The 71,701-nt window shown below is 36.7% G+C and overlaps 5 protein-coding genes across 7 annotated transcripts; 2 read left to right on the forward strand and 3 right to left on the reverse strand.

Annotated features, from left to right (window-relative positions):
• Positions 1-1,756: 1,756 nt before the first annotated feature.
• Positions 1,757-8,170, reverse strand: LOC103708620 (glutamate decarboxylase 4-like). Its single transcript, XM_008793636.3, has 7 exons — positions 7,811-8,170; positions 7,378-7,582; positions 5,027-5,227; positions 4,729-4,943; positions 3,487-3,740; positions 3,315-3,367; positions 1,757-2,427 (listed from the first exon to the last, which is right to left on the reverse strand). The coding sequence occupies exons 1-7, from the start codon at positions 7,894-7,896 to the stop codon at positions 1,951-1,953; spliced, it is 1,491 nt and encodes a 496-aa protein (XP_008791858.1). The 5' UTR covers positions 7,897-8,170; the 3' UTR covers positions 1,757-1,950.
• A 5,000-nt stretch (positions 8,171-13,170) lies between these two features.
• LOC103708618 (DNA polymerase epsilon subunit B) lies at positions 13,171-19,973 on the forward strand. Its single transcript, XM_008793635.3, has 13 exons — positions 13,171-13,389; positions 13,493-13,670; positions 13,921-14,074; positions 14,239-14,370; positions 15,113-15,190; positions 17,237-17,341; positions 17,456-17,536; positions 17,624-17,754; positions 17,900-17,994; positions 18,324-18,423; positions 18,853-18,967; positions 19,055-19,165; positions 19,267-19,973. The coding sequence occupies exons 1-13, from the start codon at positions 13,224-13,226 to the stop codon at positions 19,411-19,413; spliced, it is 1,593 nt and encodes a 530-aa protein (XP_008791857.2). The 5' UTR covers positions 13,171-13,223; the 3' UTR covers positions 19,414-19,973.
• Positions 19,974-22,213: 2,240 nt separating this feature from the next.
• On the reverse strand, positions 22,214-24,784 carry LOC103708663 (syntaxin-112). The gene is made up of 3 exons (XM_039129422.1): positions 24,026-24,784; positions 23,817-23,874; positions 22,214-23,420 (listed from the first exon to the last, which is right to left on the reverse strand). Exon 3 carries the CDS (start codon positions 23,392-23,394, stop codon positions 22,489-22,491), a length of 906 nt encoding a protein of 301 aa, XP_038985350.1. The 5' UTR covers positions 23,395-23,420; positions 23,817-23,874; positions 24,026-24,784; the 3' UTR covers positions 22,214-22,488.
• A 2,877-nt stretch (positions 24,785-27,661) lies between these two features.
• LOC103708617 (universal stress protein PHOS32) lies at positions 27,662-29,476 on the reverse strand. The gene is made up of 4 exons (XM_008793633.3): positions 29,174-29,476; positions 28,970-29,079; positions 28,167-28,285; positions 27,662-28,036 (listed from the first exon to the last, which is right to left on the reverse strand). Exons 1-4 carry the CDS (start codon positions 29,346-29,348, stop codon positions 27,946-27,948), a joined length of 495 nt encoding a protein of 164 aa, XP_008791855.1. The 5' UTR covers positions 29,349-29,476; the 3' UTR covers positions 27,662-27,945.
• Positions 29,477-43,339: 13,863 nt separating this feature from the next.
• On the forward strand, positions 43,340-44,797 carry LOC103708616 (transcription factor MYB52-like). Of its 3 annotated transcripts, none has more exons than XM_017843216.3 (3): positions 43,340-43,812; positions 44,028-44,417; positions 44,555-44,797. In XM_017843216.3, the coding sequence occupies exons 1-3, from the start codon at positions 43,698-43,700 to the stop codon at positions 44,581-44,583; spliced, it is 534 nt and encodes a 177-aa protein (XP_017698705.1). In that variant the 5' UTR covers positions 43,340-43,697; the 3' UTR covers positions 44,584-44,797. The 3 variants fall into 3 exon arrangements, with proteins under 3 accessions (XP_017698705.1, XP_008791853.1, XP_008791854.1); XM_008793631.4 differs by having other exon boundaries at positions 43,341-43,812; positions 44,506-44,797; XM_008793632.4 differs by having other exon boundaries at positions 43,342-43,812; positions 44,509-44,797.
• The last annotated feature ends 26,904 nt before the right edge of the window (positions 44,798-71,701 follow it).

Here is a 71,701-nt window from a genome sequence, read left to right on the forward strand (position 1 = left end):
TCTCGAAAAGTTATCCGATCTCAAAAAAAAAAAAAAAAAAAAAAATCATCTCAATCGGATATCGTATGACCAAGTTATGGCATCCGAAAGTTTGATACACGATATGGCTTTCCGATGTGATACATCTCGCTTCCGGAGCCCTATCCGTAGTAGTTAAAATGATCCATATCGAGTCTAATGATCTTCTTGGATCATAGCTCTCTTTATTTAGGAAATTTAGCTTCTACTAAATTAGAAGTGAAGATGGAAAAATATGTGCTTCCCTACCTTATGGGTAAACTACTTGGTTTTGCTTGGAGATAGTCTCCGGCCTTGTTTTTCTTGGCTAGATAATAGAACTTCGTCTCCGAACATAAGAGATAGATTCGCCACAGGAGTTGCTGGTGCTTATGTTGCAGACGTCCTCAATCGAGATACAATCTCGGTGAGTTGGGCAATCTTCTCCTCAATTGTGTGAGACGTCCCTTTATCTGATCATCCATCGAGATAAAATTAGCAATCATACTTGCTTTTGTCCTTCAATGTAGTTCAAGCACGCTCTCCCATTTGCTTATACGACTCGCACATCTAAACTATAAACTAAAGCTCCCATAGATGGAGAAAACCGAAACTTTAATACCAAATTGATACAATCGGGAAGAAAAAAAGAATTCTCTCAACCCATTCAACTCGAATCTCTCAAAAGAAATTAGAAAATGATGAAAAAATTTCAAAGATAAGAGTTTATGTCCCCTATTATTTTATTGATGATCAACATAAAACCAAGATACGTAGCTTTTGTTTATAATGGTAAGATCTACCCTTACATAATTAGGTTTAGATTTCTCTCATAATTCTAATAGCACTCACTTTTCTAAAATAAACATGACTATTAGAAATAAATTCGAAAAGCTAAAATTTTTCTCTATCACTCTACTCGATTTTTCTTGGATTAAGAGAGATGTTCGATAATCTTTCTCGAAAAAAAAACTTTCGGTTTGACCGATCCATTTTCAAGATCCAAATTATGAAATTTGAACCCGATCGCTTGGGGCGCAGCCTCTCTTGAGAGGCGACGTCACATCGTAAATTTTGAAAAGCTATCCAATTTCTTAGAAAAAGATCATCTTAATCAGATATCGTATGACTAAGTTATAACCTTCGAAAGTTTAGCTCGCGACTCGACTTCCTGATGCGACAGATCTTACTCTTAGATCCTATCCATTCCTACCCGTAATAACCAAAAAAATCTACATCGAAGCTGGTGATCATTCTAAATCAATATCTAATGACTTATTATTCTTATATATTAATTTCTATACCCAATCTTTTTGAGCCTTTAGTCAATGAAAGTTTTCATGAGTCCTGTCATGTGTAAGCAGAAACCAAGTCCTAGCCAAGTTCTAAGATTTCTTAATCCTGCTGAATAATATGTATATTCTTTGATTTGTAGTGGAAAAGCTCCCATTATATGCTGAAAAACATGAATGCTAATCCAGCAAAAGTGGAAATGGTGAGAAGTGCTGTTCATATACACAGGTGGTCGTATGACAAGGCTGCGCAAATGGCGTCCATGTCAGGGAAGTGGATGCAAGACGGACATGGATGAATCCAGCATTTATCCACCTTCAATCAAAAGTTAATACTTGCCTCCACAACAGCCCCATAAGGCTAACTACCATGGCCTTACTTCACTACTGTGGATACACACAAGGTCTATTTTGTGATTGGTTTGGAACACAAGCCATTGCAACCATGAAAGATAATGAGGCAGATATTCCCAGACAACATGATAACCCAAGCTCCATAGACTATCATTAATATCTCAAACGTTAACAAAGTACTATTACTAGAAAAAAAAAGGCCATATTAATCAGAAATCGCCACAGATACCTATTTATAGCCAACCCACATATAGCAATAATAAGCATATTTCAGAGACCGATATCACCCTCATGAGTACCTACCGATTTAGCAAACTCCATTAGTCTTCTTACGCTCAACAAGCCGCCTCCAGTATGTAGTGATCTCCTGCTGTGTCTCCAAAATACTCTTCTTAAGAACAGTACCCTCAGCATTCTTTACAGGTGTTACATGGGCAATGGTGATGGGCTGGCTTGGAACAGCGTCAAGCTCTCCCAGGACCTTCTTGATGTCTGAAATGAGGCGTTCGGCAAGGCTCCTGCTGAAGTCCTCCCTGATCACGACACGAAGGACGGCCACGTGCTCGGCATCATGTGGCATTGTGTATGCAGGGATTATCCATCCAAACTTCCTCATGTTCTCTGCTATCTGAAAGACTGTGTGCTTGCTGCTGTCCTTAAGCGAGAATGCAACAAGAGGAACACCAACTTCCTTCGAGACAATATCAAACCTTCCCATCTTCTCGAGGCCTTCCCTTAGCACTCTTGCATTTTCCATGCAATTTTTCATGATATTCTTGTAGCCCTAACATATAACATGGTACAGATTTAGTGGCTTATTTAAGGAAAAAGAACAGTCTATATAAGAAAAAAGTATGATATAAGAACTATCATGAGTTGACACAGCCATAGGTACACGCGTATAGCCTTGTTCTAAACTAAGCACAAGTAGGTGATATTAGTTCCAGCATATCAATGTTCCAGTCTATATACCCATGCACTGATTGTTCATCGCGGCAGAAGAGAGACAATACGTTGATATAGTAAAAAAAATAAATAATTTTCCAAACGATTAGAACAAATCAATAACTACGCAGCAGCACAGCAGAGTATCTTAACCTTCCATACTCTGCTGCAAATGAGGAAATAATTGTATTTGATTTAGGATCAAGTTTGCTTTCATTTGCAGATCGATCGAAATTTGAACTTGAGAAGGAAATTCAATTTTGCTATTGGCTTATTTGTTCCTTAAAGATATATCAAGATCCTTGACCAAAAGATGCCTTGGAGGGTTACCCCGAGGTTGTAACCAATATACATCTCCCTGCTCCATATCTAACCTTCAGTTCTAGGGGAGGCGTCACAATCTCCAAATAAACCTTCACGAAGAGTTTCATGCCAATTAAGAGGGTCAACTTCAGGTGCAGAGCCGGATGTGGTGAACTGTCTGGAACCTTGATGGATTTTTATTATTTTTTTTAACCTTGATGGGGTAAGGTTCATTGGCTGACAGTTTAATAAATTACTTAGGAAAACTGTGCTTATTAGGGAATTTGTATGACCATTTCTACCAAACATATACACATTGAAACAGAATCCAGACCAGACAATTTACTTTTACCATTGAAACGAAATTAATATCCATAATTACCACATAGTTGGTTAGAGAAATAGTTAAAGTTCTCATGTTACCTCAAAGCCCAAGCGCAAGAACTGGTAGTACTGTGCAATAATCTGACTTGAACCTGCAACAATGAAACAGACTCCGTGAAGTATTTCGTTGAGAAACTAATATGACATAATGCAACATTACATGCATATCCAAATAAGATAGGTGAAAATACAAACACATGATAATATTCACCTTTAGAAAAATTGAGGGTAAAAGTAGGTTGATCTGCCCCAAGATAGTTTATATGGAAAATGAGCTCTTCAGGCAAATCTTCCTTGCTCCTCCAAACAACCCAACCAACTCCAGCATAAACAAGACCATATTTGTGGCCACTAACATTTATGCTCTTTACCAGTGGTAGCCGAAAATCCCACTCCAGCTGTGGATAGAGGAAAGGAGCTATGAATCCGCCACTCGCAGCATCAACATGAATAGGTGTATCCCACCTGCAGGGCATGGTAAATATGATTCCATCTCTCACAAACATTAGTCCTATGAATAAATCATCACTAGATGCAAACAACAGGTATGGTTTTGATCTGAAGTTCAGAAAATTAATTTATTGGGCTATATCCATAAATGGGTAAAAAATACTGTAACTTTCACTTCAATGACAAAAACTTATCATCAAGAGCTAGCATCCTAGAGCAATCTCAAGATGCTCAACCACTCTAGAAATGGATATGGCTGAAATGCCACAGGTGTCGCTGTCTTGAGAGGATCAATCAATTCAAACAGCATCCTTGGTTCACCTAGTTGAGCTGTCAACAACCATTGGCTACTAGGAATACTGACTGGTCATTCGATTGACAAGTAGATATACAAATAACTGTTTTAAAATGCATCCTGCAAGACTGTGCATGCATCCAGAATAAGCAAATGAAGGTCTAGTCACAACACCATGTTGGGCTGCTACATAGTGGGTCGTTTGGTACCCAAAAAGGCCCAAGTGGCAAGCATATGCATTCTGGTCCTATGCTGGTAAAAGGCATATCCTCCTCCTCCCTCTCCCTCTCTCAGATTTGTTTACTGGAAATTTGATCATGCATAAAAAGGGTACTATTTTTTTAGTCAGCATATCATTCTATAGTCTCTCAAACAAGAGTGAAAAGTACATACCCTATTTTTCATATTTTTCTTGTCCAAGTATATACTTTGATTTATTTTATTAAATATTTGATCTATGTTCTGCATATAAACTGTGTATTCAGCTTTTTCATACAATGACCGCTCTTAAAACCTTGACATGAATCAATCCACTGCTTTCACTTAACGACTTTTAGGTCATGCACCACTGATCATTCAAACAGCGGTCTATGAATATATAGGTAGGCAAGCATACCCAGTTCACAGCAAATTATTACATGATTAAGCAATTATTATGGTCCCTTTGACAATAGACTGGTTCTCTGGTATACAAGCAAAATCGCTTACCCTGTTTCCTTGTTCTTCTGTGTAAGCAGCTGGTTCAGTAGTTTAACATCTTCAAACTCTCCAGTGAGAGTAGAACCCAAAATGGCAGCAACACAGATGGTATTCTCATCCACCATCTCCACAGCCTTCACAGGATCCATGATATAAAACCCCTCCCTTAACTTCACCTCCTTCAATTCTACTTCAAAATACCTTGCAAATTTCTCCCAGCAAACCTAAATAAGCATATATGAGAATACAAGATCATGAAAATTTTCAGTGCCATGTTACAATTCTAGTGAACAAAGGTGGATAGTACCTGAACATTTGCACCAGTAACAATGTTTGGCTTGTCATAAGGCTTTCCCTCTGCCTTTCTTTTGTTTTGCCACTTCCTCTTAAATGCCAGTCCTGCCAGCATTATTGCTTCTGAGGATCCCACAGTTGCAACCCCTAGTGCTGTTTCATCATCCCCAACTGGGGCATGAAAAAGATGGGCTATCATATTTACACAGCGGTTCTGCATGAGAAACAAACAGATGGTAAGAAAGCAATCAAATAATGAACAAGTGCACCATAGTGGTTCCCAATTCCTAAAATCATGTTAAATAAATAATCACACAGAAACCAACCTCATAAGATGAACCATATAAGATGGATTACAATATTATTGTTTTCTAGCAATGTAATATAAAAGGAGGATTAGCACTTTGAATTTGTCAAATTTGGGATGATATCTTAAAATGCGTATAGCAACTTGGTCCAGAACAACAATCTATCAATAATTCATGTCTGTACAAAGAATCTATGATGGAAAGAAGGATAGATCAAAAGAAAAAAGTTTGAATCAATAGCTAGCCTATAATTCACATTCTTCACGCTAGATGTAATATAAATATCCTTTCTGCAAAGTTTCTCTTTCATCAAAATCTTCTTAAAAATCAAATTGTTTGGATCTTGGATTACAGGGAAACCACAGACTGTATTGCATCTAAATAAGATGCATAGCAAAATTCTAAAAATCGGATACATGTATTTTTCATTAAATGTATTAGATAACATCTAACCATAGAAGTTGATCGTGCCTATGCAAATTCTTTCAATTTTTGCAGTAAAATTAGGAAAAATAACATGTACTCTTTTATTTCTTGAAAAGATAATATTCCATGATTAGTATCTTATTCAATTCACCATATACCTTTTCTATCACATGTCCATGTTATAGTAAACTATAAAGATATGTGACAAGAAGAAGATAAGAAATTTATCTTGACAATCCCCTGCTGAGCCACTCCTCCATGTTTGGTACATAAACAACTAGTTTAAGCATTTAAAGCCACTAGTAAAATTTCATTGCAATCTCCTTTGCACATTCAAAACATTGTTAGTTAGAATAAGAACAAAATGTCTGGATCGCATATTTAGTTTTAAAATCTCGCAGCAATCATTCCTCGTAAAGATACCATCAACAGTGTGCATTACACTTTTTTCATTAAAATCAGTAATTCGAAAATGTCTCTGACAACCATTTATGCCTTTATATATATTCTTACAATTTGATTCATTGTCCTATAAGAAAATATGAGTGATGAAAAGTTAATTTGTACAAATAAGCCAAACCTTAGAAAAAAGAGGAAGCTTTTTAAACCTTTTTGCAGCAGTCTATGGGTGTACTTTAGATGCATCTCCTGTAACAGAGATATATATTCAGATGCTAATTTGGCCTGTCATGTTCAAAGTTCCGGTCTAGAATTTTAAAAATTTCAATTGGTGTACCACATGGCAATTTGAGAAAATATGTTGCGCGGTAGGGGGTTATTCATTTCCGGCTATCATACATTCGATCCACGTGGCATCCTATACAAGGGGTGGCAAACATGATGTGAAGCCTTTGATTCAAACTAGGAGAAGAGGCAGGGAAGAGTTTGAGGAGTCAATAAGGGTGCATATCCCAGAATCCCAAACTTTGGATACCACAATGCCAACCACCTTTCAAATTATACAGGGATAAGACATCCCTATACAGGCTATCCTGTTTATATCATCATTAGGATTTCAAAACCCTCTAATTGAGTATATTGGAGTACCAGAGATAGCAAAATTGATGCTCAAGTGATGAACAAGCTATTGAAAACAAAAAATTGGAGAGCTCATGGTAAAAGCAACTTATGTGCACATTACATGCTTCCAATCCTATTAAAAGCAATTGGAAATCGAGATAACGACAACAGGACAAATAGAAGACGACCTCGAAAGGAGAAACATAAACGGGTTGATAAACCCAAGCATAAGAAGTTAGCTACTGTTTCTTGCAAGAACACATGCACAGGAATTCAAATCTCTCTTCTAATGAATCTGATGGATCTCCCATCCATTTCTAAAGCAAATAGCAAACAATACATCCATAAGAATCACAATTTTGCATAATTATGGAATGGATAATTGCTAACACCACAAAAGAGAAAAAGACCCACAAGACAAAAGACTTGGGATATACAGTTCCAAAATCTAACAACCAAAGAGAACAGAAGCAGTGAGTAATAGCATGTTGGCGTTCATTAGAAACGAATGCTGCCATGACCCAACCTACAGCCGACCTCTACACTACTATCGCTGGAAACACCTCTAAGAATCCCAGCTTATAATTTGATGAGGCGATTTCTTGGTTACCTGGAGCTCGGTGGTGACAGGGTACTCATCCATGTCGACGTAATTCTTGTTGGTGGCAGCCATAATGAGCTTATCGCACTCCGGCTCCATCCACGTCGTGACGAACGATGCCAGGTTCAGCCTCGGATTCCCATCCAGCATCAGCTCGTCGCTGATGATTTGGTACGCCGCGTCCTTCGGTATCGAATTCTCCGGCATCTTAAACCTATTCCATAAATCACGTTAAGAAAATGAACAAAAAAAAACGAAGAAAAGGAATCGTAATTGAGGAAATATGGCTCAGATCTGGATTAATATAGCTAATATTACGTTAACAAATCCAAACTCGTTACACATCCGACACAGAGCACTGGATATACCAACAAATTTGCAGCCGGAAATTGCGATCTAAAGAAAAATAAATCAAGTACAGGATTAAAGAGGATGGAATCACCGAGGAAGGGCGGCACAAACGTAACGAGAGGCGAAGGTGTAGTCGACCGAAGCGTCGGGCTCGGATCCTGCCGCGGAGAGAACCATGGCTATAGCTCAGAGTTTTTTCTCTCTCCTTGGTTCTCAGCCTTCCATCCTTTGGAGGCAGGTAGGCGGCGTTATATAGCTTTTTGAGGTTCTTTTTTTATTTTTTTTTATTGTTGCCGGGTGTTAGTGTTACGGGTGAATATGGACTAAGATCAAGTGCAGCTCGACTAACCCTAAAATTGGCAGAAATCGGCTTGAACCAGCTGATCCAGGTTTAAAAAAGCTGATATTTTTTCAACTAGTCTATAAGAGTTTGAGTTTTGGACAAAAATCTTTGATACCTCAATCAGAATAAAAGGACAACAATATGAAACATAATATAATTCTCCGTGAGTATGATATCACATTGTGTACTTGAGGTTCTTCGGATCATTTCTTTCTATAAAAGAGTCGATGCTATCATTACTTGGGTCGGTGTGGGGTGCATCAGTTGCCAGGCAGCAGCTAGTAATGCTGCTTCGATATGGGCAACGTGCCAACGTACAGTATTGACCATGCGCCGAATGCAGAACTGCCATTATGGCCAATTACAGTCACAGCCGTTGATTACTAGATGACAATTGGCTTTTTAGTTGGAGGCGAAGTTGCTCATTTCTATCGGTTGTACCGAGATTATTAAAATATGATTGGATTGTCCAATATTTTTTCTAAGGAGCAAGGAAATAGAGATGGTGAAAACAACCGTAGAAGCTATTCCTTTTTCTACCCGTCGATTTTGATTCAGAGGATCGCGAGAGTAAAAGTAAAAAACGAAAGGAAGACCAAGAGAAGGAAAGAGACCTCGGAACGGAGGCGCGCACGCAGCGGGAAGCGAATGTGGAGTGTAGTGACTCGCCGGTATCGTGCTTCGCCGTTTCCACCGCCATTCTTATAGTTTTCTTATGGGATAACGGAAGCTGATATCCTTGATCTGAGGAAGGCGGTGAGGGAAGGAGAAGAGCTTTCTCTATCGTTTACGGGTCTTTTTCCCCCGCCCCACTCTCTCTCTCTCTCTTCCCTTCGTTTCTTCAGCGTCAGGACAAGTGGCGTGACGCCGGGTCGCGTACCTGTAAGTGGAAAGTTGCGTTTACGCGTTCCCGGGCAGCGTGGCGAAGTGGTTGCCGTTATGCTCATTCGCGGTGAGGGGAATGCCTCGGAGGTGACCATAAAATGCTGCTGCCGAATGGCGTGACTCGAGGAAGTGATTGAAGAAAGGAAAGAAACGTGGAGACGGGACCAGGAAAGAAGTCCGTCAGAAAATAAAGGTGTCGGCAAGGGGCAAAGGACACCGCCATTTCCAAAAAAAAAAAAAAAAGGAGTGGCTGAAGGGGAGTTCATTTCCGGCTCCACTTCCTTATCCAGTTATCCATGATGAATACTGATGAGATTTTTTTTTTTTTTTTGATGAAATGGAATGTCCAGGAGGGGAAAAAGAACTTTGATTCTGATCAGAAAAAGCAGGAATAGCAACTAGATAGGATTTCTTTTTTGAGATATCCAACCGATCCTGATGAATCCGTTTAATAAAATGTTAAAGGATTTAGAAAAGATTTAGAAACTAAAATTAATACCCATTAGGATTTGGTATGGATTTGAGCATCAATGGATTTTTCTTTTTGATAGGATGGGTTTAATATTTTGGATAATTTTTTATTAAATTTAGCGCATGATAAAATTTTAAATAGATTTGGATAAGAATTGAATATATATGCAGATAGTGATAGAATTTTATCAACCACTAATAAGTTAAGGATAATTTTCCGACTTTAGCGGTGGGAATGTTTGCAAGCTGTCGGGATGTCGGCGTGGCCTCTATCTTATTGATTTATTTTAAATTTATTAGCTTTTTTTTTTTTGGCGGTCCTCTACACCACTTCACTTTGTCCAAAATAAATTGCACCCTTGGATTTATTTATTGATGCTTAGATTGTGTGTGTGTTGGGGAAATGTCCAATAGCCAAACTTTCTACATAGGAGGACCAAGAACTCGAGCATATGCATTCAATCCTACGTCAATTATGTACTGAAAAGATTTTGAATACTTGTATAAAATTTAGAAATTAAAAATAATATTTTTTAACTATTTTTTTAGATGAGATTCTGAATTATTATACTATGTGCAATTATGCATCTACTTATATATTGCACTTATTAATTTGTATGATTCAATTATATATTCATCATTAATTATAATACATCATTTGGATTGGATAGGACTATTGACAAACAAGTTGCTCTTGTTTTTGTTATTGGCTTGAGGATCTTCTTTATATGCCCTTTCCTTTTTTCTTTGTTTCTTGTTTTTAATTTAGAAGAGTGTGGCAAGAAACCAACCAATTGCCAAACTATACTACAAAATGACAAACGAATCATCCCAATATTGTATGAAAAGATAGCCAAACCAACAAAGAAGAGATCCAAAGATATAAGGCTGTCTAGGGTACTGTGCTATGGGTAGCTGTTAATCTAGTTGTTAAACCTTTCTCTCGGGTGATGTACCAAAAACTAATGATAAATTAAAGTAAAAAAATATACTATAAGAGGCAGCATAAGTCAAACTAGAAAATACAGCTTAAAATTTAATATTAGACATGGTTAAACACAATACAAAATAAACATTTAAAATATGTGAACCAAAAATCAAAAAAAACTTTAAGAAAAAGGACTATTTGACCAAATGGATGTAGTCTTATAAAAAACTAACAGTTTTGAATTTATTTATTTTCATGAACTTCATATGCATCTTCTTATATGGATTTTTTTTTTATTCTCTCAAAGAAAAGTAAGTAGAAACCAAGATGAGTTTACATGTATGTGTATTAGCAAGAAAAGAGAGTGCATATAGTAGATTCATTTTTTTTAATTCAAATTCAAGGATAGTGATGTACAAAAGTTAGTATTGATGAGAAATAATTGATAATGAGAGAGAGAAAAAAAGGGATATATCCATTAGAGAAAATGATTTTAGTTTACATACAAATCAAGGGAGGAAATTAAGATACACTAAGATTGGTGCAAGTCCTTTATAAACATTGTTGCGAGAAAGCTAGTATAGAAAAGAGAGATAGCTAGAGAAGAGAAAATACACAAGATATAGGGTTTGAGTCAAAAAAACAAACCTATTGAGCTACTAAGTTGTTTCCAAAATTCGATTTGAAGCCTTACTAAGTTATGTTTGGAGTTAAGTTGATCATTACAAAAAAAAAAAAAAAATACAAATACTCACACATATAACAAGTTTTCCTTTCAGTCGTCGAAGAATGATCAGTTGATAGTACTTAATCTCTAATCCATCTTGCTCCAGCAGATCCCCATCTCTTGTTAATGGTTTGACTACTTGAGACCAAATTTGGTTATATTTAAAAGAGGAGAAAGGTTAGCTTGTGGCTTAGGTATAGTTTTTTATAATTTTCTATACTATTACATTTTCATGATTCATAGTTAATGATGTTGGCTTTTGGGTGCATCAAATAATTTTAAAAAATGCTTCAGAAAAGATAGAAAAATAACTTATTAAATGCTTGCTTAACACCGGTTACCCAACTCATTATCCTTTTTTTGGAGTCCAATATCGAGTAGAGTGCAGAGTTTTAATTGGGTTTGTGGTTTTATCTGGATTTAATATATAATTTTTGATTTTGGTAAAGATATAGCCAAAGTGGTGAAACTCGCTGACCAATTACTCCTGCATGGGTCCATCTAAGATCATAGATATGATTGGAAAAAATAGAGGAAGGAAAAAATATTGCCTTCAAGATACTAGTTCAACAAAGGAGGATATCAAAAAAAAATCTAATTAGATAAGATATTCTTGAATCTTGAAACTCAATTCTTAGAGTATACGATGTATATAAATAAAGAACAAAAAATGTTAGTAGATGCCAACAATGTAGAAATAGTGTAATACATGGAACTGCAGTGATGACATAGATCCATTTATCATATTGGAATTTTTCTGTGTGCATAGAGTTGATAACTATCTAGTTCTATTACTTTGATAAATTTGGATTGCTTTAGTTTTGATGAAAACTGATTACATTGATCATGTTTACAGATTTGATCGGACTGAGTTGAACATTTCTTGCTAATTAGTTAGGATGACAATATTGTCTATAAAAATATTAGTCTTTATTTTATGTCACTGGGGTCATTATATAAATTCATAATTTTATTTTCTTACTACTTTAGCATATGGAAATTTTGCAGTGAAGATAATTTATGAAGATTCAAATGCACCATTAGCCAATTTAAGTTGAGGAGGGATTGGTGATATATATCCATCACTCTAAGATGGATGGGCTGTATTTTTAATCCTCTAAAGAAAAATAAAAAAAAAAGGTTGCGTTCATAAGAGAAAAATACGGTATTATCTTTTGAGAACCTTTAATACACATTAGACTATATGTCTTGGGTCTGAACCTAACATTCATGTCACAACCTAGTTAGTTCTTTTTTTGGTGCATTGGATGCTAGCTAGTTAACAATGATAGGCAGCTAGTGATGAGCATGCATGCGGGGGACAAGATTTGATGGCAAAGAAGTGATGATTCCTCTTTTATCTCCCCCTTTCTTTTGTGAGAATAATAATGGGTAGCCCAATTTGCATATGGTTCCTTGGATTGGTTCATCCGTTCTTATTTTTGGTCGTAGTTCTTATTTTTCTCGATAATTTTATCTATATTTATACTAATTCATATAAAAAAATTAATTCAATTAAAAATATATTATATACGAAGAAAAAAAAAGAGTTTTTTTTTTTTTCTGAACCATTAGGTCATGAAATATTTCGAATAGTCGGACTACAGTACTTATGAGTAGCTACTCAAAGTCCTGACGGGATGTCGTGCGAGCCACGACACTTATGGTAGCTACACAAAGTCCTGACGAGATGCCCTGCGAGACACCTGGATGGAGTAGTGTCCAGGGAACACTAGGATAGGGTATCTTTAGTATATTTCGAGGTGTCGGGATGGGGTGGGACAGCGACACATGATAACTCTGTCTCAAAGAACTTAAAACTACGAGTGTCAAGGTCAGACTAAGTTGAGTGTGGGCCCAAAAGTAACAGGCTTTAAGCAAAGGCCCAAAATATGATCCAGCCTGGGGATATCTACTGGTCCATTTGGGCCTAAAATCACCGCTCGAGAGCTCGACACGTACCACATCACATCACAATCGGCCCTCGTGTGGATCCTGCCGTGTATTGGCCCTTCACCGGCGTGCTGTGCAGCATCTCCCGCAGGCGATCCTCCCACTCCACCTGTTTTTGCCGCCCAAAAAACCTAGCCCTATTTTTATAACCCTCCTCCAGTTTCCCGCCATTTACAGAGCGAGCGAGAGATCGGGAGATGGGGGCGGCGGGAACGCGGAAGAAGGTCCAGCGAAAGTTTAAGCTCCGAGGGTTTACCCTCAAAGTGGAGGCCTTGGAGGAGGCCCTCGCCTTCCTCTCCCGCTTCCCCGACGCCGAGGACGACGCCCTCGACCTCCTCATCGACGAGATCGACAAGGAATCCCGTACCGTTCCCCATTTCCCTTTCTTTCCCTTTTTCTTCTCTGTTCATCTATCTCTCGTTTCTGATCTCCAAATAATCCACTTTTGTTGCATCAAAATGCGCAGTTAAATCGTCGATTTTGGACCGGGAGGCGATCCACCGGGTGGTCAGCCTCCTCCTGGACGCGGATGCCGCCGTGGATCCGAGCTCCACGGTTGCCAGCAACGGGGCGGCACTCCGTGTGATCGATGCATTTGTGGTCCCTAGGTTCCGATACGATCCCATTAAGAAAGTCTTCTACGAGTAAGTGCTCTGAAAGATCTCATCTTTCGGTTATTAGCCACTTTCTCTTTCCCAAATTATATGATTATCAGGGTTCTTCCGAGTTACAATTTTTTTAATAAAAATTCCATGAGAAGTTCGTAATTGGGTCAAATTTGTGAAAAAATGTTCACAATTTTGGGCTGTTTCGGTATAGATTAATCTTTTAAGAATCACGATTCATGCTTTTCTTTTTCTTTGCAAGTTTGGTTATTTTCTTCTAATATTTCAGGCACACGGGAAGGCTGCCGATCCATGGGGAAGCTGGGGACAAAGCTGCCCTATATAGGGATAGGTACCAGTTGCTTCTTCAGAGGCTCTCTCGTGATAAGTATTTCTCCAGACCGGCATTTGATATTGAAATGACAGATTCCAAGAGTTGTGAGGTATCTTGGGAGCCTTTTAAAACACGTCCTTTGTTTTGCCATGATCTACTGATTGAGTTCACCTTTTACTCAATGTTTTGAATTGCATTGATGGTTTCTTGGATACTTTTGAAGAAGATGCCTAGAGAACTATTTTTTTTTTCTGTTGGTTCTTTTGGATGCAGATAACTCCAATCCAATCTTTGATTGGATGCAGTGGAAGGAGATGGATCGTGGGGGTGATATCACAGTTAGAAGAAGGCCATTTCTTCTTGGAAGATCTTACTGCAGCAGTACCAATTGACTTAGCCAATGCAATATCCTTGATGCCTTTTGTTTGCTTCATATTATATGCTTGATGGGCTGATTGTGCTTGGAATGTTTGACTAAATTCTCATATTGCAAGTGATGGTTTAATTTGTGGTCGTGATGATTTTTCGTTTTCTTTGATGATGATATTATTTCAGTGTTATGCTATCCAATGCATGTTTTAGAAGACATATTACACAATAGGAAATCTTCGTAATTACCTGCTGCTGACACCCTTTATTTATTTATTTGTTTTGTTGCGGGGTGATGGAAATTTTTACATTTGGGTATTTGTTCTCCAAGTATTACTACATTTGGCAACTAGTATTCCAGTTGGAGCATTTTATACCACCTTTCTCTCAAATATGTATAACCAGGATTCTCTCAAACTGCATGGATATGTCACAGCAGAAGTTCACATTGATTTTGAAACTGTAATTTTACCATATTTTTATCTGACAATGTTTCACAGTGTTTAACTCTTGCTAAAATGCAAATTTTTGATCCATTAAAGTCTCATCTTATCTTCAATTATATCATTGTAATGTACAACCTAAGTGATTGGCTGAAAAATATGAAAATAGATATTATACTGTCTAAATTCCATATTTTTTGGGACACCCAAGGTTAAATTATTATATTGGTAATTGAAATGAAGCAGCCTCTTCAAAATCTTAGTTGAGATTATTCTAATGTTTTTCCTCAATAGATGAAGCTACATAACAATTATTTTCCTTAATTATTTAACACAAAATCACCTCAGGATTCTTTGTTGAAAACACCATAATTGTAGCAGAAGGAGAGTTGCTTTCAAATGGCATTTTTCAGGTTCGTTGGTTAAATTTCTCACATATTTTATTTGCCCCTCTATGAGTTTTCATGACACACACACACACACACACACACACACACACACTTTTTTTATATAATCTACTGCTTTTCTATTTAATGAAGCATACTATAACTTGTTTTTGGACACCTTAGATAAATTTTTGTGACATGCATAAGTTTGTTCCCAAAATTTGAGAATTAATTTGCAGGAGCAAGATATTTGTAATGATGAGCAACAACTGTTTTTATTTTCACCTGTCATAAAGATTTCCTGAGGTCAGATTTACAATGAGCAACTTCCTTTTTTGATAATAGCAATAATGCATGGTGATAATGGATTGTACATATTTCTTCCACATGATATATAATGACTGGATGGATGAGAAATCTGGCTAATGAGAATGTTTCAAGCCACAAATAGGATTGGATGGTGAATCGTTCATCGAGCAAGCTACAAGTAGAGTACCTGAAGTTTCTTGTTGTCAAATAATAATATTTCTAGGTCTCTTCTGAGATTGAGCACAGTGCAGTACTGTAACATACTTTGAACTGGAGGGAATATGGAATTGAACTGATTGAACAAGAAAATAGAGGTAAGCAAGGATTATTTTGTAGGTTAGAAATAAAAATTGTGGGAATGAGTGTGCAACAAATCTGATATTTAGGGAAGATGGTGAGATTTGGTGAATATGTCTTTGATCCTAATTCACCGAGTCTTGTTAGGCTGGAAAGTACGATGTTCTGTAGACTTGGTTGAGAGTAGTTCATGCAAGAGCTAGATAGCCAAAATAGTGTAGCTTCTGTTGCTAAATGGAACTCAAGTGGATAAATATTCCAAAGTTACATGCCTATCTTTATGGTTCAAAATATGATCCACGAAAGCTTGTGAATATCTTACAATCATGTTACATTTGATTTTGATGCTCCGGAAATTGGTGTTTTGTTCATTATTAATGCAGCTTTGGGCTGCTTGATGGGGCACAAATCCTAGAAGGCTTGTCAGTTGGTAGGAAGTCCTACCATACTAGTTGTATGGTCTAGCTCATGCAACTTGAGGGGCAGAGCTCTCCAAGGACCTAAACTTGGAAAGAATCTGGAATCTTGATGAAGGATAAAGAAGGAAAAATTTGATATAAGTTCATTCCTTTCTGAAGTGCAGGTTGCATGCCAAAGAATCCAGTTCAAAACTCAAACAAAATTCTCAACTTTTGGATGGTGTATTACATGAAACTAGTGATTATAAGTAATCACAAAATAAGATTCTGGACAGCTAATTATTGGAAGCCTGACACGTTGTATACGGAGTTACTAGACTGATGGAGATCTCAGAGGTTTTTTCATCATAACCTCACTTGTCAGTGTCCTTTTGCAGTCTAACAAAACTTACCAACCACTAGTCACGGCCTGATAAAAAGACAATTATTTGACTTTCAACTTCCATGGCTTGCCTTTGCCTATGAAAGTATTGTTCCGTTCTCCACAACAGTCTATAGCATAATTCAAATTAGTACATAATGATCAAAAGGTATTGCTTCTCATAATCACAAATTTGGCATTTGGGAGCAATTAGAGCTAAAGATTCAAAAATAAAATTAAAAAAAACAAAAGTTCAGAAGGGATTCATATAATTAAAAAAATAAAAATAACAAAAGTGAAGAAGGTGAGATTAACAATACATTTATGCATAGGTTTACTTGAAATAAGCACAGGAGAGATAAGTATAATGAATAATAGCAAAAAACAACACTGACAGCATATAGCATTTGTTATTTATAAAGGTTTCTCATATTAGTCATGAACAATCATGTATGAATTGTAAAATTTCTGAATAAATCAAAATTAATTGAGTACTTTTTAAACAACATGCTTAATGGAAAAATGTGGATTGATTTAGCCATGAAAATTGAGAGTAACGAGAGAAGTTTTCAGTAATTTGGAGAATATTGCTACTATGCTTCTACTCTTTCCGGTTTATTCATTTTAAATTATATCTACATACATAGACAATCTCAACTAAGCTAACTAAATCTGATTGATATGTAGGTCAATACATGTGGGTTTCCACCTCTGGAGGACAGAGAAGTTTCACTGTCACTACTCATGGGACTTGACTTCTTTGGTGGTGGTGTACTGTCAACAGAAGAAACTGTATGCTCTAAAAACCCTTGTTATATCTATTAAAATTAAATATTTTCAATTCAACTAACATAATTTCAAAGCCAAATTTTGCTGATTTTATTTTTTTCCTTCAATATGAAATAGCTCAGACTGTCAGGACTGGAAAAGAAGGCAGTGAACGACATGTTTGTCATCCTCTCTGATGTTTGGCTGGACAATGATGAGGTAACTCACTAGCTCATAAATTTATCCATCACTTTATAATTAACACTTCTTCTCAGAACAATCAGCATTCTTATTTTCGTAGAGAAGACTGTGGAAAAGCTAGCTGTGGTCTTGGATGGTTATGACAGTGTGGAGGTGGTTCCTTCTTTATTTGTCTTAATGGGAAATTTCTGCTCTCACCCCTGTAATCTTGCTTTCCATTCTTTCTCAAGTCTCAGGTGAGGGCTCTTTATAATATTTCTACTGCTATTTTAGCACCAAATTTTTACATCTTAGCAAATTTAATATTTATCAGCACAAGTTGTTGATATTTAATTTTCCATTGGAAAAAAAAAAGATGTATAACTAGCCAAAGACATGCAGAATGCAGTTTGGAAAGCTTGGGGAAATGATTGAAGCTCGCCCAAGACTGAAAGAACGAAGCCGATTTTTATTTATTCCAGGTCCTGATGATGCAGGTATTATTAGATTATATGTTTCTTAGTTTTCTGCAAGGTTTCTTTATTCATAGATACTATTGAGCTGGTAGCTCATTTGAGTTGGTTATATTGATCTTATTCCTTCTTTGTTCCAAAATATACGTGATGGTCCAGTTGGCTCTGAAGTATACAATAGTATAATAAGTTAATCAAATACTTGGCCCAAGTTGCATTTTGACTTCAAACAATCTCTACCAAATTAAAACAAATACATTTATTTACTGCTTGTTGTTGCTCTAATACTTTTACGTGCATATAAATGATCCTACTGTGATCCCTCAAGTCCGACATAAGATATACCATTACAGGTCCATCAAAAGTTCTTCCAAGATGTTCATTACCAAAGTATCTAACTGAAGACCTTCAGAAGCACATTCCCAACGCAATTTTCTCTAGCAATCCTTGCAGGTCAGAGTCAAAACTGGATATGCTATTTATTGAGTGTAACAATCTACATTTCTTCTTTGTACGCTGTTCGTATCATTTCAAATTTTAATTGCTTTTGCTTGTGGAGAAGATGTATTCACAAAATGAATTGCTCAGATAGTGACTAGCTAGTCATTTACATTCTTAGTTACTGAATGATTATATATTTGTTTGCACTTACAAGATACCAAACTATTATTGTCATAGATAACATGTTTCAGACTTGCTAAGTCGTAATTCTGAAAAGCTGTTTCCTAATTGAATTGGTAATGGATCTTATATTTGATACATTACTGCACTTGTCATTTTTTGCCAGTCAAACTATCCTTTAGAAACCAGATATGGCCTAGACTTACCAATTGCATTAACTCGTAATACCCTGACTCAAAATTCTGTGTGGTGATTTTCTAGAATAAAATTTTACACCCAAGAAATTGTATTCTTCCGGCAAGATCTACTATACAGAATGCGTCGTTCCTCTCTGATTCCTCCCTCAACAGAAGAAACAAGCGATCCCTTTGAGCATGTGGGTTGATTTTTTTCCCTTTTAAATTTTCCTGACAATCAGAAGTTGAAGAATTTTGACTCAGCTAATTGAATCATTTTGTTCCAGCTTGTGGCCACCATCACTCATCAAAGTCATCTCTGTCCCTTGCCTCTAACTGTGCAGCCTATCATCTGGAACTATGACCACTGCCTCCGGTTATATCCAACACCAGATCTGGTATCATCTCTGCGTATCACAATCTAGTCACAGCCATATAACAAACACAAATTTTGAAGGTTTAATATGGAAAAATGCTCACTTTCCTACTTGAATTGCAGATAGTGTTGGGTGACAGGAGTGAACAAAAGGCCTTCAAGTACACAGGAATAACATGTTTCAACCCAGGTTCCTTCTCCAACGACAGCACCTTTGCAGCATACCGGCCTTGCACCAAGGAGGTTGAGCTGTCTGCCCTTGAAAGTTAGTGCCTTCGAGCATTTTAACTTTATTTTTGTTCAGGAGAGAAGGTTGTGACAGAGAGATAACACCCAAGTTCGTCATATTCCAGCGATTAACTTGTTCCGTATAATGAGATTCTTGCTTCATGATTGCTACTGAATAACACCATACGTTCAGTTGGTGATGGCTCACTATTGAGGGTGGAGAGTGCAAGCTATGTTTGGGTGTAGCAAGTGCTGACATTTTCTAAGCAGGTCATGCATGAAACTTCATTGAATGATTCCCTGGAAGAGCACACTGCAGCTATTTCTGTGGCAGAATAACTGTATCTTAGATTTGCAATACTACTATTATACTAACCATCAATACTGTTATATTCTTTTGCTGAATTAAATTCTGATTTTTTTTTTAAACTAAGTTCTGTGAAATCTCTCGGTAGGCATATGATGAATGACAAGTTGTCCCAGAGGATTTTGTGAATGTACAGATAATGGTTTATGCTTTCTTATTATTCAACAGAGAGCTTGATATTGGTGTAAATAATCAACACCTCTTTATAATGAAGAATGGACATTATTTGTTTGGACATCTTTTGAAGGAAGAATCATACTCTATTACCGAGTTGGTGCCCGCAGCTCTGATTTGTATTCATGAGTACTCTCCAATGGAAGAAAAGAGTGAAATGATAAAAAAGTCGCCTGAAGTCATCAGAAAAGCTCCAAATTCAGAAAGAGCACTTGAAGTGAGAGAAGTGAAAAAAGACCATCGAAGATCAGTGCACTGGGAGTAGCTGTTTAGATTTATCTACCTTAGAGAATCCCTTGACGCAACACATAGCATGCATGCAACTTTGTGCAATATGGAGTAAATGAAGAACTCGTTGAATGCATAGTGAAATATAAGAAGCAAAGCCAGACACCTGCTTATTCAAGTGGTAAATGAAATTCAGAAAAAGCTCTATTTTCTAACTGAGCAAGCATGGCGGAAACTAAAGTGATCAGTTAAAAAGAGATATCATGCAATAACTTCATTACATTATTGTAGTAAGTTAAGGTAATTTTGCTTCTGTATGCTGAAACTACATTTAGTGATGACTAAAGCTTTATTTTTCACCATGATCATTGTGATACTTACAAGAGGAAAATCTATAAAAATTACTCCAATAGCATATTCAGAAATGTTGGGCATGCTTTCTAGCTTCTTTTACAATGCCATCTACCTATTAAATTTCTTTTGTGGTATTTTTTCCCAAAATCTTTTCAGCTTCTATGCAAAGGCTCATTTTTTATAAAGCTACATTTCCTAACTCTTTTTACAATATTCCATTCAAAAGTTTTGTTTTCTTTGTTTTCCTGTTTAGCACTTTGTAGAGTATCTAAGTTTCCTTTTCTTGGAGAGTCTTTTTATCTCCTAAAAACATAATTTCCTACTGGTTCAATCGTTTGGGAAATGTAAAATGAGATTGAACCATTAATAAGGAAAGAACCCATTCCTTAGCTTGAGCAACAGAAAAGAAGGTAAGACAAAGGAACTGAAAGATTAGGGTTTATATCCCCTTTTTTACTTTCTTTTGATGTCAAAGTTCATGTTTTTGTAAAGCTAAAGGAGATCCTCATTTTACAGCCACATCTATATATATATGTAAGGAAATTATTATTACAAATGGGATAGATAAAGTCAATGCATGGAGGCTTGTAGTTTTATATTAGAAATTCATGCTTATTTTAGGTGGAGGCTTGTATTATATTTCTATCGAGACATTCTAACATTTAATTCCACATTTAATTACCCTAAAAATGTAATTGCTCCATAGATACTAGAGAGTGTAAATTATTGACCATGGAACCAGCTTATTTCATTAAAAATTTATTTGACATTAGAGATATTCACAAAACAAAAATTTACTTTGGTTGCTCATAACTAGGAAATATGATGAACTCAGGTTTGACAATTCAAAATAAGATGCAATAACACCTGTGGGTAAGTCATTCATCCTTTGCATGAGGCAGTATGAGTTAGTTTGTGACAGTCATCTATGTTACTGAATGACACCAATCGGCTCATGAAACAGAATGTTGAAATGAAAATGGCAAATACAAGAAACTGACATGCTTGCTGATCTCAATGTGCTTCCTGGACAGAGCATGGATGCATGATAAAAATTCTTCAGTTTTGAGAGCTTTTAAGGAACCAATCTGAATGATCTTGCTCCCTAGGTACTATTGCCCAATATTCAGCTGGTGTTTTTTTTTTGTTTTAATATAGAATAGATGAAAGAAGGACAATAACCGACTACAACATTAATATGGACATTGTACTCTGCAGAAAATATTTGAGACTGTCACAAAACCAGTGTCTTAAATATGACAAAAAGATGAATGAAATCAGTGCCTGGAACAACATTACCACAAAATACAGGCGTGGATGCTATATAAAACATACCAGCAATGTTTATTGCCCAATTTGCGCTGTGGAGTAATTAAATGTTAGTACGAAGAACCAGAAATAACTGATCCCCACAGTAGGCACTACTGCCATGCAAAGTCGAGAACATAGGTTGGTCAAATAAGCCTATATGCAGTTCCAACACCGGATATAGACTTGGTCTCCAACTCTCCATGGACAACTAAGACAAAAACCAAAACCATTAAAACAGTATCATCTAAACAGCATCCTGTAAGAATTAATGCTGGAGACTTCTTAAACTCAGAATGATTTGCAAAAAAATTCAGAACAGAAAAAGAATAACAAATGCTTCAGATCAAGCTGCCACGAGAGAGGCCTCTATAGCCTCACTTTCCCACAGTGCAAACATATTTTGGCTATGAAAACTGTGAGCTGCGTGACAAAAAGCAATCTTTGTAGAACAACATCAAGCCTGCCTCCAATTCAATTTCCACCAATTGTTCCCCCTGTTATCACAGTTCCTCCAAAAAAGGACCATTTAGAACATGACTAAACCAAAGTAACTACAACCAATTCTCAGAAATTTACCAAAACTCAACCAGAAGATTTAGACACGTATATAAACCTTTACAAGCATCAACAGTAGCACTACTCTCAGTTTCACAAAGAAATACTCCAAGTTTGTCAATGAGTATCTAAAAACCAGTCAAGATAGGAATCAGACAAACGATCAACACAAGCAGCACCAAGGCCCAGACGCAATACGTGCACTTCCTATTCCTCTTCCTCAAAGCATTGGCAGAGATGAGGCTATCAGTTCCACCACCAATGTAGTCTTTGGCACGAACCACATTCTCCTCGATGTCATTTAGCTGCTCCCCCTGCACCTCCACCATAATTGCCATGTCGAGAAAGACTTGATGCAGTTGCATCAAGCTCCTCTGCATGTCGCTCACAGCCTTTTGCCTCTCCATGATCTCCAAGTCCACTTCACCTTTCTTGTCCAATAACCCAACCTGGCTGCCACCTGAGAGCATCTTCTCTATCACCTCCTCTGATGCGGCTTCTCCTGTAGCATTGAAGTACTTCCTCTTCAGGGCTTCTTTGTGCTCGGCGAGTATCCGATCTCTTAATGACTGAAACCCATTCATCATTTCCCTGAGCTTGGTTCTCAGGCCATTGGCGACCGAAATCCTAGTCCGGTCGACGGGGCTTCCTTCGCTGAAGCGAGCCGATAAGCCACGGTTGGCAATGTTGGATTGGTCGAGAGCTTCGAGCCTCGCTTTGATGATCTTGGCCTTGCGGAGGACGGATACCACGTCGGAGTCCATCCGGTCCCTCAGCCCCCGGAGGACCTTGGCGCTGTGCGCCGACTTGGTCTCTTCGTGCAGGAGCTGCAGGTCGAGCAGGAGGCTGGAGATGTCCTCCATCGCGGATTGGATTGCTCCAATCTCTTCGAAGAAGAGGGAGAGGTTCTCTTCTTCGGCACAGCTAAGCCCTCCCGCCTCGAGGTCGAGGACCGGGTCGGCCTTCAAGTCCTTCAGCGCCTGCTTCTTGAGTTCAACATAACTCATGAAAGACTTCGTCATGAGATCATTCATTTTCGAAACAGCTCTTGATACCCGCCCTGGAGGAATAATCATTCAAAACCGCCATGAAAAGCTGAGCATCATCTCTCAAGAAATGGACGAGCATTAATAATCCAAACGGTAAAATCAATCAGATTGTTGAAAACTTCAATAGAATCATACCCCCCAGATGGATAAATGGATTAAATTACAGGAAAAAAAAAATCAGTACCGTCGAACCTCAGACGGCTAGATTGATAAATTTGGTAAAAGAAAATTCGCCACTAAAATCCAACCAAATGGCCAGGTGAATCAAATTGCTGAAACAATTGAATCAAAAGAAAAAAAAAATTGAAATGATGAATGGCTTTTTACGGAGCATACCCAAAATCTCCAAATGGCTATAGTGTCTGATTTCGATAGAAGGAAAGATCAGAGGAACTCAAATAGAATACCTGAATCTGACTCCAAATTTGGGAAGAATCGTTCCGGGTAGCCCGTGTCAGCGAGAAACTATCAAGAAAAGAAGGAAAGGTTAAAGAAACCCCGAGAACAGGGATCAAAACTCAACAAGAAATAAGAAAGAGCCATGGAAACAAACCTCACTGAGAATCAAATATAAATAAAAATAACAAGAAAAACGAGGGGAATTTGAGATGATTACCTGAAGAGAGAGAAAGAGAGAGAGAGATGCGTCCTCCCAAAGATCCAAGATTTCAAAGAAACGAGTGGTTTAGGGTTCGGGTTGCGAGGAGGAAACAGAGATAAAAAGGGAAACTTTATAATTTTCCATGCTTTAGAGGGAGAGTTCGAATGGAGAGTAGCGTCCTTTGAACAAGACTGAACGAGAGGGATTTCGAAATCTTTCGGTTACGTTCTCGTTTTGGAATATGGGGAACGAAAAATATAGCCGTTGGCCCCTCGAGTATATGCTTCCTATTCGCCGTGCGATGCGCATAGCGGGCAGGGGAGATCAGGGATGGGCGCGAAGGATTTTGGAATTCTAGCCAATTATCGGCGTTTGGCTGCCGAGTTTCGGACAAGATATTCGCTTCCTTAATCAGGACTAGCCTGGTAACTTGAGTGCTGTTTTTTCTCTAGGTTTATGTCGAGCATTCATGATAAAGTATGGTTCCATCATGGTAAACCAAGTGATGAACCAATTGCCCTCCTGGAAATTAGGTACGTGTTTAGGGGTCATTTTTTAGAACATCTTCCTGTTTCCACAGTGTCCAGGTATATGAATACCGTTCTAATTATCACATTTTGCATTAATACTCTTCTAAAATTAACATTGCATGCATATACTCGTAAAACATTTATTTTCTATTCTATCTTTTTTTTAATCTATATTTTTGTATATGTATCCGTACCATCTAACGCAGTTAAAAAATTAACGGTTTCAAATTAAAATGACTAAAATATTCTTAATGGATATATGTGCAAAAAGAAACATTTATAAGACGATCACGATGGAGGACAAAAAAATAATTTTAAAATTTTATTTATTTTTAATTAAAATAAATATAGTTTTTATTAATAGTGTTAGAATAACCGTTATATATGGGGTATTTGTGCAAAAATAATTTTTTATGAGGGTACAAAAATAAATATAAATTTTAAAACGGTATTCATACAAATTTTAAATTTTAGAAGAGTATTCATGCAAAAAATCCAGTTGTATAAAACAATTTGTATGTTTAGTTGCAAAGGTCCGCCATTGAAACCCTCATCTAGGGATTACCTGCATGACAAAGTATAGCTTTTGAGTACAATCATGTAAGGCTTCTTCGTAAATTAGCCTTTATAGTCATGCTAATCTTGAGGACGCTAATTAATTGGTAAAGTCATTGGGGGTTAGTTTTGATTGTATGCATAAGAAAAGGAGACTGACTTCTTACAAGTTGTAGTTTGTTGTAATGGGTACTTGAATAGACTTATGCTTAGATTTTTTCTATTGCTTTTAGTCTTTAGGGAGCATTGTGCTTCCCTTTTGTTTCCTCCTTTTTGCACCTGAATACAGCAAAGATGATGGGATTCCCTCTTGGTTAGTCAGAAAAAGAGCCATGTATCAGCAATTAAAGACAATTAAAACACGAGTGCAGTTTACAGAAGGTAGGAATATCAAGTAGCCCCTAAATCTCATCCTATATTAAATTGTTGGAAATTTGTTTGCACATAAAATCACCTTTAAGAGGTTTAGCCCCTACAAATGTTAAAAAAAAAAAAAATGAAATAGGCTAAGATATTCTAAGATTTTGGTTGATACAATAGGTATCAAAATATCAGCTAGTAATATAAAAAAAGATAAATATAAATTTTATGCTTTAATTGTAACTTTTAGTAATAAAAATTAATTAAAGAATAGGAAGATTAAAAATTTTAGCCGATATATTTAGAATATATCCATTGATGTTGCAAGATATATTGGTTTATGTTGTCTAAGTAATTGATAAGGACCAACATAATGCATTTCTTATCTATATGCAAAATATTAATATCTAATGATTAAAGGTCTGGCTACTCTGATAACTATTTCTCTACACCTAGAATCACAACTGTAAGAACTCTTCTTGTCATTGCTTTCATTCATAAACTAATTATTCGTCAAATAGATATCAACTATATAAGACAACATAAAAAGAAAAATATAATACCCTTCGAATATGTTAAGTTATAGAAAAACTTGGTAGATAATTTAAACAAGAATTTATTTAGGAGCAGGAATCCTGGAGTCGGTTGATGGGGCTTAAGCCAACCAGTTGGTCACTAACACTGAATACCCAATATTTATAACCAAAAATCATATGAAAGAGGTTCAATATGGTAGAAACAAAGCTGACTGGGGATTTCCGAGCATATCTTTTAGAGAACAATCTCCTCCCATCATTATGGTGGGTACTCATATTAGAGACAAGATAAACTAAATATTGAGTTATACTCTTAAAGAGTCCAAGGCAAAGTTTGTAGTGTACACTCATGTGAGAACTATTATAAAAGCTGTGATTAGGAGTTTGGACTAGCCTTGATAAATTTTTATGAAAAATAAAGATATTAAACACAAGACCTTTAATATGTGTTTACCATATAAAGAGCCAATTAATTCGTATTGTGTGTGTTATATATAAAATTTTGAGAGAAAAACCTAGTTCAAGATCTAATCCACTACGACTTCTTTTGATGGATATAATTCATAATACTAAGCAGGGTTCAAGTCTATTGTATAGTATAAGTTGTCTTGTGCTTCTATTATATGATTTTAGTAGCTTTAAAAATTTGAACCTTTTATGAAGAATTGTTAGAAAATTTTAGAATAAATTACAAAAATCTCCTTAAAGTTATATTTATTACATTCACACTCAAAAGTTTGTAAAACCTACATTTACACATAGTTAAATAAATGGTATTAGTGATTTCGTTTACCTCATATAAAAAGTCAAAATTGCCCTGGAGTGATGAGTAAATTACAAAAAAAATCATGAGATTAAAGATAAATTATACTTACATTCAATAGTTTGAAAAACCTATGCTTATTCTCCTGAGGTTTATTTTTATCCAATACTTTAACCCATAACTTAATGGAATATTAACCAAATTGTTAACTTAAATAGGATCTAAATATCATATCAAAACAAATTAGAAAATGATCAAATTAGTCTTAAGTAATATAACATCTATCCAAGGACGAGTCATGAGGCACCTTGGGTTTGGAGCTTGATATTGATGAATCATCAGAAAAAAGCTATATACTAAGAAAAAAGTAGTCTAGATCTCTCAAACAAGTGGATTCCTCTAAAATTTTTTGTTGTAGAAAATTAGTATCAAGAGTTTTGTTGTTTGAGCTCGCCTGTTCATGGTCCAAGCCAGGCCATAGAATCGCAAGTGAAGTACACTCTAAGAAAAAGAGTTCTCACGCACGTACTAATTTGGATCCTTTTGATAATATTGATAATAGGCTGCTAGAGTTATCATAATTCTATATGTAGACATAGAAACTTCATCCACAGCGACAATGTTAAGATGTCATGTCTATGGTATTGGACAAGTAGAACTCGAAATTAGTAAACGATAGATCGGCATCCCCAATTTTCATGATGTGGTGGGTAGAAAAGCGTAAAAAAGAATGCTCGTTGTCAAATATTGGTCGAAAAGTTTATTGTATAGTTATGTTGGTCATTTTAAAAGTTTAATTTTTTGGGTGCAATTTTTAGCAAATTAGCATAATTTCTAAAACAATTTCCAACACAGAGTACTTAAGGGAAAAGGTGTTGGGCCACTCCTCATTCACAAGCAAACATATAAACAAAAAGAAAAGAAAACATTATATCCATCATACACAGTTAATTCATCTTCAATAACAGAGCCAGCCACTTCAATAAGGTGATAAAATAGACATAAAAGGATAACCAAAATGGAACTTACCATAAAGTAACAACTAAACATGCCTAATATATATAAGTCTGATAAACACAAAACATGAACAAGTCAATAAAAGTCACCAATCCATAATATAAAGTACTATTGTTTGGATGACCAAGGTAATATGATTATAGTATTATTCAAGTCTTCTGAGCAAATCCCTTCCTAGGCCTTGGGCATGGGTGTTCCCTTCACAACTGTGACAGGGCAAGTGGCATTGGACACCACATAGCTGCTCACACTTCCAAGCAACAGCCTGCATCCAAGTGCCACTATAACCTTTTAGAATAGATGCTTCTTTTTAATACAAGATAGTCAAATAAAAGAAATGAGTGGTTATTACTCAAAAAAAAAGAAGAAAGAATGAATGGCAAATTAAGATAGACCTTTTAAAGCTTCCTAAGCCCCTGCTTCCAACTACAAGTGAGTCTAGTTTTAGATCCTCCACTGCATCACAGAGCTTCTCCCTTGGATCACCCCAATAAATCTTGGAGACCACTTTCACCTGTTTCCAATCAACAAATGGCATCACCAGTTTCTAAATAAATAAATAAATAAATAAAAAGCATAGACCAAACACATGGATTTAGGAACAATAATTGCATTTCAAGTCTATGATCGACACCGTATTTAGCTAGCAATCAGTCTGTTCGATTATCTGTAACTATGAGTTGCTCGAAAATTTTCGAATGTTCTTTAATTTTATACCCAATTTAATGACTCTGAACCAAGTTTTGTGTTTCTTGATTCTAACTAAATTCACATGGTATTAAAGTCCTACTACTTTTGCTATAAAATAAAATAAAAATGTTTGATCAGCCTGAAATTTCTTCTGTCTATAGCGAATGACTGCTAAGTAGGCACATAGCCTCACCCCTCACATTTTCTGATTGTCTATAAAAGTTTTATAAAACAATAATTTCTTCCAGTCTTGCCATAAACTATTATTTTCTATAGGCATATGTTGGATAAGATATCCACCAAAGGACTATGGTCATCCGAGATGAAACCTACAGTGTTCCGATTTCAGCCCTGATCCAATCTGATGAAATTGTTTGGTTTCATCTTACCCAACCTAATTTTTAAGAGAGTCGGAATGGATCTAAAACTTAAAACCCAATCTGATCCAACCTGACCCATTAGCAGCCAATTCTAAGACAGTAAAAGAAGAAGAGATGCAAGCCATTACCTGCTTAGTCTTGGATGCAGTGTCCAGGATATCCAACACCTCCCTATCCGGATTGATCCCATATTGCTTTGATAAGTTCATCTCTCTGAACTCCTCAAGAGGAATCAAGGCTGCAACAGTTTTAAGATATACGTTAGGAACACCCACAAGAGCTTCCAAGCTTAGAAGCTTAGACTTCGAGCAGAAGAAGTTGATGGCACAGACGTGATCCTGTGTCCTCCCACAGCTTCTTCTGCGCATGATCAGACTTGCCGGACTGCACATGGATCAACACGATGCGATCGCCGCCGTCCACCAAGTTATCGACGGCCCACCGGACCGCCACTTTGCTCGATGCCGAGTAGTCCATGCCGATGCCCACCGTCCGATTTCCTCCCATCCCTTCTCAAAGTCTCCCTCCAAGTTTCTTCTACCTTGGAAACAAATGAAGTAAAGAGGTACTTAAGAACACCAAAAGGAATATGCTGCTATATTTTGGGCGTCTTGAGTCCCAAGGCAATGAGGGAATAGGAGACCCTCTTGGTTCTCATATCCACTTTTAACTTATTCCATGTTGGCTTTATTCGATAAGGTCGTCGCAATCCTGGTTAATTATGACAGGTGGGATACCATAACCTTACTCTAGAAGGCGCTGCATATTACTGGAAACTGCTGGGGATTGTTGATTGATTACTTTGGATTCTGGTTGGACAAAGACAGGAGTTAAGAATAACCGCTTTTGTAATGGGGACAAATCTATGGGCTGCTCTGGTTTTCTTGGCGGAAAGAGCATAGAATATGTTACAAGTTGAACCACTCAATGGGTCAACTACTGACTTGGAAGAAGGCTTAGAAGGCTTAAGACTTGATCAATTGGAGTTGTCAAACTTTGTGAAGACTAATGACACAGAAAATGCTGAAAGTTATCCATCCAGTCACTGTCCAGTGACTGGTCTTATGTACGAGTTGATGATGATCAGTTGAACAGTACCTAATCTATCTTCTATATATTGTATGTGTTTCATGGTTGTGTGAAGAATTTCTCTTTAGAACCAATGGATGAACTAATGTTTCATTAGGAGGAACAGACATTATTATTATTATTGTAATGATTAAAGGATTAAGAAGGCTCCTTTAAAGTTGCTTTAGAAGGCTTCTTTAAGTAATAAAAGCTGGGCTTTATTTGTTTTCTTATGGAGAACCAGAGGAAGGAGACAACCACTTGGCCTCTGAGAGCCTGGCCTGTCCTTTGGACGGGCCTGGACAAACACTTTTAGCCCGCTGGATTAGACTGGGCTCAAATTGTCTTGGTCGATAAAGTTTGGGCTGGGTCAGGCTTGTTCAAACTGGGCTTGGAAGTGGCCCAAGTCACACATGATTCAACCAGTTTGCTGCTGCTGCTGCCGCCGCCGCATAGGGAGTATTAACAGGGAGACAATATGTTGCTGATGTTTATTGGTTAAAAGTTGTTTTACGTAGACACACATACGTGTATCCATTTGTGCTTGACATTTGCTTTAAAAAAAAAAATTTACAAAGAAGCTATACCAACCAATCAAATCTTTTACACATTGCGAGTTGCAAACTCTATAGACTGGCTCAAGTCCAATCCCTTTGTGCTAAAAGAAAAGTGAAAATTTAATAATATTTTTTTTTTAAAAAAAGGTTGTATGGGTGGATTGAGAGAGATAGAGAAGACGAGTAATTCAACTATATTCCATACATGGAACGAAAAATCCTTTGAATGGAGAAACACAAAATGGATCTGATTTTTCTCTTCCTTTTTTTTTTTTTTAACATGGAGATGAGATGAAGGGTAATTGAGTGGATGATATATATATATATCTATATATATATATATATATATAGATATATATATATAAAATATTTAGAATTTAATTCTAGGGATAAAAGGTGGATTTTTTTGTCCTATTTCATGTAAGAAAATTTAAAGAATTTATTAATAGTCCAGATGAAGAAAAAAAAATCTCCAGATTGGTTGACATGATAAAAACAAATAACAAAAATATAGAAATTACAAATTTACTGCTTATAAAAAATAAACAATGAAATATCTATTAATTCAAATATATATCTTATGAATATGCATATGGGACAAAAAATCTGATAAATTATACTGGAAAACTAAGAAATGATTAACATTTGTAGGTGATTTTTTTTGGATCTATATAGATCTACGAAAATAGATTTAAAAAGATTGGAAAAAAATAAAATAAATAGAGAAGAATATGACAACTGCCTCAATATTCTAAGAGTCAATAGGAGGCTATGTTATCATAGCAAACTATATAAATTACCTTTAGTAATCTCAATTTATTATTTATGGATCTTTCAAAAACACTTGTATTAGAAGGAAAAGAAGAGTACAAATATTGAATCTTTTGATCTAGATAAGATCTGATAATAATATTTTTTATCTTAACTATATCTTAAATTTAAAATTTTAATAGATACATGGTTTAAGAAGTTAGAATACCGGGCAATTAGTTATTTAATTTATCCTTTCCATTGACATCCCGTTGGATCTGTCCATGCTTTGTTTGCATATAATGGAGAGAAGAGAAAAGAAGGGAAAATGGATGAGAGAAAGTAATAGAAGAGAAGAAAATTGAAAATAACTTTCTCTTGTTTGGATGTAAGAGAGGAAAGCTAAGAAATTTATTTGAACCAATTGGTTTAGTGATGAATGAGTGATAAAAATACTTATTATGAGTATCCGGTATTCTTCTTTGAGTTTCTTCCCTTTTGAAGAGAAAAATTGTAACTTTGGAGGGAACTAACTTCTATATGTTTATCTATTTTTCTCTCCACTTCTCTTATTTTTCTAACTAAACGGAGAAATTTGACTTTTTTACTCATTTTCTTTTCTCTTGTCTCTAGTTTTCTCAATCAAAATAGTAGTGTCATGGAGCATTACTTTATAATACTAACATAAAAATAAAATTAACTTTTGAAGAATTTTAATTAGCTAAAAAGTTAATCTTGATCTTTTAGGGTTAAAATGTTAGATATCTTAGAGGCTAGAAAGGTATTGAAGTAATATTATAAAATATTCATTCAAATTCAACAATTGAGTAATTTTTTCGAGTACAGTCCTTATTTTCTAGAATAAGAGTGAAGGCATACACACATCCTATAGGCCTCATGGGAGATGCTAGAGTTTACTTTTGCATGTCCTCTAGAAAAGTCACATCCATCCATACTACAGCTTGATGCATGATCCAAGACTTGTCATTACACTATTATGATGTTATTAAAACAAACAATAACGTACTATTTCAATATATATTGGCCATGACCATTATCATTATCACCATCATCATTGCTTATGATTATTATTATCCAAAGCGTATCGTATGAATATGTTCTTCCATATTTTTTCCTAGCATGATAAATATATCACCCTATTTCAAGTCATTGATTGTACTGTAAATGTTTTCCATCTCCTTTTTTCTTTTTTCTTCATTTTGGCTTGTGTAAAATGTAACTTGAGTTAATTTAATAGGCTTAATCAAGTAGCTCGACAAGTAGGCCAAAACCAACTTGTTTATCTACTTACGTTATGAACTTAGTTTTTCCTTTTCAGCAAAATTTCCAACACTAACTTTATTAAAAATAAGATGGGTACGAAAAAAAACAAAAATAGACAAAAAAAAGGAACATAGGAATAAATAAAACAAGTAAAAAAGGAAAAACAAAGGCAGTCCAATCGGTTCAACAATTTCATGCAATATCATAATGCTAAACTCATATAGTAAGTAGGATAGCTAGCCCTCTCTATTGTTCATAAAGATGTGAAAACTGTGTGGCAACCATATGCATCATGTGATTTGCATTGTCACTTTATTTTCTACTCCTCATCACTACCTTGGTGCCTCCCCATGTTGTAGCCATGGTGCTCCACATGCACCTCCATGCATTTGTACGTAGTTTCTAATCGATATCTTCATTTGTGTCTCCTTACCATATCCTATACTAGCCTCCTCTAATTGCCTTGCTTTTGTACCGGAACTGCCTCGTGTATTCAAAATTTTAAAAATAAAATACGATATCTGATACTCACACTACATTGTCCCCTATGCACCTAGATTCTACATTGCCCATTCCATTTTCACCTTCATAGTGCACCATCCTAGTGCCTCTTGCATCACGCGTCAAATCGCATTACTTAATTACTCAATTACCTCCATGCTTCTGCATGTACCTCCTCGCGGACATCTCCACTAGTTCCTTCTCATGTACCATGCTTTAGCCTTCTTGAATTGCTTTTTTATCACGTCTCAGCATTTTCACAAATGACTCCTTATTGTACTGACTCATCCATCACTTTATTATTGACTCTGGCATCATCTTATTTTTCCTCCTTTGTTGTATTATCTCCATCACCTTCTCACATGTCTTTAGGATCCGCTCAATTGCTATTCGAGTGAGGTTCTTTAGCTTCAACAACATCTCACGAGCTTGCCTCCTATATTGTTCAACAGTGGTTTCTATTCTATGCTCGGCCTATCACTACTGAGCTTTATTGCTCCGACCACCAGGCATTTCTCTTATTGACATCACTACGAGCCTCCTTATCTTCCTATCCACCTTCAAATATGCCAAGTTCACCACAAACACTCTACCGCCATAACTTCTTTGATTTGATTGAAGAGAAGGAAGAATTCCTTCAACTCAATTAATTCGAATCTCCCAAAGAATTTACAAAAAGATGAAAAAATTGGTGAAACTAGGGTTAACGTTCCTTTTCTTTCTTTGATGATTAATAAATTGAGATGGATAGCCTTTATTTGTACTAATGAGGTATGTTCTTACATAATACGGATTGGATTGTCAAATAGGACTAGTTTTTCCAAAATAAACATAACTAGTGGAAATAAATACAAAAAGCTAAAATCTATCTTGATTTCTATATTAATTTTGCCTTCAGTTGCGGTATCTAATTCTTTCTACATTGGAAGATACATTAGATCAAAATCTTTTTAGAAAAAAATGATTTGCAGCAGTCCATTTTGAGGCCCAAAAGGTGAAATTTCGGCTTGTTCTCTAGCTATGCCTTACCTTTTAGGGATGACGTCATGTTATAAATTTCCAAAAGTTACCCCTTTTATTTTTTTTAAAAAAGATTATTTTAGTTCGACATCGTATGGCCAAATTATGGCCTCTGAATTTTAGCTCATGATTCAACTTCTCGATATGGTGGATTTCGATCTTCGACCCTATCTGGCCCTACCCGTAGTAGCCAAAGTGAGTTGTAATATTGAGTTTGGTGGTTCTCCTAGATCATTCTTCTTGACTTTTGCTACTACCAACTATGTTGTAGCCTTATTTGCCTTCACTGCCTTATTATCGTTGCCAATACAAGGACACATGAAAAAATCTCTCGCAAAAAAAGGGACATAATTAAAAAAAAGAGAGAAAGAGCAGAATGAGAGGGGAGAAGTAGAGAGAGATGAATAGAATGGGAGAAGAAAGGGATAAATGAAGGGAGGGGGTTCCCTGACCATAAAAAAGCTGAGGAAGCCAACTAGAGTCCATGGACCCTCTTTCTAGTCAAGGAAATGGTTATGAACTTGGGCTGACTTGATAAAAAGATAAATATCCTGAAAGAAGTAGATGATTTTGTAACTTCGTTCTTTGATGCATTGAGATGAAAATAAGTGCGTTCAGGTGTATTTGAATTGCTAGACTGCCTTTAAAACACCTCCCACTTTTTATACATTTTCCCATGTCTTTTCCTAGTAAAAGTTACTATTTTTTGCTTTAATTAGTTCTAACTATGGTTTGTGCATTTCTTTGATGCACTTTAACTACTTTTCCCTTTAAATAAAAAAAGAGAAACATTACCTGATTCTTTTTCTTCATAATACCAGTTTTAACCTAAGTTCATGAAAATAATTTTTTGGTTGTAAATTGATCTAGGAGGATCCTCAAACTCAACATGGACTACTTTAGCTATTACAAGTATCCAAGAATATCATCAAACTCGATGTGGAACACTTTGCCCACTACGAGCATCCAGGAGGATCATCAGACTCGATGTGAAACATCTTAGCTAGTACGAGCAGGGCTTGATAGGTCTAGAAGAAATATATGCTATATTAAGAAGCCAAGTTGCATGTAAAGTTTTGGAAGATCATAACTTGATCATACGATGTCTGATTGAGACAATCTTCGTTTTTAAATTGGGTGGCTTTTCTAGATCTACAACTAGAAGTTGAATCAGGTCAAAATTTTATCATTTAAACCCTAAAATAAATTGGTTAAATTAAATTATTTTTTTTTGGGTAAGACTTTGACTGGGTGTAGCTCTTTATTCAAGAAGAATCAAGTAGAACGATAGAAGATAGAGTTGATGTAAAAGTCAAGATCTACTTTCTCAAATATTTTTATTTTTTAAGAATATTTTTAAATTTTAGCTTTTTTAGAATATTTCTATTAGTTACATTTATTTTAGCGTACCTACTTTTATTCGAGTTGGAAGAGAAGTCCTATCAAATGATAGTACCTACAGCAGAAATATGATCAATCTATCCAGGACTGCAGTATTGAGTTTCATATCTCCCTCGAAATCTCCATCGACGATCATGCAGTTTTCATGAAGTACATTAGAGGTCTTCTACGAGAGCATCCAAAAGAAGCTAAAGCTCTTCGAAGTTGAAGAAATCAGCGAAGCTAGCTGAAGGCCATGTGGATTGAGGAGAAAATCATCCTAGAAAAGATAAAAAAGGAGATAAGTTTAAGAAAGGCAGTAAAAAATCAAGCTAGAAGGGGAAGCAGGGCAAGAAGCAAACCAACACGACTTAGAGAAATTACTATGATCATTGTAACCTCTATGGGTACACCAAGAAGAAGTGTTAGAAACTTCATCTCGAGTTGTGCTAGAAGAGGAAGACGCAGAAGGATGATGATTTCAAAAAGGAAGAAAAGGCAACTCTCAATGCTGATGAAGTTGAGGAGCTGTTCGAACTTGAGGAAGCATACTCCAAATTGAGTCTGATGGCGAGAAAATTCAACTAAAGCAGATCTAGTGGTATGAGAGAAACTCTTCCGCCTGAAGATCTAAGTAAAGCAGAGCATCACTAAAGTTATTGTAGATCTTAGAAGTTATAAGAACCTCATCTCTAAAAAGCTAACTTAGAAGCTGGGATTGTAGATGAAGCCTCATCCACATCTCTACCCTCTTGGTTGGATTCAGAAGGACATCAAATTAAAAATCACCAAGCAGTGTACCTTCAAATTTGCCATAACTAAGAGGTATATTGATGAAGTAACTTGCAAAGTAGTTTCTTTGGGTGTTTGCCAAGTTATCCTTGGGAGCCCGTACCTTTAGGATCGAGATGCAATTTTCTACTAGTGTCTGAAGAAGTATCGTGTTGTAAAAGATGAGAAGGAGTTTATGATCAATGCCTCCAGAACACAAGGTAACATTAACCTTACAGCTACTGCCCAAGCAAAGCGACTTGTTAATGCCTCTAACAAATTTGTGATGATGATACGAGAACCCGATACTACTTATGAGAGGCAAAGCCCTAGTTCCTTGGTTTCATTGACTGATCTCCCGAGATCAAGATTGAGAAGTCGTTATTATCATCATTGACAAGGAAGGACAACATGGAGCATTCCTACCATGAAGTACAGATGCAGGAGCAAGCAAGTGGTTCGATGAGACTTGAGAGCAAAGAAGAGCCAGGCTAAAAACCATCTTTGAGCAAATCCAGGTGGTTTACTCGCGAGATGGAGACGCAGGTATCTCTCAACATTCAGTTTTGATTTAGCGAAAGTTAAATCTCCTAAATTGGGAGGGCTCTGATCTAGGAGAATCCTCAGACTCGACATGGACTATTTTGGCCATTACGAGTATTCAAGGGGATCATCAAACTTGATGTGGAATATTTTGGCCATTACGAGTATCCAAGAAGAACATCAAACTCGATATAGAATATTTTAGCCACTACCACTATCTAGAAGAATCACTAAACTTGATGCAGAACACCTTGGCCACTACGAGTAGGGTTGGACATGATCCAGGAGCAAGATCTGCTACATCGGAAAGTCGAGTCGTATGCAAAACTTCTGGATGTCATTACTTGGTCATACGATGCCCGATTAGGATGATTTTTTTTTGAATTTGGCATCTTTTTGAGATCTATAACTAGAAGGTTTAATCGAGCCAAAATTTCATCGTCTAGGCTCCAAAACTGGTTGGTCAAACTGAAAGTTTCTTTTTAGATATATCTTCTTAAAATTTTTTGTTTTGTCTAGAATATTTCTAAATCTTGGTTTTTTAAAAATATTTCTATTAGTTATATTTAATTTTAGATACCTATTCGAACTAAGAGAGGAGTCCAACCCAAATTATGAAAGGGGGGATCTTGCTAGTATTATAAATAGGGGCTATGTACCTTAGTTTAGGAGGTGTAGATGATCAATGAAAGAAAGGAAGAATTAAGGCCTACTTTTGCAATTCCTTCCATCTTTTTCTAGTTATCTTATGAGAGATTCGAGTTGAGTAGGTTGAAGAAAAACTTTATTCTCCCCGATCAGATTATAAATAATAATCAGTCATATTTATATCATTTATAATTTTCTATATGTCTGACTCCTAATGAATTTGATAATATTGTTTCTCAATAAGTTGGTAGTTCTATTCTTGCTGATTTTACTAAATATGCTATTTTTGACATGAAAGTGATCTTTCTCTTTTCAGTGGCTCTTGATAATGAATTATTTTAGAATTATAATAGGCAAACAATTTGCAAACTGTATTCATCAATCCTTAGAAGGAACAAATGACTAATGAAAACCTGAAGAAATTATATTTCAATATGGGATGAGACAAGAACAAGAAATCTCTTGATCTCAGTGGCTGACTTTTCATAATATTTCCTTTATTAATGATAATATTCTTTCATTACATAGATCTGCTACTATATTTGTTAGACGATGAATATGCTAGTGCTTGAAATTAGGATCAAGTTGATTCCACTGCTAGTTTTGAGGGAAATGCTGATGATTTGTGCATATATTGAAGTGTGCGCATAGTTTATTATATGGTTAAGAATATAAAAGAAAGGAAACCAAAATTTTGTATGTACATTTATATTCATTATGCTTTGTAAATCTGAGTTAAAATCTTAAAAACACTGGTTCAATCTACTATGAAGCTTTCATCTGAATGTAATAATTTAATTTCGATTTACTATCCGCTTTGTTCCATCTGTTAAAAGTAACATAACCAATAGAAATAGTGCAGTTTGCACAATTTTGAGTTTTGAGAATGAAAAATTTTATCTATTTAATTTATACTGATTTAATCTTAATGTGATGGACAGCTCACTTATGCATTCATCCGAGATAGTTCCCAAAAAATAATTTAATAAACATTCTTTGCTACGTTTTTTTGAAGGTCATAGAATTTACATTATCTCCTGCACAAGTCCTAATGGCCCATATATATGTACATGTGAAGGGGTATAATGGGTTGGTAGTAGGATATTTATTTAATTAGAGAGATAGAATATAATAGAGGCTAATATTGCAAGGAATATGGAGGCTGGTGGAAAGGAATAGACAACGAGGAGGAATAACTTGGAATGGAGGAAATAAGAGGGAAGAGCTCTCAACGGAACAAAAACTTAGCTTCTCAAACTTATTGGTTCAGTACATGGGGTGGCCTACTATCTCTAGGCCTCAACACCAACCTATTCAACTCCCAATCAATCGACTTATACTACAGCTTTTCTAGAAATTACATTGGCTTAGTTACTGCCTTATTCCACTGCTAATCTCGAATATTTTGGGTCATTACATGATTTGGGGCGGTGAGAAGCAAATACATGAGAACTCTCACGAACACCCTTTCTTGCTTCTTCCGACCTCCAGTTGATTAGATTGACTAGGGCTGTAGAACTCTAAGTTGGAAAAAGGGCCTTGGAGTGCTAAAACCTTATACAGACTTGAACGCCAATACCTTAAACTCCTACAATTCCTTGACCTTGGGGCCATTCTTTTTTCTAGTGTATCGTTGGTGTCATATTCTTTCAACAAGTTGTGTCGGTTGCTGTGTCAATCTTTATATTTATTCTGACCCAAGCTATCAAAAATGCAATATTCATAGACAACATAAATGCTAGCAAATAGAGTAAGGCCAAATGCAAGAAGGAAACAATTGTAACAGTTGATTTGGATAGTGACATAAGGAAGCAAACTAGATTGTTGAAAAGATCATTGCCTCCTAACCTCAGCATTGGAAAAACTGAAAAGAAATCCCTTTGATTAAAGTGTGAAGAAGAATTGAGAGTGTTCAGGGTCAAAAAGAAATGCAGTTTCACCTAGAAAAGTAGGTTGAATGAAATCTGTTGGACTAATTTTCTTTTGGTAGTCAATTAAGTTTAAACAGACAAAAAGTACTGCTGCAAAAGGTGCACCTTGGAGAAATTTTTAGATAAGCTGAGGTTGCGGTTAGAGTGGGTATTAGGATTAGTTAAGTTTTGTTGCAAATAGTAACTAGCACTTGAAGTGAAGAGTCATAATCTGACTACTGTAACTTAAATATGATTATCCTAGTAATCATGACAACATAATGGTCCAAGGCTTGTCATGAAGGTCCAATTGTCATGTTCCTATTTTGTGGAGACAAATTACATCAAGGAATTTAGAGTTGGTGGGCACCTAAATCAAAATTGACTGAACCATGTTTTCCTTGTTGCAAGCAATCAACTATCTCAAAGCAATGAACTAGCAGGCTATTTTCGACCATCTTTGGCATGAAAGATTTGTCATATCAGGATATGGTAAAATGTAGAATATGGATGGTCACATGATTACGTTTATCTAGCATCATTTGCACAATAGTTATGGCATTTCAAGCATGTTTTGCACAACTTTTTAATCCAAGCACCTACTGAGCTTTTTGTCTTCGTCACCCTTGCACCACTGTCTTTTGCCCAAGACTAAGATGTGTGCTCTCTTGATGATTTTTCTTGGATTGCACGCATTACTGCACAAGTAGTATGATTCATGTTTTTCATTTATTATGTTTGTGAATGGGTATAATAATATTCAGCAATCACTAGCCGTTGCTCATATTGCTCCATTGAGTAGTTTTCAAGAATCCTTGCTTTTAAAGTCTGCTATCAGTCTAATCTGTAGAAGTTGTTTTCCATCAATTCTGATAACGACATATTCGTTCACTCACCATTGTTTCTTGACTTTAATTATGTTCATCAGCACTTTCGGCGAAAGAAGTACACTTTTTTTAAAATCGGTCTTGATGCGTATCTTCGAATGTCCTTAAAAACTGCATTGAAAAACAATCTATTTGTATATTTAAATTGATCGTGGAAGTTGCCTTTGATTTCCAATAAATAGAAGCATAAGTGATGGTTCAATTGTATCCTTGTGCACTGATGATGGATTTGAAAACCTATAACAAGAGCTAGCAATGAAATTATATATGCACTTCCCTAGATGCAATGTTTGAACATTTTCATGTCCTTGATATGATGATCAATTGGGAGATGTTGTGACTGCTCAACCAGCATAATCATTTATTGTCTTTCCTGTCAAAAAGAATCAACATAAACATTTATTTCAGAAAGAGGATTACCATATCTATCAAGGAAAGTATAGTATGCATTCCAAAGCATGTCTCATTTTCAGATGAGATGCTCACCTCCTTTCTTCTTATGAGGAAGGATACTCCTCTCCTTTTCATGTACCTAATACCAAAAACATATTTTGATACCTTTTTTAAAGAAACACTTTTCTTTTAGTTAGTCTTCCATTTAAATTTCCAGAACCTTAAGGTGTGACAACATTAACCATATCAACCATAGATTGTACAAGAGGACATAGAGTTGGTGCTTTAGTCCTATTATAAATATGTTTAAGTTATTCTAGCAGTTCAGATTTTGTATTCTAATCCAATAATTTGTACTGTAAGGTCACTTGAATTGTTTCACAAATCCAGTGGTCATGTTATGTCTGTTTGAGTTGACCTATTCTAGTTGTTGCCTGTACAAGAGATAGAGGACACTTCTATTCAAGAAATAGGTGAAGGCGAAACATGGTATTATGGGTGCTTGTGGTAGGTAAGTTGGGTGTTTTGATGGAACTAGTTAAAAAAATATTTGCTTTCAACAGTACGGCATAATCTTCCTAGTGATTCAGTTAGGAAGTTAATTGAAGATAACAAGTTCCGCATCCAGAAACCCAAATCCTAAACTTGAAATAGAGGAGGAAACCATCTTTCCGAATGGAACATACAGAAATAAGCTTTGCACTAGAGAGATTGCCCAAAATAGGAAGGAAGAGAATCTTATGTCTCTGGCTTTCATCTCGAAGGGAAGCACTTTACTCAGATTTTTGCCACAAGGCATGTCGATGTGGTGTTTATTATTGTAAATAAGAATGGTCGTGTGTAGATTTTAAGATGATGCTTAGTGTATAAACCGTCCCTCACATCTGATAGTTGGGTTTCATATCCAATGATGTTGATGACCCAAGCATCACAATGCACACTATTCCTAGAAGGGTGGACTAATTACTGTTGTAAGTGCAAACACACGGATTTAATGACTCAGACTTTGATATTTATCTGAAGAAAAGTCATTGTCTATGTATATCATCATTTGTGGCTAAGACAAATATTTCCAATTTAGCTGACGTTGCTTTAGATTATCCAGCTATGAAGCAAAAAGAGCACTGCTCACACATATTTGCCATCAGAACAGAAGGAAGGAAGACTTTCTTTGTTGAAGGAATCTTCAATTTATCTATCAAAAAAAAGTGGGAGATTGATTACTAAAAATCTTTTCTCCTAGCAAGTTTTATCATCCTCAATATAATCCTAGAAGCAAAAGAAAGGGACACGTTAAAAAAATGTGCAGCTAGCAAGAAAAATTCCTTTTGTGAGATAGATTAAAAGCAGTTTTTTTTTTTTTTTTTTTTTGAGGACAAAAATGGTTTTTGATTTAAAAGCACATATCCAACTTTGTGTTTTCTGTTTCTATTGAAGGTCAAATTAGTTTAGTATCTCAGTGAGGTTTACTTTATAGGGTCCCATTTTTTCATTCACATGGTACCTTTACAAGGGGCACCATGTGTCTTTCCACCAACAAGATTATAACCATGTTATGTTGAAAGTTTCTGAACATTCTTCCATTTGCTTAGTTAATTATATATCTTATCTTGAGATACAAATCAAATAGATAATTTGAGATACAAATCAAATAGATTAATTTGAGATACAAATCATTGACCTTTGCTTAGTTATATATCTTAACTGGATCTAGCAAGCATCCCAATATGAGAACAAAACAGTAATACAATAAGCGCTTGGTTAATTTCCCGCCCCCCTATGAAACCTCTCATCTTCAATATCTAAAAGAATTTTATGACTAAAGCATCCACAAAAAAATTTTCTTTTGTACTCAAATACCACAAGATACGAAAGAAATTAAGAGCCAGGTGGAATGAGAGGAAGGACAATCATAACCTCTACCATGTATGGGGGGTTAGTTCAACTATAAGCCTAGACTTTAGTCCCTGCAGCTACCACGTAACTCAAGATACGTTCTAAAATTAATAAGCACAAACTCTAGTCTAGAACGTCTCTTGAACCATATAGACTGATAAAAGTATTAAAAAATCAGGTATTACCCATGCTTTTTATTGTATATATAGACGCAAAAAGCATATTTTTAATATTATAATAAATAAGTACTCTTTAACTATCCATTTAGTAATATTAATCCAGTCCTAATTTCAGACTAGTTACCTGTAGCGAGAAAAAACCATGACCTTAGGTCTCAAGCGCAAAGTATTATTTTAGAATAAGAAACCACCAAAAACATCGTATCCTAACTTTGACTGGGACCATCGTTAATTACCATCTCCCTCGTGCAATCATAGCCACCAGACTTCTAAGTTTCAAGGGCAATTGTTGGTTTGGTTAGGTCAGGAGACCAACAAAACCAGAAACCCTACAAACATCTGTTGCCCTCTCCTTTTCTAACAATTTTAGAGCTGCGAACTCCATCATATTATATATATAAGCCAGATGTTTGTAGATACATCTTAGCCTTCTATTTGGTGGACGCCAACTGATGACTAGATGGCTTTTGCTGCTTTGCATGGGATCTGATTGATTGTTTAGGAGGTGGCTTGCATACGAGTCTTCGTTTGTGTATAATACTAACAGCTATACTTTTCTCCAGTATATATACTTTCATGTTCGTAGAGGGATGGAAGAAAATGTAAGTTGGTTCCAGGTAGAAGTTTTTAGGTTAGAAACATATGCGAGAGATGTTGAAAGCGGAACAACATTCACTCCACCAAGCAACCTCTCTCTCTCTCTCTTTCTCTCTCCCCCCTCATTTTCCTTAAAATATCATTTGTTAGCCTACATGCACCATCAAGCACTAGTGTGACAATCTTTGAATTCTCTTTAACGAGAAAAGCTCTTTCCTCTTCTTTATCTCTTTATGTTTATCTCTTCACTGTATTCACCTTTGTCTTCTCTTTCTCCACCCAAGACATAGATAACAGACAGAGCTCCATCCGGATCCTCTTGTTAGTATAAATTCCTTTCTACTTGGCTTCTCTCTCTCTCTTGGTTTTGGTCTCGGTTGGAGAGAGTCTATCAAAGTTAGAAGAGAAGCCACCATCAAATAGAGTATTTCTCCTTCCCATATTTGTACTCCTCATCTTTTTGTGATCAGATATGTGCACAAAAGGTCATTGGAGGCCAGCTGAGGATGAGAAGCTGAAGGAATTGGTTGCCCGCTATGGCCCTCATAACTGGAACGCCATCGCCGAAAAGCTTCATGGGAGATCGGGTGCAGTACTGACCTATATTTAGTAGTTTCTTTTTTTCCCTTTGTAAGAAAGATGGTGTATCGATTCCTAAGCGTACAATTCCTTCTTCTTTTATTCCATCACAAAACAAACAAAAGAATCTTCTTTTTTGCTTTGTGTAATGATCTTTTGCTTGGGATATATATATTATTATCATGTATTATCTTTGTAACACGTTGCGTAACGATCAAGACAGGAAAGAGCTGTAGGTTGAGATGGTACAATCAATTGGATCCAAGAATCAACCGGAACCCCTTCACAAAGGAAGAGGAAGAACGTCTTATTGCATGTCACCAAATCCACGGAAACCGATGGGCAGTCATTGCCCGTCTATTCCCTGGGCGGACTGATAACGCGGTGAAGAACCATTGGCACGTCGTCATGGCTCGGAGGCGCAGAGAGCGATCTAGGTTTCATGGCAAGCGAGCACGTCGAAACTTAAATAAAGGGGAGTCATCAAAGCAGAACAGTGAGAAAGAACCCGAACTGAGAAATATGGTTTCCTTCATAGAGAAGTGCAGTGGAAGATATCAGAACCACCTTGTTCTTAACAATCATCATGACCACTATTTTGACATGTATGAAGGTAACAAGATAAAGTAGTCTCGTTTGATTAAATTTTGGAATTAGAACAAAATTTTATTAACTTTGTTAGCGCATGATTATATTGACAGCAGATAGAGATAACTCAATTGAGTTCTATGATTTCCTCCAAGTAAACAGTGAATCTATCAACACCGAAGACACTTTGACAAGAAAGGAGGAACAAGAGGAGGGCAAGGAGCGAGAGAGTGAGGCCAACGTTCAGTTCATTGATTTTTTTGCTGTCGGGTGTTCCTAGAAATGGGTTTTAGGACAGCGAAGTTACATGTTTGGTACCAATAGATGCACTGCGTATATACTCTCACATTATGTACCATGTTACAAATTAATGTAAATGGCATAAAAGATGTCAGAATTTATTCATATAAACTGCTTAATGCTATATATATATATATATATATATATATATATATATATATATATATATATATATATATATATATATATATATATATATATGTATATATAGGCTAGAGTTTCCATAAGTAAATTAGTATTGGCGACGATACATAGTGATCTTAGCAAACTGTACTTGTAGTCTGCTGATGAAACGGATCATGGGCATATGCGGACCAGTGTAATGTTTTCTCCACCAAGTTTTAGTTATAATGATTGTTTATTTGTGCTGTTATTTCTTTAAACATATTAAGTGGTTGAGCCATATAATAATCACATTGTACCTTATTAAGCATGAAATATTTGTCTTGGATTTATCTAGTAATTTAAATCCTGATATATATGATATAGTAAGACCCAAGTTCTTATTGTAGTTACTCTTTCTCTTGCATGAATAATAGATATCTTTTTTGTTTTAAAGAAGATTAAGCTATAAATATTTAACAAGTTGGTCTGGTCCCGCTGTTGCACCATTCCTACATATAGGAGAAGATTCTGTGTTAGAAACTTTTTTTTTTTTTTGATGAAATGCGAGGCGAAACAATCAACTGCGTTACAAACATGCGAGGTGTTTTTCTAGTTTTCTTTTCTTCTCTCTTGAGCAAAGAGGAGTTCTAAAGTTTGGCCAGATAATATTCATTGGATCTCACCATTATTTTCACATGTGCATGATATCTAACCTGAAAGTAGCTAGTTTTATTGCCAATTGGCAATGCATATAGGTACTTGTTAACTGCTTTGCAACAGCCACTCTTTTCTCCAAAAAGTTAAACTACAAGTTTTCCTGACTTGATGCCGATTGTGTTACTTCAAATTTTTTTTGATGTATACGTCCCACTAATTTACCAAATGCCAACATTGGTAGGTACTTGCTAATTTTTTTAATTTTCTTCGTTTCTTCATTTCTTTATTTCTTCTCTTTTCTATTCTGTTTTTCCTCCTTTTTTTTTAATGAAAGATATATACTTGCTTTTTTTTTTTGCATGTTTTTTGTTCTTGTTTCTTTTTCCAGAATTTGGAATTCTTAGTTGCCGGTATGTGAATCTCCTGTCGCAGTAATTTTTTGACATTTGACTACCATAGTTTCAGCCATCTTTCCTACAGAACCAAACATATTTTCTACTTTATTCCATGAGTTTGTGCAGCTTGTAGTCTAAAGCAATGACTTCATGATTTAACTTCTAACCACCCCAGCATAATATATATCTTCTTTTTAGTGAACAACAACCTTTTCTAGTGTCCAAATTTTGACCATCCTTTTAGCTTAGTTGTAATCACATCTCATGTTAATTTGCTTATAAGCGTCGGTAAAGATTGTAAAAAGCACCGGACAAGATGAGTTTTCCTGTAGTGGAACAATCACAAGTCTCCACGTATGTGCATATTTCCAATATATGGCTCATTTGTTAGTCTGAAATTTCCATGATATGATCATCTCATAAGAAATTAACTGCATAATAATTCATAATGTATTGTACTTGTTCTGTTGGGACTATGTGCTAGAATATCCTTAAGTATCTTCCGGACTAATTATTTCGAAAAAGAAGTTCATGCATCCAGAGTTCATCTCTATCGATACCATGTTTTCTGTTAACTACTGCATGAACAAGAGCTAGCCGGGCATGTAGCCTTATGAACTCCATCGGCAAAATAGATCATGAAAGCTACAACGTAATCTACATTGTAAGGCTTCGCGTCGTATTGGATTTATAGAGTGGTGATTAGGTAACTCAGCATAAAAACAATCGGTGAGATCGCGAATTCGGTCGGATATGAATTGAATATGATATGAAAGATTGTGTTCTAAACTAGTAGGTACGCCACATACACAATGATTGCCTTATCGTAATCGTGCATGATATACTGATCAACGAGTCAAAAGGAGTACTATCCCCATCTTGGGGGGGGATTAGATTATTAGATAGTTCAGGACAAAACTTTACAACCTGCATTTCTAGGAAAGGTAAGATATGATGCAAAACACTTCTAAGATTATTATTTTTTGAGGAAAAACTACTAAGATTATTATAAGAGCATAACACTTGTACTTCAAAGACTACGGTAAGAGAATAACTAAAACTATAGTTTCATATTATGTTGTGCATACTACTTTAAGAGAATCGTTGCTATAAATAAACTATTGGTGTACTTAGTCTAGAATATAATTATGAGGACCCATGCGGGTGTGTGTTTAGTCCCACATTAGTTATTCCCTAGATAAATCTTGAGTACTTATATACGATTAAGAAATCCAAAAAAAACTTCTAGTTAGTCATTTTGGGTGAGGTTCTGGGTTGTTACAAATAGTATTAGAGCGGACTTAGCCTATAACCTATGTGGACTATATGAGATACTGCTGCATGAATCCATTGAGGCTGACCACAGGCCAATCGTGGTGCTTGTAATTAGATTTGAATAGATTTGAACCCTTTAGTCTGACGAGAACGTCAGGACTTAAATGGAGAGAGTATGTGAGGACTCGTGCGAACGTGTGTTTAGTCCCACATCGGTTATTCGCGGGGTAGATCTTGGCTACTTATATAGGATTAAGAAATCCAAAAAATATCTTTCAGCTAGCTATTTAATTTGGGTGAGGTTCTGGGTTGTTACAATAATATTATATTTGAGGAAGTAGTTTATCCAGTTATCTTTGCCCTATGGAAGCTATAAATTGGAGTTAGATAATCTGCCATGTCATTTCCTCTAATATGTCTACCTAGAGAAATTAATAAACCAACCTGCAAGCATCATTTTAAATTATTTCAAGCTGAGTTATTATTTAAGGCATATAGACATATTGTATTTGATATATAACAATCCAGGACCTTACAAAAAAAAGCTAGCTATGAAGGTATTTAACCAATATAAAACAATCACAAGTCCACATAGATCCTGACATACCCCTATCTTTTAAGCCCTAGCATTCTCGTTAGGCTAGGGTCCAAACCTATTTAAATCTAATCACAGGTATTATAAATCCAATAACAAACATCACAATTAGTCTATGGTCAACCTAAATGAGCTTGTGTCCTCTAGTCACATGGGCTATGGGTTTGGGCTTCTCCAGTGACATTTACAACAATCTAGGACCACACCCAAAGGGCTAGCCAAAAACGTATTATTTGGGTTGTTTGACCCTACATAAGTACCAAAGATTTACTTAGTGTATTGGCCGATATGGGACTAACCACATCCTTGCATGGATCCTCACATGATATGACTAGGCCTAACCCATTGACATTCCTAAATCAATCTTTCCTTGAATATCGGTGGTTTTGAGAGAATTTTTTCCCCATTTGTATAAGTTGATACATCATTGAAGGTTTAGTTTTTTAGAGGGTTAGGCACCAACTTATATAATTGATTGCTATTAAGAGTTACGTACTAGAGACTTGGGTTCAAGTCTTGCCCTTATCCCAATTTTGGCTGGTCTTTCTCCCATCTTAGTTTTCAAAAAATAGGTATTTGGAGGTCTAGTTAATTAGCCATAATGATAGAATTTTAAAGATGATATGGTGAAAGGGAATTGGCTAAGTAGCTTTATTTGTCTTGTGTTTTTGAATCTTAAAACAATTGGCCATCTAGTTGTGCGAGTCTAGAGTACTTTTAGTAGCAAAATTAGATGAAGGGGTCCAATTGGCTTAAATAGGTCAAGATGAAGCCTGATCCAGCTATTTCGATGAGGGCTTTGTTCGATTGTCATCAGGCAACAGTTGATTACTCCGTGACAGAGGAAAACCCCCCTCATCAAATGCCTTTGCCAATTCATGAAGGGGGAAAGGGCCCTTGTGCTCTGTTGAGCTCCTCTTTAGAGGGGTCCAATAAACTCGAGCAATCCAAGATGGAGCTCGATTCAGCTACTCCAGTGAGGGCTTCGTTTGATCATCCTCAGGCTATAGTTGATATCTCGATGAAAGGGGAGAAACCCTCTCACCAAAGATCATCGCTAGTTTGTGAAGGAGGCAAGGACCCAGTGGGGTGTGGTCCTAGTTCTAGATGGTCCACGGTAGTTAATGTGAGATTCAGCCCCGAATGGGCCATTTTGTGCTGAAGCCGGCAGGCCCATCAGCCTATGGCCGAAGGAGGAATCGAAAAAAAAGGATCACAATCGCGATCCTCTGCTCCTTCTTTCTCGCTCGTTGAGATGATAAGGTCGCGGATTCATGGCTGGTGACGACTCCGCAGACCGTTCGAATGGTTGTCGGTCGTTCAGTCGTGTTTATCCGCCACGAGGATCGCGGGTGGTGCAATGACTGTGAGTCTATCCCCTTTGAAAACTCCCTATAAATTTCCCCCTTCTCTCTCTCCATTTTCTCTATGTACTTTGTTCCGAGACACCTTTTCCTTGTTTTGAGCGCTACCGCTTCTAGCTCGCCGGACTGAGCTATCCTTGACTGAGAACCTCCATCTCCGCCGCTCACTGGTGAGCTTCTTTTCCCCTTGTTCTTTTGTTCCTAGCCAATCTGAGCCCGCTCCTCTGTTTCGAGCCAAGTCCTTGGCATCTCTCTTCTCATCGATCACCGCAGCCGCAGCTGGCTGCTGTCAGCTGGCCATCGATCCCCGCCACCAAGGCTCGGCCACCGTCGGTCCTTCTTCTCTCTTCTCTCTTTCTTCTCTTCTCCCTCTCCTCTCTTCCCTTCAGTTCTATCTTTTTCCTCTTCTTCTAATTCTTTTATTCCCTTTCATTTATGTATTCATTTATTTAGCTATGGAATAGTTCATAAATCATCTTCTCTCTCCTAATTCATGGGCCAGGCATGTTGTTCCAAGATACCCTGTGCCATCAACGGACCAAACCCAGAATTCTGGTTGAACTTGAGTGGAGATTCTTTCTCCTCTTTCTCTTTCTCTCTCTAGACAGGCTCAGGAATCCTAATGTAAGCTTTGCTTTTTTTATTGCTTGAATCCAAGTTAACCTAGTTTAGAGATCCCGAACCACCCTGGTATCCGGGCGGTAGACCAACCCACTATTTCAGCTTCAGCTAGATCTTTTAAATTTTGATCACTAATGGTCCTCACCTGACTAGTTGAACTCTTCTTGATCGAACCGACCTAAATAATCGAGCGTCGTCACTTGACCAATCGGATTTAGGGGCATGAGATCATTTTCCATATTGTTTAATTTTGACTTTGCTTGGCTTCTAAAATAATGATAAAATTAATAATATTTTAATAATATTAAAACAAGTAAGTAACCTAATGCTTCAAAGTATGTTTTTCGAATTTTTGGTAAAATAATAATTATTCATAATTTGAATATGACATATGTGTTATTGCTACGATAGTAATTATTTTAAATTATGTTATATGTTATGCGTTATGAAATCTAAAAAATGTGACTAAGCAAATTATGAAATTTGTTTTATATGTATGTATTCTCAGCACGACTATTATCTGGCCCCGCTAATAGAGATTATTTGTTGGCCTTGTCGACTTGTAATCTAAGAAATTAGTTTCGACACCGCACCATCGGTGATTAGAATAGTAATATTTGGATACCATACCACTGGTGGTTAATAATAGTAGTGTTTGACACTTTGTGCATTCTGTCCATGCCCCTAGATTACGTAACCATAGCCTGTTGTTAGATTTTTGATATCAGTTTATAAAAATAATAGTATACTTCAAAAAGAGATATATGTATTATATGAGAATTGATTTATTTCTTAGCCAATATCTTGCTCTTTAACTTATTATTTGGCATCTTTAGACCCTACTTTGGGATATTATGTTGCTTACTGGGCTAGTGTAGCTCATTATTATATTTATTCTATTTTTCATATTCAGATGTATGATTGCTCGGGACTTGGAAAGTGCGCTAGTTCTTTTAAAGATACTTTCAGTTATTAAAATTTTAATCAGACTAGTTAGAATATTTTATTTAATTTCTGTTAATAGTTAGCAAATGTTGACTATGTCATTTTGGAATTATTGTAAGAATTATTTGGATAAGTTTTGGATTAAATAAATTTTTAGGAATTACTATTGCTTTGATGTGATCAGCAGCCTTGCCTGCTTGTAGCTGCTTTGAATTTGGAGCATGAGTGAGAAACTGTCGGAGATAAGACCGACAATATAGTGGCTTTGAAGCAGCATTTCTTCGAGCGGTCTCCTTCACTAACGAGGAGCTTGATCGTACAACCAAAAGGTGGAAATCAGCCATTATTGGCAAATTTCTTGGAAGGGGCTTCCCAGTAGTTTCTTCTGAAAGCTATGCAAGAATGAAAATTTGGGCCTATGGGTTAGTAAGTCTTTGTGTTTTTTGTTTCGGTTTGATAACAAACAAAGACATCAATCAAATGCAGAGAAAGAAATGCCTATTTTTAATAAATGAATCATGGTTTGAGTAAAGATATATTATTTTGGTTAAATTTTTGCCTTTTTTATTTTCTTGCTTTGGTGCATTCGTAGAAAATAAGAGGATTTAAAATGATGTTTTTTTTTTTAAGTAATAGTTAGAGACTTAGAGCACTGCTAATGAGAATTACTTGAGTCTTAACATTTAATGACAAACACTTCTTAAGGTTCAAATTTAGAATTTGATCCTGAGTAGAGCATGGGTTCAACTGCTAGCAGCATTCTAGGTTATATGTGTTACTAAATTGAAATTCTAGTAAATTGTTAATTGTTGACCTAGCTCTTAGTAATTGCAAACTAGTTATTGGACAAAGATCTACTTGACCGTTTAGTATTTGGTAACTGAAGATGCAAAATCGTAGATAGCTTACATCAATCTTCAAGTAAAATTCAGGTCGAACTCTCTTAATTGCAAGTTAATCATTTCGGATGGGTCTAGCCAAGTTATTGTATTTGAAAAGCTTTTCAAGATGAAATTGTATGGGACTTTCAACAAAAAACTACATGTCACTTTGTAGTTACAATCTTAAAAATGAAAGAAAAACTAAAAAGATCAAAATAACTAAGATTAGTGTAAGGTGTAATTACAGGCAACTAAACATATCCTTAATACAATGGGTCAAAATTAAAATCAGCCCAAGCTCAAAATCTATGAATTGAAATGGTGGATTTATTAGGGTGTGCAATTTTGATTGGCCTAGCTATTTCTTGGTTATACCTTTTTTACATTAAAAGCAAGTTAAAAGGAAGGAGAAAAAAAAAAGGTTTTTTCTTTTTTTTTTTGGTAACCCAAGTTTTTTCTTTTTCACTCTCTAAAATTGTAACAGTTTTTTTTTGGTTAAAAAATTGTAAACAGTTTGAAGTAAGTTAACCGCCGCCTTAAAATCACCGCCCTGTCAGCGTTAATTGAATCTCCCTCTCTCCCACCTATCCACCGCTCCTCCCCACCCCTCGCGATGGCTCCTGGCCGTCCTTCATGCCGCCCCTCATCTGCGACCTCCGCCTTACGGCGTCCACGTCCTCATCGTCACCTTCGGCGCCGTCATGGACCGCTTCCTCGCCAACAACCTTATCACCATGTACTCCAGGTGCGGCTCACTCCCCTACACCCGCCGCCTGTTCGACCAAACGCCCCGCCGCTACTCAGTCACCTAGAACTCCCTCCTCTCCACCTACGCCCTCCACGACCGCGCCACGGATGCCCTTCTCCTCTTCCGCCTCATGCTCCGCTCTGCCATGCCCCCAACCCACCTCACCTTCTCGCCCATCCTTAGGGCTCGTTTAGTTTGTGGGAAGCATTTTCCTTCCTAAGAATATGATTTCTGAGAAACAAATTTTCAGGAAGAAGATGCCTATGAAAGTACTTTTGGCATTTTTGATTAACCATAGGAAAGTGACAAATTTCCAAAGTGCTTATGTATGATTAGCCATCCATTTTTCTGGAAAAGTTATGTATAATTTCTATTATGCCCTTAATAAAAATTAGATTTTTAATGCCTCTTTAATACTTCTTTAATGTTGAAGGGTCTTTTTGGAAAAAAGTAAAAATAGAGTGATTTCCGCCTCATGGAAAAATAACTTTCCCATGTTTCTCATGGGAAAGACTTTCCTTTTATGGGAATCATATTCCCATGTGAATACAACTTTCCCATCTCTCTCCTTTGAAAACTCCAACCAAACAAGATGCATCTCATTACTTTTCCGTTGACCACAGTTTCCCTCCTTTTTTTCCCGCGAACCAAACGAGCCCTTAAGCTCTGTTCCAGCTCCTCCGACCTCCTTTCTACTTCCCAGGCCGTCCATTTCTGCTCTCAGATGCGATAATTTTTAGTTCTCCGCTCAATGTGTAGCACAAATTTGGATTTTTTTAGAAGACGAACGTTACCTATTTGATGGAATACCTGAAAGAGATGTTATGCTGTACAACATAATGATTAAGGGGTATGCTCAAATTGATTTGGTCAAAGATGCGTTTTTTATGTTCTTTGAGTTGCACAGGAGTGAAACCCTGCATTCTGATGAGGCCAGTGCCCGTGTCATCGTAATGCGTAAAGAAATGGGTGTGAATGTGCAGCAGGTTTGGGCTGTTGGGATCAAACAATACCTTCTTGATGATAGTTCTGATGTGATAAGTTGGATTAAAACTATGTCTGAACACATCAAGGATGGTGAGAATGACTCTGTTCTGGCTTGCTTTGTGGAGATGAAGAGGTTGGATGCGGGTCAAGGAATGTCACATTTGTAATTGTATTTGGTGCAGTCGCAGGTGCAGAGTGTTGAAGTTGGGCAATAGATCCATGAAATGGCTGTAAAGGAAGGGTTTCGTTTGGATGCCTCTGTATTGAGTAATCTTATCAACATGTACGCAAAGATTGGTGGCATTAATTCTGCTAGGCAAGTGTTTAACGAGATGGAAGTATTGGATTTGGTTTCATGTAATTCGATCATATCCAGCTGTACACAAATATTTGGAGGAAGAATCAATTGTCCTTTTCATCGACTTGTTAAAGCATGGGATAGTTCCTGAACAGTTCACATTGGCAAGCATTCTTCAGGCATGCTTAGGGATCACCAGAGGCTCTTCCTTGCATGAACAATTTCATGGTTTTTGCCCTAGCATCGAGCCTATTTATGGATAGCTTTGTATTGATTGCACTGATTGTAGTCTACCCGAAGAAGGGTAGCTCGGAGGAATCAAAGACTCTTTTTCGTGGAATGGATTGGTTTGAGCTGTTTTCTTTAATGCTCTAACATCTGGATATGTAACAAATAATGACACTTATAAGGCATTAGATCTATTTATGTCAACAATAAGAATTGGTGAGATATCTAACCATTTTACAGCGCTTGCAGTGGCATAGTTGCCTTTGAACAAGGTAAACAAATCCGCTCTCATACAATAAATCTTGGTTTTGATTCAGATTTGTGGGTTAGTATTGGGATATTAGGCATGTATATGCAATGTGGTGATATTAAGGATGTAACTGACACCTTCAATGATATCAGTGAACCTCTTATGTTGCTTAGACTGCCATTATCTTTAGCTTCCTTGTTAAAGCTTGTTCTTGTCTGGCTGCATTGGAGCAAGGAAGGCAAATCCATGCAATTCCATAAAGTTGGAATGTGTGTCAAATGCTTTTGTGGGGATTTCAGTTATGGATTTGTATGCAAGATGCAGAAATTTAGAGGATTCATACAATCTATTCAAGAGGACGGATGTAAAAAATATGGCCTCTTGGAATGCCCAGCACAGAAAACAAACAAAAGCTCTAGAGTCTGGACCTTTTCAAAAAGATGATGTTGGAGGGCATACAACCTGTTAAGATCACCTTTATTGGTGATCTTCGGCCTTTAGCCATTCAGGGTTAATTTCTGAAACTTATGGCTATTTTGACTCTATGCGTACAGATTATGACATTGAGCTTGACATAGAGCACCATTATTGCCTGCTTACATTCTTGGCAGGTGCAGGGCTTCTTCCTGAGGAAGAAAAAGTATTGGCACGATCACTTTTAATCCTTCAGCATCCATTTGTCGGGTATTGCTTGGTGCATGTAGAATTCAGGGAAACATAAAAATTGGACAACATATGGCAACTAGGCTTCTGGATATGGAGCCACTTGACTCTTCAGTATTTGTTCTACTCTTGAATATGTATACTGCTGCCAACCAATGGGATGATGTAGCTAATGCTAGGAAAAGTATGAGGAGCAGTTATATAGAAAAGGGTCCTGGTTATAGTTGGATTGAGGTGCAGAACAGGGTGGACTTGTTTGTTGTAGATAAGTCTCACCCTGAAATTGCTGCTATTTATAATGAACTGGAGGATTTAATGAAAAGGCCTTGCAGATGAGGAATCTGTCCCAGGTACAGATTATGTACTTTTAGATGTTGAAGAAGAGGAAAAGAGTGTTTTGTTTCCTATCATAGTGAGAAACTGGCTATTGCTTATGGCCTTATAAGTACCCTGCCACCAGCTAGAATTCAAGTTGTTAGTAACCTGCGTGTACGTGGATATTGCCATAATGCAATCAAATACATATCTAAGGTTGTTGGACATGAGTCGTTTCCACTTCTTTAAGGATGGAGTGGGTATTTTGGTGATAAGCTATTCTTTCTTGTACAATTCCTTGGACTTTGTTCCATTAGTTCCAAGGTAAATTATTCAATGATAAAGCAGACTGCATATAATATAAACTTGCAATGTTTTGACACGTAGAGTAAAAATTCCTTGTTATTCTCTCTCTCTCTTGGCCTTTCCAATGTGTACAGGTCAGGTAGCAAGTCTATTTGAGAAGTTAGTTGCTTATTCAGGAGGGAAAATGTGATTTCAATCTAGAATGGGACTTTTTATCTGCCTTTCTGTATATATATTGTTTTAAGGTGCACTTTCTAAATTTGGTCGGCAGGATATTCTTTTTACTTCTGATGAGCCATAATAGTCCATGTCATTTGCATTACGAAGTGTAGCTTCTTCTCAGTGGTGTGATTGTATTTTTTCGACTATGGGCTTCCTTTTAGAAAATTTGATCTGTATTGGCAGGGATGGGAGAAATGGTTGTCATGTCAGACATAAGGTTAGCAACTACAACGAGGGAGGACACAGCCAATAGATGAACAACTCTTCCAACACTGGCAAAACAAAAATAAGCATTGGAAATGCTAGAAGCAGGCAGTTAGACCAAGGATTCTGAAAATGATCCAGAATGAGGAAAGGTACAAGGGAATCTAGCAGGCTATCTTGATGAAAGGCAAAATCACATTCTTCTACCCTGCTTAAAAATATCCTAAGCATTTTTCTACTGATGATCTACATGTCAGAAATTGGTAACATATATGTTTGGAAGCATCTATTGGCAGCTAAGTGTTCAAACAGCCACCTGTTTTGGCAATAGATACGCCGGAGAAGCATCTAAGTCCAAAGTCGAAACAGTTGTGCTATGAGAAATATTGGTTCTCTGTTTAAAAAACTTTTAGAATTGCCTCTTAAAGGACTTTTCAGTTAAGGAAAGGTCTCAGATTTTCAAGATTGGCTATATAGTCCAAGTGTACATATGTACAAATCTCATATCTATGCAAACCTTCCTGATGGAGAATTGGAAGAGAGATCATAGTGGTAACATCTTCCAGGATTCAGAACAAAAGCAAGCTGACAACAGTGTTGTATGGTAGGAATCTTGTGTTGTTGTCAAGGATTGCCAAACCAGTACCAGGTGTCGTACTAGTTGACGCCCGGTTTGGTTCGGTACCGATTCGGATTGGACCGCACCAGTCCAAACCGGTCGCCAAAAATGCCACAACGCGCCACACTGTGATCCGGTTCCGTCCGGTTCGCTCTTGTTCCGGCCAGTTCCTACCCCTATGGGGTTGGAACCATTTGATATGCCTGAACCGATCCAGTCAAAAACCGAGTCGGCTCGGTTCGGCCTGAATCGGACGGTACGGCCCGGTTCGGCATTCCTTGGTTGCTGTTGCTCTGAGAAAATTACCGATAACTGTTGTTTGGATTTGGTTTCAAACAAGTTGGCTGCATAAACACAAGTTAAAAACAGAGCAGTTTGTTTGCTACAGTTGTGCAACCATTGATGACAAGGATCAGGAATATCTCCACTCCTCAAAAGAGAGAATTTTAAATCAGAGGCTCCTACATGTGGACCTCAGCCTGGTCCGAAGCTCACAAGTTATTGCTTCAGGGACAGAAGTCAAAAGAATACCAACAGAGAGGAGCTTATCAAGGATGATACTACAAATATTATTGAGGAAAAGGACCACTTGAATCAGCTTGAATTTAACCAAAATGTTATTGTCATTTATAAGTGGGTGTGGCATCAAATTCTTGCAAGTCATGTTCTAATCCAAAGTTATTGCAGAAAACCTTTAAAAGATATGGTCAAGTTATTAAAATCTCTTCAACCTAACTCTTCTAAAATGTTTAAGAAAGCCCTAAAGAAATAGCGCTTCAGCCTTAACATTTACTGCAGGTGGTGATGTTTTGCTGAATGCATTTGTTTTCCCATTGATTTAATCTATCAATCAATAATCTTGATAATTTGGCTTCTCAAGTCTCTCTATGCTGCAGGAAGGTCATCACTAATTTGTTGGCTGGATGAGCTTTACTAGCTCATTTGGCAATCTTTTTAGATTTAGAACTTGATTATGCAGATATATTAGAATTCCTCATTTCATGTCTCTAAATTTGACTTTTACTTCGTCAAATCTTACAGCATATAGTGCAGCATCTATATATCTTAGCTTCATTCATTTATTCAGTCTTGTGTGCTTTTGGGGAACAATAAATCACTAGAATATGAATGTGCTTCATGTCCTTTTCAAGTAATGGTTTTTTATAATTCTGAAGCATAATATTTGATATTTCCAAAATAAGCAATGGATTGTCAGGGCCTTTTTTAATTTTAAAAAGAATTTTCAGAAATGGTGCAGATAGAAGATTTCTGTTGTCTCCTTATTGCGCAGACAAAAAAAAAGATTGATGAGCCTTCATTTGCCTCTATGATGTCTTCACTAAAGCATTTACTGTAAGTCTCTTGTCTCTTTAGTTCTTTATGTCAAATTACTCTTCTCATAATGTCTTTATTTGGATACTATGAAACTTATTTTGCCTACCTATTAGCACAGGAAACACTTGAATTTTTATGCATGACAAGGTGGTTGTTTACTTCCTAAATTTTTGAATGTTTTGGAAAAGTTTTGACATTTTATCAGTGGAGTTATTCTGCCAACATGAAATTGTCATTCATGCAACAATCAAAATGAGTTTATATCATCACCTTTTGATTTGATTTCAAGATGACATCAGTTGATGTACATGCCTCAAGTTATGAGCTTGATGTTATGTTCTTTCAAGTTGGCCATCAGCTTTGGTGGCCGACTTGCTTTTGGATGTATTGTTTCAAGTGGACAATGTGACCATCTACTTGTGTAAGCAATATCATTTCTTGAGAAAAATCAGTCATTTGGCCCCAAGTATATTTTTCACTCGACATTGAGAATTTAGTGTACTGAAATCATCACAGATTCAGGACCTTATGTTTCCTTTATATTTTCCAAATCGACTTTTTGTCTCTCGACAATGTGCATCCAATTAAATATTTATTAATTTGCACTCTCCTATTGGACACCGGGAGTTCTATCATCAATTTCTAGTACCCATACCGGTCAGGCACCGATACATTATGGTATCGGTTCAGTACTGTACCAACAGTTGGTATGATTAGACATGCCAGTTTCGAATCGGCACACATTTTTTAAAAAAAATTTGATGTTTAATAATATTTTATGAAACTTTTGATTGATTTAAACATTAATTTGGTGTTTTTTGAGGTGTTTTGATGTTCTTTAATGTGTCATTTCTTTTTTCATGCTTTTTGTTTATAAAATGACCATAATTTCAATGGTGAATGCAATAAAAGTACATAAATCATTATATTCATAAATAAAATCAATACAATATAGAATATAAAGTCAATTTAAATATATACCGACATCTAAAATCTCGTGGAGTGGCAATATCTTTCATAGATGTTGGGATCATCTTCATATGTACGGAGCTCAACCCAATGCCTATCCACATGGCCCCCGCTTCTGTAAGCTTGTCGGGTTGCCCTAAGGTACGCAGGTCAGATAGTTTCTATCCATGCTGTGGGTGACCATGTTGCTCTAGGAGGAATTATTTGTCCAATACTGCACTGTGGAGTGGCTCATCCAATATGTCGGCAGCAAATGACCTGTAAGGTGCTTAGCCCATGAGCATGTATGGAAAGCTACTTATTTTTCAATTTTATTCAAATTTGTGCCTGTCACTATTCATATGTTCATACACAAACTTGAATAAAATAGCATGAAATTTTCATGGATAGTAACATTCATACCCCTAAACATACTTCTAATTTTATAGTGATTTTTTGAATTTTATTTTCTTTTTAATTTTTAAATCCAAAAAATATTTTTAATTTAGAAAATTACAGATGAATGAAAATCTAAAATCTTGGTGTCATCATGTAAATCTTCTCTAGATCTACAACATATCATGAAATGACACCAAAATATAAAAATTTAACATGAATTTTTCTTATCTTTTCAAGTTACAGCCAATTTTTGATCTCAAAATAAAAAAAATGCAGAAATGAAGAGAGGGAGAGCCGCATTACCTGATTTTAGCAAAAATCTGGGCTGAAATCTGTGAAAACAGCTAAGATTTGGCTGATTTTTCAGTTTTTCAAAGAAAAAAAAGGGGTTTGGAAGGTGCTAAGCACCCCCAATTATTGAGCGGACGGGCAGGCAGGCGGCGGGGGGCAATTTCCAAGCCCAATTCTCCTCCGATTTGGTACGGTATGGGCCAAAGCGCCCAGTTCAGGATGATTCGGCTGACCATAGTTGACACTTAACCAAAGGAACTTCTAATGTTGTTTTGAAGGGTCGAACTCATGATACATATATGACACATATATATCAAAGATGCAATGGATGAATCCGATAAAAATTTTAGTGTTTTACTCATGTGACTCATTGAATCATATCTGACATAGATTCTTGAAGCTGGACATGAATGTCTAGATAACAATGCTTGCCACACATCCCAAGTGTCTAGGCAGCATTTCCTTCCAATCATTCAGCAAGATCATAAGGGGAATTAAATTCTTCTCTTGTAATTTCTTGTTCATTTCTTTATTTATTGCCATTGGTTGGATAGGATCAGTTAGACAAGCAATTAGATTTTAGTAGAATAACAAGCCTTTCAATTATTTCTGAGACCTCAAAACATAGTGCACCATGTTGTAAACATAGGGGGTCATCAGTCATGTTGGCACCGCACATGCCTAAGTTGTTATTATCCCCTTCCAATCTTCCAGCATGATTGTTAAAGGATTTAAATATTTCTCTTGTAGTTACATATTCATTTCTGCTTTACATTGCTGTTGGTGGGACAAAATTGGTTAGTGCAACAGATGGTAGTCAGACATTGGTGGATTAAGTAGCCTTTCAATTATTTTAAAACCTAAAAAGAAGGATAACAATGTCATGGATTATTAATGTTTGTTCTGAAAACTTATTCTTAATTTTCTCGGACATCAAATATTGCTGGCTGGAAGATGCCAGCTTATCAAGCTGGTAAAGCCCTTGGCAGTTGGACCAAGTGGCCTAGGATTGAATCTCGTTATTACTAGGGGGCTAGGGTATTTGGGGGAGGGCTACCCCACATTGTATAGCTTATTATTTATGGGCTCTTCTACCGTTAAAAAAGGGAAAGAATATTGATTTCTTGAATTGATGCTAATGCTTCCTCCAAAAAGCTTCAAAAATAGGGTCGGCGGAATCGTCCCAAATCGGGTGGTTCCGGCCGTTCTGAGCCGTCCCGACTGCTGACCAGCATGGTTCCGGCAACGGAAACGAAATCTATTGCCGAAGGGGGAGAAGGAGAAGGAAATAGAGAACAAGAGAGAGCGAGCAGGGGAGGGAGGGAGAGGGAGAGAAAGGAAGAGAGAGGGAGGTGGAGGCCGGCCAGTGAAGGGCTAGCGGAGGGTGGCGAGTCACGCGGAGGATGCGCTCTACGGGGGGGAAATAGGGGGCTCCTTTTTTATTTTGCGATTTTTAAATAAATTCGACAAGCGATTTGCTGACTTCACTTAAAAATCACAAAATAAAAAAAGGGCCATACACCTATTTCAAACGAAATAGGGGACCTGCCTTGTTTTCTGGCCGTAGAGGTTTCCTCCACCTCCTGCCCCTTCTCTCTCTCTCTCTCTCTCTCTCTCTCTCTCTCTCTCTCCCACCTTCTCTATTGTGTTGGTACGAGCCCAACATGGCACGATGCGGGCTCGTACTGACTGATCCCGCTGGGCAACTGGTACGGTGCCCGGTACCGGTTCCACCAACATTGTTCAAAATTTATTCTGTTTTAAGAATTTCTTGTGCTTTTAAATTTCGGATGCTGCCTTTTGCATTCATGTCCCAGCTCATGAAATGAATCCATAGGGAGAACCTTCTCAAAAAGTATTCTAAAACCTTGTTCTTTAAGTTGCAAAGACAAAATGGTATCTTTTGGATTGCCTACAATCATCAGCTAAGAATATGAAAATGTCTTGGAATTAAATCAGTTATTTATCCATGTTTTGAATTCTAAATATGATGAAATTGTTTTTCATTTACTGGAGATAGCATATCAGTGAAATGGAGAGTTAGTCATGATTTCTTTTGGTAATGTAGGTTTGTAGAAGTTTTAGTTAATTGGTGAATTATCTGCTGTAAAATGCAAATTTAGGTCTCCAGCAACACAGGTGTCAAAACAGTCATCAACTTGGTTGACATCCTTTTGTTTTGGTAAGGCTTTTGATTGTTGCATCTATATTGAGCAATTTTTATTTTCTTATCAGCATAATTTTTGTCTATGAAAGTTGTCAGATGTCTTTTCCCTCTTTCTGTAGTTGTCATTTTATGCATCTCAAAGATAAGATTCAAAACTAATTTGGCATTTTGTGCAGAGTTTAAGTTACAGGATACAAATAAGTTTGCACTACTATACTGTTGTTACAGATTTGCAAATTGAAGATAAAATTGTCTTAATTCCTAATTTTTCTCCTTTCAGTAAATTATAACATTGTAGCTGTAGCAGTAACCCTGAGCTATTACCCAAAAAAACAGTAATTATGTGCTAGTAGTTCATGTGCTCAACTTGTGCAATGGTGGCTTTATGGAGTATGGACATCGGTTTGTCAGTAATTTCTTTACAATAAGAAACCACTGTGAAATAAATAGCAATGTTGATGACACGTAGTGACAGATATTTCTATCTAGTACATGACTTTTTTAGTCCTTTAGTGAAAGAAGATGGGAAGATCCCATTAGTTGATTTCATAGAGATGAGGAATGTGAAGGGAGGGCTATCATATGAGGTTGACATGGGAACAAAAGAAGAATCCACAATGAAGAAGAACTTGCATAATAAGGATCATCCCAGAATAAGAGAACAATATGCGAGATAGCAGAAGACACATCAGCAGCAACTAATTGCTCTCTGGAATATATGTAAAAGCCAGAAACTGTTTTGATGTGTTCATAGTGCTCTACTATTGAGTTCCCACTATTTCCATGAACATGTACAGGACAATGGCAATAGTTTCTATCAGTTGTGATGGTGTTCATGATCATGTAATCTTAATGCAACTTTGGGCATTATGTGGGAGATTCAAATGAAGAGAACTTAGAACTGGCATTTGTGGCTAAGTGGCGTAAGAAAGCTAAAATTTTATTTTAACCAAACTAGATGATACTTTTAGGAGAATTGCCAAGTACTGGCCAGTAAATCTATGTTGTGCCAGAGATTCACTATTAAAGCACCCAACTGGCTTGGGTTGGTAATAAATTTTCTTTATTGTTTTGCAGTTGCAATCAACAAAAGAGAGGATTGTGTTTCACTGGGAACTATTAGCTTATAAATTGTGCCTCAGTGATGAACTCTAGTCATGAACCTTCCATTGTGCCTTCTTGATTAGAGTTTTCTTCCATAGCCAACCAAATTTTGAAGGCAAAAATATTGGATGATGGTGATGATGATTGGAAATCAGTTGATGGTATATTTCATTATTTGACCCAAACTGATTAATTTCATTCACTGTCTGGGCCTTTAGAAAGTTGGAGGCCGAAACTTACTAATCTTGGAGTAGGGAAGATGTTGAAGAAAGTCCTGGGAAGGTTTTGGAAGGAATTTGACCATGGATAGAAGCCACTAGTGAGCAAGTCCATATCATCTGCTGTTTCTTCAATGTTAGTGCATAGAGATGCAGAAACTTCTGCCCAAGGGCTTGCCTGCTACTCAAAAGTTTGAGGACATGAATTTTCTCTGCTAACTGGTAAAATAATACATCTCAGATGATATTGGGAATTTTTTGGTGAAGGAACATATTAAGAAAATTATTTAGTATTGCATGAATTCACCATATAAATTTTATATGGAATGGATTCAGTTATTTTGAGTTTTGTTGAATGCTGGATAAACTAAATGTCAGAAATTTCCTACTGTTCATGTGATAATGGTGCAGACAGACTTCTAGTCGCATGAGGCATTGATTCCACTATGTTTTCAACTCATTACCACTTAATTTTGCAGACAAATGATCATTGCTTGACAACTTATGAAAGTTTTGAAGCAATAATTTGGACTGGGATATTCTTATTTTGTATGTTTAAGACATTTCTTCTGTGCTCTATAATTTTTATAACTGTTATTACGTCATGTTAACACAGTTTTTGGGTGTGATGCTTGCATCTGGTAGAACTAGATAAATTGTATACAGGTGAAGCTGCTTGTTTGGACCTCATTGCTTGATCTTGTGTTATATGCTGGTAAGCACATGCAGAGCTTTTAATACTGTTTATAAATATAAATGCTAATTACTGGATATCTTTCCTGGTAAATTTGTAGTGTGCTCTGAATAGTTTGGTCATTTAGGTCGGAAGAAAGGGCTAAGTCCAAACTCTAGCGCCCACTAGTGTCATTAGCCTTTTATTGCATTCTGTGTGGCTCTCCCAGGAGCTGCCTAGTGGTTAATTGATCTTTGTTGAATTTCTTGCATCTTAGACATCTTTGATGTGCAAAGGATATTCTTATTTCTGCAGCATGCTGTTCTTTTCTTTATTATTTCCATCTCTACTGTGCTGTCTTTTCCAATCTTTGATCTGCTGGTTCTGTTATACTCATAATTTTGAGTAGAGGTTTTTGAAAGGAACCAACTTATATTTTGTGGAAAGACATGCGACAGGTTCTAGGGTTGTAGTCGAGGATTTGATTAGGGGACTTTGCACCCAAACCCACTATGAATTTATATACTGAGGTTGCAAAATGCACATCTAAACCATTCTGGTGTGGTTATTAACTTGGAGCTATTAGTTCAATAAGCTGTGGGGTTAGGATCCCATCTTTAAAAGATTTCTTCACTGCAGGTGTACAAAATTCTTGTAGTTTTTCTTCCACTGTGTTCTGAAACCAAGATGATCATTCAGTTTTCATCTTTTCCCTGCATCAATCGTCAAAAGGAAAGCATCTAAAGTGTTTGATATTGATATCACTTGATATTTCTCAAAGAAAAACAAACTATGATCTACAGGTATCCTTGTCCCTTACCCAGACTGTGATCTCACCACGTAGAGCTATGATGGAGCTGATTCATCTTCCTTGCAGCGGATCCCTTAACCAATCGGGACTATCAAGATCAAAGACAATTTTTCTACTTTTGATTTTTCTATCCTAAAATTGGTTTTTTGTCTTCGCACTTAGGTCATCATTAGCTAATTATCTAGGTTTCAACAAGTGCAGTAGGTAAAGTCATCGAAGGTTGGTACCAATGACCTGGGTTCAAGTCCCACCCTCATCCAATTTCATCTGAGTTTCTTCCATCCTAGTTTAACTAATAATAATAAGTAAAAAATAAAAATTATGTGGCTAATTACTCTACTACAAGTCGCCAGAGTCTTTTTTTGGGGAGTTCAAAGAGGTTGCTTTGCAAGGGATTCTCTTATTCATGGACCAGCTTTCATCATATTTCATTGCATCAACTTCCAACACTTTGCGGAACCCAAGTTTGTTTACGTCCAGAAATGAGATTTATCTCCTCTTTTTATCACATCTTAGCAAAGTTATCATATGCCTTTCTATCAAAGAATTGGAAACTAATTTTGGAGCTTGGAGTCCCTAATACAATGTAGTTGTACGAGAGACGTATGTTCCTTTAAGCACCAGGCCGCTATTTGAGCCTGCTTGTGAGGCTGTGGCCCCTATTTGGTTGCAGTGCCTCTAAATTTTCAAACCTCGAGAACAATAATTTGAACCAACCCTGTATTGTTTGGTGTAGCTTTTGGGATAAATAAAAAACTTATTATCATATTTTGGTGATGAATTTTATGCTGTGTAGGATTGGTCTAAGGGTTATTGTAGGTTTTGTTAGATCCTAATTACGGGATTGCAGTAGATCCTTTGTAGCTTCTAAGATCTCCTAGAGTCTTAAAATAAATTAGTAAAAGTAAAATGGAGTTTTTAAGAATTTTTAGAAATTTACCTGGAATATTGGTATAGCACTATTTGATATAGCTATGATTTTGGACTATAAGATTTTGGAAGGATTTCTGTGGAGTAGTTAATCTATTTAACTGTTGATATATAAGGTAAATAACTTTCTACATTTTAAAGTATTTTCTATTAATTTTCTTAGAGAAAAATATCTTATGCCAAAGAAGTGCAAATAATTAAAATTATAAATTTATTCGCATTTTTCAACTATATGAATTCTATTCTTGAATTTATTTTTGTATATTAAGTATTTGCAAATATCTCAATTCATGATTAGTGCATATTATTTTTTAAATTATCTGCATCGTTTCTATATATTCTTTTGCAGATCCTTTTTGTCTTTATATAAATTGATTCAAGTAGGTAAAATTCTATTTGTTGAAAATCCTTTTGCATATAAGGTGACATGTTTGGAGTGTCATTGTAAATTATGCATATTTTGGAAATATGAATTTGTGGAAGAATTATGTTTCAAAAATGCTTGGAAATATACTAAGAAATGTAAAAAATTGAAAATTAGTGTCCGAAAAAATGATAAATAGTTTGAATTGAATATATGCGTTTCTCATATATTTTGAACCCTACCGGTAGGGGTTATATAGTAGCATTTATGATCGTTCCGGAAACCTATATTATTTTAGCATATTATGTAGGATAAAAATGCAGTATTATGGCCATGTTGTAGGATATGCACAAGGCCCTAGTCTTATAAGCTGTAGAGTTGGGATGAATTCAGATTTGACATCTGTGATCTAATATATGAATGTAACTACAGTTTTGACTATGAAATTTGGATTGCAGACTTTATTATGATAAAATTGTATTATTTGACTATATGGATTTGTTGAGTTAAATTTTCTTGGTACTTGTAATTTGAGTAGATAGTTACTGGGCCATTAAGCTTATTATCCTTGCTTTCCTCTTTTCAGATTCGGGGACTTAAAAGATTAGTAGGATGTTATCTTTTGGGAGTGCAAATAGAGGCAAGGCTACAGCTCTGGTATGGATTAGGTTTAGCTTTGTTAGCTTGTTTATTATATTTACTTCAGACTATGTATAAATATATTAAGTAGTTGAAGTTTAGAGTTGTAAATTTGGTGAATTACTTTGTTTACGGTTTTTGGTAATTTGTATAAATGTATCAAATATTTTATTTTGAGAGTTTAGTTGCTTTAACATTTATCTGTATTAGTTGCTTTAATAAGTTGAAAGCCTTGTATACTTGTAGAGCCAATCCCTGTAAGTATGCGGTGGTTGTCATGTCCTCGAATCCTGGTTTTGGATTCGACGCGTGACACTACTATACAATGGATTGGGGGTGTGACACTAATGATAGGAGATTTTGTCCTTTTTTTCTTGATAAACAAGACACTGATTACATGTAACTATTTATGTTGTTATTTATAACTATTGATGTGATATGCCAGAGTACAGATTGACCTTTCCTAAAGACTGAACTGACTTGCACAAATTTAATAGGAAAACAGTAAACAAGAGCAAACTAATGTTGTTGTTTGTTCACTATTGATAAATTTGGTGGTGGTTGTTGAGTCTGAATCGTGGAGGACTTATTGCGGTTGTTGTTAAACCGAAAGAAGACAAACATCATCATCATACTGATGTCAACTTTTAAAATGAAGTAGCATCTTATGGCCATCTTGAAGACAGATAATTCCCAGTCAATTTACTAGACCACTTTATAAATTTAAGCATCAAGCTATCATCTAATCTATCCCCTTAAACGAACAAAAGAGTAGATGAATGATTGAATGGATGAACAAATGGATAAGCTGTCCTCTATTGGGGTTTGTTTTTGATAGTTTCAGCCTTTCACAATCCCCATTCAAATCTACTCTTTGTAAAGTGAATTGCTTTTTAGGGTATCTTTAAGTGCACATAGCAAGCTGCTGAGGCCCACCAGCGCTGGCTTGGCAACCAAGTTTCTAACCACATTTGTATGTCATCAGATTTCCATGTCACACAAATTCGTTCTCACCATGCTCCAGAAGAATTTCTCGTATGCATGAAACAAGCATCCCTTAGCATTCTTCCTCCTTAAGTGAACTACTAATTATATCCGATTCACTATCATCATACAAATACAAATGGTTTGGAAGAGCTTTTTTCGAGTTCGGTTTGCATGTAGGTTTAGTATTCCTGTTCCAGCAGCAACACTTTGATGCCAAGACCCTGTCCAAATGCTCTTTGTTATAGTTTTCTTTATCTGTGTCTACAAATCGATCCTAAGATGGTCCCCCAAATCCTAAGTTTTTATACTCACCTTAGCCAAGTTAAGCAAAATAGATAGATGTAGTGAAATCTTAGATTATGAGCTAAAAATCCAACTTGGCTCGAAGTCAATGAGAGACTCCATCAGTAGCAGTTGATCTATTCAAAATCAACCTTTGGTTCCTACAGCGTGCGGTGGGTAATTCGCGCCAAAACGCGGGAAGGGCTGCCATTTCCCCCAAACCGTGTTCCGTTTTGAAGCACCCCGCGTACCCCACAAGAAACCTTTCGGTCGAAGAAGGCGTCTTCTCCGGTTCTCGTCCCTGCCATCACCTATTTAAAGCTGGCCCTGGCTCGGCACGAGACCACCAACCACCTCCAGTCGTCGCTCCCTTCGAACCTAGCGCCACCGCCGCTGCCGTCGCCGCCGCCGCCGTAGTCCATACGAAGATAATAAAGCTATGCCGGTGAACCTCAGCTGCCGCAGTCCGGAGCTCCGGCGGGGGACGCACCCCCGGTACGTCCCGAAGCGGGGGAAGATATTGAAGGGAATTCTTACACGTCTCGTGTCCTTACTGTTCGGCCACCGCACCGGCGGTAGGGTTCGGCCCCAAGCTGACAACCGCCGGAGATAAGCTCCGGGGCCGGCGGTGCTGCTCCTCCTACCGCCCGCGTAGATATTTCTATGCGGATGCTCGGGTTCAAGCTACGATGGAGCCAACCGGATACGTCCACGTTGACGGAGTTGATGGAGTACCCGTATAGAAATTATTCTGCGTGTCTTCAGAGAGCAGTTTTGTAAGATAGCATTGGAATTATCGTGCGGGCGTTTGTAGGGTAGAATAATTCGCGTTGTTTCAGTTGTATAACATGCTAGGTGGCGGTGCGCCGTAAGCTGTAATAGTATCAAAAAAAAAAAATTGTGTTTACATAATGTTCATAAATTATTCATAACCAAGAGCAATATGCCATTATATGCACATGAAAAGTTTATCAATTTCATAATAATTTATTTGATATCTTCCTAATCAACGAATCTTAAGTTACTAAACTGAGTGATCAATCCAATTAACAAAATTAGATTAACTCATCGGTGCTATCAAACCACATAGTTTAAATAAAGGATTAAAAAGAAAAAATAGATATGCTGATCTGAGTAAATTTTAAATCAGTTATCAGCTAGAAAAAGATCAGCTTCTTAGAACCGAAGTTATACCAGCATGATATTAAGATATAGCTGACAGTGTACATAAAATATATATAAAACCAAAAAGGAGAAGAAGTGATGATAAGAGAGGGCCAGAAAAGTGCGAAAGGGTTGCCATGCTTGCATCACTTGAGGGACCAGGATTTTGGAGCAAGAAGGTTGACTGCATTTCATGGAAGGTTGGAATATAGTTTAAAAGCATCAAATCCTTTGAGAGACATGGCTTCAGGAATACTCTGAGGAGGTCTAGGTCTTGTAGAAAAAGAAGCTGCTTTTTGGCCCTTCGATTGAGCTTTCCGGCATTTATACAAGGAATAAATAAAAATTCTTGGCACCAAAAGTGTCAAGGACTTGCATCGCCGGAAATTGCACTACCCTCATGAGCCATACCAATTCCTTTTTAACACATGATGCACTACGTATGAAAGGCTTTCTCTTAATGCTAGATTTGAGCTTCGTAGCATTACTCAAAAGGATTGAAAGTGCCAAGGTATCTAGCTAGTAAAATGAGATGGAATCTAGTCTTGGATTTTGATAGATAGGGATTTTTAGGAGAGGTTTGCCGGCTAGGGATTGGTATGAATCCCTTCTATCAAGAAAAAATTACTAGTGAAAAAGTAATGCTATGAATCCAAATCATGATTATATCCAAAAAGAAGAAGAAAAGACCTCTATTATATATGGCAAAAAGGGATTGGTATAAGTCCCAACATGAGTGCCAAATACAAAAGGGTTTGCAATATAATATATCAGCCATCTAAAGGTACTTGGCGGCGAACCTTCATTTTGGTACTAGAGCTGGTTTTCGAAGCATTTCTATGACACCTTTTCATCCAACGAAAGTTCAATTTGGGAGAAAGTTTTTTTCTTAAAACATTCAATATTGGGAATCTCAATTAAATTAGTATAAATTAGCATCATCTTTTATACATCAGTGCAATTAATTACACACAGCACCATCCGATTTAGGTGGTGCAACAATACAAGATAGTTCAATGCCTTCTGTCTAAATACAATTCATCGCAACTAAACCTACAAAAACTGAAGGTGCCATGAGATTTAGATTAAAATCCTGCCTTAATCAACTTCAAGTGGACTACCTTTTATTATGACCCTTTGCCTATGAATCACTTTTATTTATTTTTTTCAAAAGTAAAATCAAAATCAATTATGACCTACTAATTTAAGAGGGCTCTTGCAATTAGACCTAGAAAGTTAGGATCCTCATCAATCCTGCTTAAATTGAAGAAATCCAGTACATAGATCACAGCCATCAATGCACAATCTACGATTCTATATGCTTTCTAGAAAAAACCAGAGTAGCCCCCACAGCTGCCGCCCAATAGAAACTGGAATCCCAGAGAGGCTGGGTTTCCTGCAATTAGCCCTCGTTGCTTGACTTGGGTCGTTGCGGAAACGATCCTCTCGTATAATAATCTCGCTGGCGATGCACGCAAGCGGGTATAAATGATCCCGCCGACTTCTTGAACACCGCCCAAATCCGAAACCACATCAATCTTTTCTTTTTTATTAAATACATGGGTGGCGGACAAATTGAAGCTTTTCTTTAAAATACAGTATCAGACCCACTTCCACTGACCCAAGTGATCGTGCCAAGGGCCCATTTAAACCAAGCCTTCTATGCCTCCTGTTTCTCAGGAGTCTCAGCTAGGGTCTCTCAAACTAGCTGCTAACTCCATGGCTGGAGCTCCGGCTGCCGGATTCGAGACAGTGAGGCCCCCATCGAAACCTTATTCATACCGCATTCCGAAGAGAGGGGGAGTCCTGATTCGCATTCTGAAGGACTTCTTCTCTTGCTGCACCCGGAAGGGTTCGACATCCGGCGAGGAAGGATGAGGTATAGGATAGCCATGCTCAATTTTGACAAACCATGTATTAGTGAAGCTAGGTATCGTTAGTTATTTATGATGCAATAGTACTATGTTCCTTCAAAACAGGGGACTGCCTGCTAGTGCTAGTGTTCCCCCCTGCAGCAGGAGGATTAGTGATGTGCACACCAAAGTTTAGTTGACATGCAGTGATGTTTTGTTACAATTAGTGCATGTGGACATTTCTATCTTGCAATGTCATAATAGTGTACATATATTCGCTCTTGGCTTTGAGTACATCTGGATTTCTGAGCATCTATTAATATTATGTAGCAACTGTGCAAAGTTGCATGGTGCTATTAGCAAAGTTCGCAGATTTGTACACATTCGGAGATGGTGGATTCAACCCATGCACCCGAACCCATGACTTGGTTTCAGGTCTGTGCATGCAAATAGCTATTAGCTAGCAGGAGAGAAGGCCTGATTTCAACTTAATTTCTTCTGATTTTTTAAAGTTTATCTGCTTGTGATGAGTTGGTGGACCTGGTTCATGGGTTAATGATCTACACTTTTGGGCATGATCCTATTTATAGCGGATTTCCTTTAAGTTCTACTTAATTCCAGTGGCTCTAGTAGCTTGCTTTGTTCCTGGACTTGTCGGAGAAGAAAACCCTCCACTTCTCCAGCACGTGCAACATGCATGTCGTGCCAATGGGCCATCTTATCCTGTTCAGGCCGGCTAATGGGCCAAAGCGGGCCAACACGAGTCTGAGCCTCACAGAAATTATTATCTAGGCAAAGATGCCGTTTCTTACAAAGATCCGGATCCTTTCTTTAAGAGAACGTTGAAAAGGTCGTCCAACCTAGGGGGTGCAAACGAACCAGTCCTGACCAACAAAACAACAGGGGAATACTATTCAACTGGGCTTGTTTTGTTGTAATTAAAAGTTAAAAAACCAATGGATTTTTTCTTGGAAACGGAACTCCATGTTACGAACAAGTAACCATGGAGTGCCGGAATCTCTTTTTGTTCTTGTGAACTGAGGTGCCACGTAAGTGCCAAGACGGCCTCCACCAACCATCTGTGGGTTAATAAACGTTGCATGACTTGCGTGGCCTCCTCCTCGCGACCATCTTACTACACCAGATACCATACGTGGCAGCACGCT

Source organism: Phoenix dactylifera, chromosome 8, assembly GCF_009389715.1.
Source record: "Phoenix dactylifera cultivar Barhee BC4 chromosome 8, palm_55x_up_171113_PBpolish2nd_filt_p, whole genome shotgun sequence".
Lineage (NCBI taxonomy): Eukaryota > Viridiplantae > Streptophyta > Magnoliopsida > Arecales > Arecaceae > Phoenix > Phoenix dactylifera.

Bases quoted from the DNA above. Each gene is read 5' to 3' on its own strand.
- LOC103708620 (XM_008793636.3), bottom strand. From the start codon at position 7,896: ATGGTTCTCTCCGCGGCAGGATCCGAGCCCGACGCTTCGGTCGACTAC. The intron at 4,944-5,026 runs GTACTATCCACC...ATGCTTATTTAG, and splicing joins TTACTGGTGCAAATGTTCAG to GTTTGCTGGGAGAAATTTGC. The intron at 2,428-3,314 runs GTAACATGAGAA...GTTATATGTTAG, and splicing joins TCTTGCGCTTGGGCTTTGAG to GGCTACAAGAATATCATGAA.
- LOC103708618 (XM_008793635.3), top strand. From the start codon at position 13,224: ATGGGGGCGGCGGGAACGCGGAAGAAGGTCCAGCGAAAGTTTAAGCTC. The intron at 17,755-17,899 runs GTGAGGGCTCTT...AAAGACATGCAG, and splicing joins CATTCTTTCTCAAGTCTCAG to AATGCAGTTTGGAAAGCTTG. The intron at 18,424-18,852 runs GTCAGAGTCAAA...GTGATTTTCTAG, and splicing joins TTCTCTAGCAATCCTTGCAG to AATAAAATTTTACACCCAAG.
- LOC103708663 (XM_039129422.1), bottom strand. From the start codon at position 23,394: ATGAATGATCTCATGACGAAGTCTTTCATGAGTTATGTTGAACTCAAG.
- LOC103708617 (XM_008793633.3), bottom strand. From the start codon at position 29,348: ATGGGAGGAAATCGGACGGTGGGCATCGGCATGGACTACTCGGCATCG. The intron at 29,080-29,173 runs GTCTGTGCCATC...AAACTGTTGCAG, and splicing joins GTGGGAGGACACAGGATCAC to CCTTGATTCCTCTTGAGGAG. The intron at 28,286-28,969 runs GTAATGGCTTGC...GATTGGAAACAG, and splicing joins CTGCATCCAAGACTAAGCAG to GTGAAAGTGGTCTCCAAGAT.
- LOC103708616 (XM_008793631.4), top strand. From the start codon at position 43,698: ATGTGCACAAAAGGTCATTGGAGGCCAGCTGAGGATGAGAAGCTGAAG. The intron at 43,813-44,027 runs GTGCAGTACTGA...CGATCAAGACAG, and splicing joins AAAGCTTCATGGGAGATCGG to GAAAGAGCTGTAGGTTGAGA. The intron at 44,418-44,505 runs GTAACAAGATAA...TTATATTGACAG, and splicing joins CTATTTTGACATGTATGAAG to CAGATAGAGATAACTCAATT.